The sequence below is a fragment of the Syngnathus floridae genome, chromosome 8 (assembly GCF_059516105.1).
Source record: "Syngnathus floridae isolate MCC-2025c chromosome 8, RoL_Sflo_1.0, whole genome shotgun sequence".
NCBI lineage: Eukaryota > Metazoa > Chordata > Actinopteri > Syngnathiformes > Syngnathidae > Syngnathus > Syngnathus floridae.
In genome coordinates this window covers 12,695,550-12,760,000 of record NC_142420.1, presented here as the reverse complement: position 1 = coordinate 12,760,000, position 64,451 = coordinate 12,695,550, and the positions used below count along the sequence as shown (strand labels likewise).

General features: G+C 42.7%; 1 protein-coding gene and 2 long non-coding RNA genes across 3 annotated transcripts; 1 reads left to right on the top strand and 2 right to left on the bottom strand.

Moving 5' to 3' along the window:
• Window positions 1-17,084: 17,084 nt before the first annotated feature.
• LOC148394647 (uncharacterized) lies at window positions 17,085-24,258 on the bottom strand. The gene is made up of 2 exons (XR_015860062.1): window positions 23,799-24,258; window positions 17,085-18,002 (listed from the first exon to the last, which is right to left on the bottom strand). It is a non-coding gene; the product is annotated as an uncharacterized LOC148394647 (long non-coding RNA).
• Window positions 23,416-24,282, top strand: LOC148394646 (uncharacterized). Its single transcript, XR_015860061.1, has 3 exons — window positions 23,416-23,570; window positions 23,893-24,080; window positions 24,145-24,282. It is a non-coding gene; the product is annotated as an uncharacterized LOC148394646 (long non-coding RNA).
• Window positions 24,283-40,596: 16,314 nt separating this feature from the next.
• On the bottom strand, window positions 40,597-42,803 carry LOC148394645 (uncharacterized). The gene is made up of 3 exons (XM_088383147.1): window positions 42,173-42,803; window positions 41,805-42,117; window positions 40,597-41,453 (listed from the first exon to the last, which is right to left on the bottom strand). Exons 1-2 carry the CDS (start codon window positions 42,506-42,508, stop codon window positions 42,103-42,105), a joined length of 351 nt encoding a protein of 116 aa, XP_088239273.1. The 5' UTR covers window positions 42,509-42,803; the 3' UTR covers window positions 40,597-41,453; window positions 41,805-42,102.
• Between the last annotated feature and the right edge of the window lie 21,648 nt (window positions 42,804-64,451).

Genomic DNA, 64,451 nt, shown 5'->3' with positions numbered 1-64,451 from the left:
CACAACCTTCCAGTCTACCACTGGGACACTGAGCCAGTGTTGGTTTTCAAACCAACAATGGACGGTAGCTTTAATAATTAAAAGGCCAGTACCAGAGGAGCTCATATGATTAAAGCATATGTATGTGTTAGAAAGTTTGTCAAATGATTCGAAGAGGTGGTTACAAGGAAACAAAAGTTGCTGATTTAAATTTTGCGTATTCTTCATTCTTTAAAATGCAAAGACCAAGACCAAAATAGCTCTTTTTTTTCTAAATAAGTAGAAACAAATGCTTAAGATCAAACAGATCATCAAAATGCCTTCTGCAAAAAAAATGTGTCTGACTGACGATCAAATAGCTTATAGTGCTACGGTCTCAGACATAAGTTTGGGAAAGGCAACACTAAACCAATTTCAAGCCACATGGTTTCAGGCTATTTCCACACTTACGCCTTTAGGGTACGTCACAATATAGGCTCCTACAAACTGTCACCAAACCTGATTAATGTGTTTTGACCTTTTGAACCAACTGTCAGGCCCCTCCTTATGCATTCACGCAACCATTAACGTATTTATCCTCCAAGACATCCAACAAATGAATTATTTACAGTGACATTTTGGGTTAAAACAACTGCAATACACACATGGACAATATGCTGAAAAAGCCTCGTTGCACATACACACACTGTAACTAATTTCTGTAAATTTACGGTGATTTTACAACAGTATCTTACTTTTTTTAATGTACTGTATATAATTGTAAAGAAATGTTAACTATTCATCCATAGCATGTAAATTAACAGTTAAATCAGCTATTTAAGAAGAACAGTAGATAACTGTAATTTAACACGTACTGGCACACGAGGCTTATTGGGGAGAAAGATCATCCTTTTGGCTAACTGTTTCTTGTTAGAGTTATCCAGGTTCCAACATTTAAGCCTTTGATTTAGGTTGATATCAATTAGGTGTCGACAATATTGTTAAATTTCTAGTCAATACTTCAGGTATTCAGGAGTGCTTTTAAAGTAAAGCCCGTGGGTTTAAGATGTGTGTTTTGCCATGCGTTTTAGGCCTTAATGGGTTAATAAATATCAATACACAGATTTTGACCATTTGCGGGTTAGCCCAGTCTCAATGCCCCACAAATAACTGGGGTTCATTGTATACAAAACTATATGTTTTATTTTTCATCATTAGCATATTTAGTAGTAGTAATCTAAAAGTAATCAAGTTACATACATTTAATTTGTGTAAAATTATAGTACTTGTGTTACAAACAAATTTTTAAACATGTAACTATTAACCATATCGGGATACAGTTCAAAGCAACCCTTCCCAACCCTGTAAGCCAGGGGTGTCCAAACTTTTTGCAAGGAGGTCCAGATTTGATAAAGTGAAGGGGCCTGGGGGCCAGTCGTTTTTTCGGACATTTTTTAACTACAAATATTTCATGCAAATACACACTGTTATAAAACAAATTTCATTGTCCCAATTGTCTTTGTTTTTTAAATGACAAAATAACCATATATAAGCCACTCAGGCAGATGTGAACAACTCTAAAAAGACAAATTCTGCCTTTCATTGATATCTGAAGAGTCAGATAACATTAAACAAACTGTATGGCATTTACATTATTTTTGCCTCATGAACATTTTAAACAGGAGTTATAAGTAATGCAAAGTTGTCTGTTATTAAAACTTAAAACAAGTGGATTTTGCTCTTGTCATCTACAATATCTTTCAGAAAGTAATAGTTTGTGTCACGTCTACAGGTTCATAACATCAACAGTATTAACATGGCTACTTCGTAATATTTAATATTAAGTAATATTTACTTTTGATTTAATTTTGACTCACAGCCCCGCGTGAAGAATCGCTGTTGTAATGCTAGTTCAGCTTGGAGCTGCTTCCCTTTATCAGCGCGGTCACTCCCTGTTAGCTTGTCGTATGTGTTAGTATGTTTAGTCTGATAGTGTCTCTTTAGGTTGAAATCCTTAAGCAAGGCAACCATCTCTTTAGAAGTTAGACAAACACAATTGTCTTAATTTTCAGTGAAGAAGTATTGTAATTCCCATTTGTCTTGAAAGCAACGGCCCTCAATGTCAACTTTCCTCGTTTTCTTTGCAGTCGCCATGGCAAAAATGAGCAGATAGGGTTGGTGCTTCCACCTTTTGGTAATAGGAGTAATTAAAGTTTTAAGTTTCATGATTTTTTTATTCAGTTTGACAGTGCAGGCAGGCCATAAATAATACATAATAAGACCAAAGCTGCGGGCCGTATGAAATCTGACTGGGGGCCGGATTTGGCCCGTGGGCCGGACTTTGGACTGTATCGCTGTAAGCGATAGAGTTGTGCAATATCTAAGGTTTTGGTATTGATCGATACCAAGTACTAAATACAGGCGATAGTATAGCAGATACTAAAACTGAAACTAAGTACTTTTTGGTGAAAATAATATTATGCCCTTTTAAATATCTTCAATGGAAACATAACTGGATTGTTGTTTTAAATTGCAATGTAAAACGTATTAATTTGTATATTCTTAGACTCTCCCTCTCTTAAATCCCTTTTAGTCCAGACACCGTCAACTATCTTGTTTTGATTTAATCAATTAAATAAGATAATCAGTGCAACCTTATTAACCAATGTTTTGGTTTCCTTTCCGCTTCAACTGCCAATCAGAGAGAACACATGAGGAAAAATTGTGGACAATGCTCTGGGATAGCTTGCTTGCAGTTAACTTCAAGCTAATCTCAAATAAACAATAATAAACAGCTACCATGTCGATAGTAAAACTCGAACCATAATATGATTCTTTACATAAAATCACCATAAGCAATAATTATTTGAAAATAAGTGGAGTCATAGAAATACCATAAATTTCGGACTATAAGCCGCAACTTTTTTCTCAAATTTTGAACCCTGTGGCTTATAGTCCGGTGTGGTGTATATAGGATTTTTTCCATGATTTTTGAGATGACTTGATCACTTTTATACACTCGTAAAAAGGCTGTGGACCGCTGTTGTGCGGCACCGCTTTGCTGGGCGGAGGGATATGTGACACGGTCACTAGAGAGAAAAATGGTGTGTTAATCGCTTGTCTATCCGCCAGGCAAATAGTGCCGGATAATTCATACAAAGAAGAGACAGAACGAGATCAAGACGGACATTACTGAAATGAAGCTTTTATACACAAACCATCATTATGGGCGACAAAAGAAATGCATATTATACCGCTTTTAAGTTAAAGGCAGTCGATTTGACCCATTGTTGATGACATCGTGTTGCGTCACCCTTTTCTTTCTTTATTTCCCAGTCATTTCTACTCTGGAGCTATAGGTGTAGATAGCTAGTTTAATGTAACTTAGCGCTTCGTGCATGAATAAAATTAGCATGAACAGACCCTCATCATGGAAAATGCTTGAAGAAATGCATAAAAGCGACGATGAAAGAGAGACTGAGAAAGTGTGTGGCGAAGGATATCTAACGCTATTCCAATCGGACACTGAGGAGGAAGACTTCGATGGTTTCAGTGCACAGGAGGAAGATGAAGATGGCTATTTTTTTCCTTTTACTCGTATGTTTTTTTAAAAAGCCCCGTTAGTGCTGTCCTACCGTGTTGCTGCGGTGTTACAGCCGTGTCTCAGTGACTTTTACTGGTATTTTTTTATTAATCCAGCCCTATTACTGCTGTGTTACTTCCGTGTTGCTGCGGTATTACCGCCGCATCACAGGCAGTGTTTGGAAAGAAATTTTACGGTATGTTATTAAAACTTTAAAAAGGCTTTCTGTGTACCGTCTTTCTTTGTAAATAACTCGCGTGCACAATTCCGTGTTGCTGCGTTATTACTGCTGCGTCACAGGCAGCGTTTAGAAAGACATGTTAAAGTATGTTATTAAAACTTTAAAAAGACTTTCTGTGTACTGTCTTTCTTTGTAAATAACTCGTGCGCACGTGCGACTTATAGTACGGTGCGGCTTGCATAAGAAAAAAACAAAAATATTCCTGAATTTTAGCTAGTGCGGTTTATAGTCCGGTGCGGTTTATAGTCCGAAAATTACGGTAAATGTAAAGCTTCAATACTATCCATTTGGTATCAATGTGACATTGATGCTCAAATTAGGATTGCTTCCATTGATACTTGAATCGGGGATCACTTTGCATCACTGCCCTGGTTGCTCCATTCTGCGGTCCCGCTTCTGTTTTTATGAATCAAGTGGTGCTTACTTTTTACTTTCTACATAATCACAAAATGCTGTATAAGCTGCGGTTGTTAAGGTGATAAGTCCTTTGATTCCGAAGTGTAGGGCAGGAAATAAAAAGAAAGATCATATAAAAAATCCAAAATAAACCGAATGTGTGAATCAAAAAGCACATCATGTTTATGCAGTGTGAGACAGCATAACTGAGCCGTCTGCATTCATGGTGTGTGAACCGAAGGAATATGTTAAAAATTGTGTTCAAAAAACAAATTGTCCATGAACTGAGATTTCTCTGTACTGGGCTTATTTCCCCCCTGCTTCCAAGAACAAAATTACCTTTTTCTCGCACCCAGATGCGGGAGATCTTGCAGCTCGCACTTAACAAATCACCTCTCTGCCACACGACTCACTCGGCAGCAGAATTGACTTCGTTTACACCACTCTCATAGACTTGAATTTGCTATTTCGAACCACAAGAAATTCATTGATTATATTCAAATGAGTACATCTTCAAAATATTTACATTTTATTATAAGTGGGCCTACATAATAAAGTGTCTTTTTACCACATAAAGTGTACAGTGTGTAAAATTTAAAGCAATACAGAAACTACTGATAAAATATAGTGTTGCCTATTAATAATACTATTTGTCACAGTCATAACATAAGTTATGATAGTTATAAGGACATAAGACCACGACAATTATTGTTCTGCAATCAGGCATCAGCCATCAGAAACAAAATTAAAGCAAAATTACACACTGTACACTTTATGTGGTAAAAAAGATTATTATGTAGGCCCACTTATAATTAAATGTAAATATTTTGAAGATGTACTCATTTGAATATAATCAATGAATTTCTTGTGGTTCGAAATAGCAAATTCAAGTCTATGATAGTGGTGTAAACGAAGTCAATTCTGTCAATAGTAAGGGTAAGTAATGTGAAGAATTGATAAGGTCATAAGACCACGACAATTATTGTTCTGCAATCAGGCATCAGCCATCAGAAACAAAATTAAAGCAAAATTACACACTGTACACTTTATGTGGTAAAAAAGATTATTATGTAGGCCCACTTATAATTAAATGTAAATATTTTGAAGATGTACTCATTTGAATATAATCAATGAATTTCTTGTGGTCCGAAATAGCAAATTCAAGTCTATGATAGTGGTGTAAACGAAGTCAATTCTGTCAATAGTAAGGGTAAGTAATGTGAAGAATTGATAAGCCCTAAAATTAACTGACATGGAGAGGTATGCATATTAGTGAAGAAAAGAATGACTGCATAGCACTGCTGAAGTCACTACGTGTGTGTGTGTGTGTGTGTGTGCGCGCGTGTGTGTGTGTGTGTGCACGTGTGTGTGTGTGTGCGCGTGTGTGTGTGTGCACGTGTGTGTGTGTGTGCGTGTGTTCAGGAAGTAGAAAACTAAATCCCTCATTTCAAGTCAACTCATTTCAATTGTTTCTGCTTTGCTGTTCCCCCGTTTTTTAACAGCCACTTCCAGCTAATTATATGGTGGTCTTTTTCCATTGTCACCATGCAGGAGCTTGAGACTTGAGAAATTGAAAGTTTTAGTTCACTTGACTTCCATTGAGTCGATTGGATTCCAATTCAGTTGAGAAAGAAAGAGTACCTAGTGGAGCAACTCTCGTATGCCCTGAAAATGCTTTGGAGAATGTGTTAAATCTCAATCCATTGATTAGATCATTTGAACAAGAACACTACTGGACGTAGCAGTGACCAATTTGGTATTAGCAGTTATAATTTCCCAGAGCAGGTTTTTTGAATGCTTTTTGTTTTTTCTGTGTGATCGTACACCCCTAAAATATTTAAAAATGTCTTGTGCAACTTAGGAATTGGTTGTGCTTTTTGCACATGTCCTAACAAACAGAAGATGTTGAATCTGCGGCTAAAAGAACAATGTTGTGAACTAAGACAAAAAAGTCCATTGTGGGAACAAAAAATTTCCACTGCCTACCTGAGAATGAGAAAAACAGAAGAAATTGTGAGGAACATGGATGAAATTAAGCCAAAAGCTTAACTTGAAAAGAACCTGTAAATGTACCTGTTCTGCTTTCATTTCATGGACAAAAAGCTGGCTATGGAGGAACACCAACAACGCCATTGGTCCTGGAAGAAGCCTGGTTTCAGCAATCCAAACGAGTGCTTGCTTAGGCAAGAGAAAATGGAAAAAGAAGAACAGCACTGGTACTCTCAGCAAGTTATGGATTTATGCATTTTCAAAGTAAATAATTATTGGCGATTGATTGCAAACAACAGTGGGTCAGTTTGTCATCAAAACTCAAATAGCTCATGAAAAGAAACTGTAATTATATTATAGTGGGTCTGAATGGCCTCGTGAAGTGTTTTGTTTTTGATATTTAAACTTTAAATGCCGGCGAGTTACAATATGTCAGATCTATGTTCCACTGAGCAAAAATAATGAGTTTTCCCTAAGAACACTCTTGACCTGCTGAGGGAAAGTAAAGGCCTGGATGTCACGGAGTTTTCTATATTTCAATGAAAAAATACTATGGTATTCAATCCCATGCTTTGTCATCTTGGAGGGACTCTGAGTTAAGCTGCTGTTCCTCCATGTTGACAGGAGCCAGATAAATTGGCCTAGGCATCTGATGAGGATCAATTCTAGACACCTTCCTATTGAGATGTTCTTGGCATGTCCAACAGGCAGAAGACTCCGGGAAAGACCCAAGACATGCTGAAAGGACTATGTTTTCTGGCTGGCCTAGGAATACCTTCTGTAAGGACTGGAAGAAGAGGCTGGGGAGAGAGAAGTTTGCTATTCCCTGTGAAAGCTGCTGCTTCCCGACCCCAGATAAGCAGTAGATAATGTATTGATGGATGTATTGTTAGAAAATGCCGGTGTAAATAGGCCTTTGCAATCCATTATCAGTTGGCACACTTGATGCAGTGCACTGGAGATGAGACTTGTTTAAAATTGTCAGCAAAAACTAAGATTTAGACTTCATGTTTTCCCATTAAACTAAAAGGTAGTCGTGATAATTTGTAGAAAAAAATAGGGCACATAATTTTCTCCAATGATGATACCTGAATTAGCATATGACGTGCGAGGAAACAGAACCGATGAGAAAGCAGACAGCTTATTAAGAGGTGTGAGCATGCGAGACAGTATGTGTGTGTGTGTGTGTGCGTGTGTGTGTGTGTCTGTCTCTGTGTGTGTCTGTATGTGCATGCGTGTGTATACATTTGGTTCCTTGCCAGCACACACTACCATAATAACTTAGCCATTGTGTGCAACAGTCGGGATTTGCATACACAATGCATGTGATACAAATATAATGGGTATTATACATTTTGTTTTGTCTTTTGCAAAGGTATGCAGGATTATGATTGGTTGTCAAAGGATTTTAGCAGAGAACAATATTGATACATTTAGCATTGTCTTAGAAACAAAGAAAAGGAATGAAAGAGAAAAAAAGCAAATTGCACTCATCAGAAATTGCCACATTTTAGTATTCTAATTCATTCAATCCCCTCTTCTACCAATCAGCAGAGAATTTAAGGAGGGCTTTGATTAAGTGAATTAGGATGAACTTGGACCCACTATACAGCAGGAACAATTTTGTTCAATATTTGGAACACAACTTCCTACCTCAACTCACATTCTACCATATCCATGCCTTTCACCACTTCTGTCTGCTATTATGTCCAGATTTAGACCTAAACCACTGTCCCACGGGGTTTATGAAGCAGAAATCAAATGTAGAGAACCAGACAGGAGTATATGAAGGAAGCAGGAGGAAAAATAAATACAGCCACTAGGACTCGGCAAAGATTATACAGCAATAGCAAAGGCTGGATTATACTGGAACAACAATAATTAAACAATATCCTGAGCTACTTTCATATATTAATAATACAATTTTCTTTTAAGTTTTCAATCTGACAAACATCCATCGGTTTTCTGTACCAAATACTCAATAGCATGGGTTGGTTGACACCTATGCCGACTGACTGGGCGAGAAGCAGAATAAGAGTGCGTCCAAGAGCACACAGGTTTACACTGGTGCTATTCCTCTTGTGCACACCACTTAAATAGTTAATGTAGGTTGTGTGACTTTCTCAGACTTAAGACTGTTCTCATCAGACTGCATACTGTCAAGTGGCATGGTGGCACAAGATGGTGTCAAATTGGGTATCGAATTTGGCCCGGGCACGTTGGCTATCCAAAAACATGTAGTAATTCCAAAATTTCACCAGGAGATGGTGTTAAAGCTTGACATAGGGGTGACCTGATGGAAACTAACAAATCTAATGAATTAAATTGTTAGCAATTGGGAGGACACGACCTGTTCAAACACGTAGCAACGCACAATTTTGGAATATGAGTTTGCTATGCCATAATTTTAAGACGTAACAGCTTAAGTGATATCAATATATATGTTTAAATTAGAAGAACCCATGATTATGGTTAAGTATGATTATGTGTTAAGATTGATCTTAACTAGACAAGATATATGGTATTAATGTTGCGATGTTTTGTCCAACCTGTATTTAACATTGGTGTTCCATCCATACCTGAATGTATTAAGTTGAGCGGAGACATCAAGGGCTAATAGTGAAAGAACAAGTAAAACAGGAAACATCTGCATCCGGTGGCAAACTGTAGTCAGGCGCAGTCGTTGCTGCTTGAAGCAAGGTTGCCAAGACAACTAGTGGTGCAGGGATTCTGACCTTTCACCTACATATTCCAATGAGGTAATGCCAGAAGCCTATAAATATGTTGCTCGAACACAGAGCGGGGCGTTTCTTCCTAGTCAGGGCAATGGCCATGACGCTGCCCGGAGTAAAAGAACGAAGATGGACTTTTCATTCTTTTTGAGATTGAACCAAAATCTACTAAGATGATTTTCCAGAGTCTTCGAATTGGACTTTGTCGAATTTTAAGCTTCGTGGAAGGCAGAGGAGACAGCCGCTCCGGGCAGAAAGGGGAAGTCGCCAATTTTACTTTTTTGGCTACGCTCCTCACGGCCAGACCTTTCCTCTTTTTTAAACAGAATTCGGATTTTGGAACTAAGGAGAGCCGATTACTTGACTTGTTCAACCAAATAGGATTTTAGACCTTTAGTCTCCTCTTTTGTTCTGAGTGGGTCTGTCTGTTTTTTTTGTTTGTTTTTTCGACTTGTAATTATTTTGCTTGCTTATTCATTAAATCTCTTCTTAAACCTTAATTCGGTTATCGATTATTTTGTATTAACTATGTTGAGCATGGTTTTATATGCAGTAATTACAACTTTAAAATGTCTTTATTCCCCTATCATAGTCATTCTTTAAATCTGTTCAATTCATTTTAAAGTGAAGACAACTTTAATCCTTAACATCAGGAATTGTCAGATCTGGTTCGAAATAGTTATCTTGAGCTCAGCTAGGGCGAGGGCGCTCTAGTAAATTAACGAATCCTTGAGGTCTTAACAAAGACATCAAAAAATATCCGTAACATAACAAAAGCATCAAACTACCGAAGGGGGCCATCATTATGGCGCGGTCATTTCGAAGACTTGCCTCGAATTGAGTTACCCGGCACGCGCTTTGGGTGACTTGAGAGGGATTGGCGTCATAAAGAAATTAGATTGATTCTGGGAGAATTAATTTAACTCGGGTGGTTAGATTACGGACGAGTCCCTTCACCCCGGCTCATCGAACCCGTTACCGGTAAGCCGGTAGCACTTTGATAAAAAGTGTGCGTATGACAGGGGTTAACAAGAACAGGCGGAAACAATGATCTAAAGAGACATACATCAAAGAAGAGGAACACAAGGAAAACTTAACACTGACAAATGAGACAAAAAAACAAAACAAAGTCCAAATCAAATCCATACAAACTAAGGACATGACATATGAACTCTCTATTACTTAAAAGAGGGGTCGGGAACCTATGGCTCGCGAGCCAGTTATGGCTCTTTTGGTGACGTTATTAAAAAGAATACATTAGTACACTCAAAAAAATGTTGGTCTTAATTAAAATACATGCATTTAATTGTATCTAGCCTATCAGTTTTTTTGAATGGTATGGCTCTCACGGGAAAATATTTGTAAAAAATGGGCATGTATGGCTCTGTCCGCCAAAAAGGTTCCTTAAATGAAACAAATACGGCTGCTAATTTTAAGTGTTTATATTAGGCTACGTATATCAAGCTTTCCCCACAGTTACATACATATATATATATATATATATATATATATATATATATATATATATATATATATATATATATATATATATATATGTATATATATATATATATATATATATATATATATATATATATATATATATATATATATATATATATATATATATATATATATATATATATAAGCATATATATATGACTATATATATATATATATATGATTATACATTACCATTGGCACAATGGTGGTTTCATTTTATATGAAATATGTTATTCTAGTGGCTATTTTTCTAACCTGTTCGTAAGATTCTTTGTTCACTGAAACCCTAACTCGGCTGTACGCACACGTTTGTTAGTTGACCGTTCACAAAGTAGGACAGGAAAAGAACAGAAAAAAAGGAACCGGCGCAGATTGGACTGTGGGTGCACACAAACATAGGCGTACGCGAATACAGAGCCTTGGGGACTCAGGCGGGGTAAATGCAGATTGAGCGTCTGCGCCGGGGGGAAGGGACATCGGAGGTCGACCACATTCAGGGTGGATCTCTCACTGAGGGCACAGAGGACAAGGGGTAAATGTGAATCTCTCACTGAGGGCGCAGTCTTAAAGAAGAGAGTGCAGTACACCGGCAGATGTCAACCAGGTGGTCACCTGCATCCAACACAGGTAACAAAGCTGACTGGGAAACCAGATGAGGCACTGCAGCCACCAGGTGGTCACCTGCGTGCAATGCAGGTAGCAGAGCTAGTCGGAAAAGCCGATGAGGCACTGCAGACATCGGCCAGGTGGTCACCTGCATCCAACACAGGCTCAGGATGCACACATTGTGGCAGGCAGCACCAAGTGTACAGGCCGGAGGGCTGGCTTGGGCGGTCCTGGCCGTAGCGTGCAGCTCTAAAGTCTCTAAAAGCCTGACTCAGGTAGTGCATGCTGAGGTGCAGGCGGGAGGTTCCGGGTGGCGCTGAGTGGACAAGGAGGAACGCATGCTACGTTTTGAGTCTGACTGAATGTCATCCTGTGAGGGGACGATCGTGGCGGAGCAGGCGGCTGCGGCTTGAGAGCCTCCAATGGAGAAAATGCGCAGCTGGTACTTGCGAAGGTGCGCAGCAGCCATCCTTGGCGAATGGCAGGATTTCATTTGTCAGTCTCACATTATGGCAGGCCGACATGTGGCAGAAGGGAGGAACACGTCTACAATAATCTCAACAATGTCAACAATCTGCTCAAACTCCGCAACATCGCCTTCAGGTTTGGTAACAAAATCCAACACAGTCAGGCCGGGCCAACCTGAAGAGAGGCATCAAAGAGGCCAAAATATCCAACAAAAAGAAGATTGAGGAGCACTTCAGTGACAAAAACCCCAGGAAGATGTGGCAGGGCATACAACAACTCACAAACTACAAAGACGGCAATCCTGCTGCTGCAGACAGCATTGATGATTTACAGGTAGAGGAGCTGAACTGCTACTACGCATCAAAACTGTGGGTCCAACTACATGTATACCACTCCCACCAGCCCCCAGCAACTGCACCCCAACACTTCAGAATCAGCTTTATTGGCCAAGTTTGTGCATGCTTAACAAGGAATTTGACTCCGGTTGATCTCAGCCTCTGTACAATATTTTAAGTGACTAATAACATGCAGGTGACTAACAGCAATGAAGTGGCAGGAGCAGGATGTTATTGCCCAGTGATATCTCTGAGACTCTATGAGTGGTGTGAGTTCATCAGAGCGACAGCCTGGGTAAAGAAGCGGTGTTTGTGTCTGCTGGTTTTGGCGTACAGCGCTCTGTAACGCCGTCTAGAGAGGAGTAGTTCGAACAGACTCTGACCTGGGTGAGAAGGGTCTGTAGAAATGTTACTTGCACGTTTCCTGGTCCTGGACAGGTACAAGTCTTGGATAGAAGGGAGGTTGGTCCCGATTATCTTTTCTGCAGTCCTGATTGCCCGTTGCAGGTGATTAGACCACCTGTTAGGATGGGTTTGGAGTCTGTTAAGTTAAAGTTAACTAGCGCTAGGCTAGACTTCCAGCATGCACATAGCTCCTTGTGTAGACTAGAGCGTCACAGTATGAATAGTGCTACAGTACACGTGAACACACTTTCTACTGAGGTAGTAGACGAATCTAATCACTCCACCCCGACCGGTATCGCTGATGAAATGGTGACTGTTTCAGATAATATTACATGAGTAACAAATATTTACTATCAAATTCTCACGGTCGTATCGTCCCACCGCACTAATAAACACTTGAGAGGTGATGTCAGGCCTAGAGAACACAATCTTACTCGCATTCCGTTTAAAAATCCTTCAATAGATACAAACCCTGATCGACCGATTACACTTAAACTCGGTGTTATGAATATTAGATCGCTTCATATGAAAGCAGTTCTTGTTAATGACCTCATCACGGAACATAATCTAAACGTTTTTGGTCTTTGCGAGACCTGGTTAAAACCTAATGAACTGCTGCCGCTTAATGAGGCCTCGCCTCCAAAAAGGGTGGGGGTGTCGCCCTCATTTCAAATTCCGATCTTAGATTTAGGTCTCGTTCGATTAATGTATTTACAACATTTGCAGTTCTCACTGTCCGATCCACCGCTTTACCATCATTTTATCTTGCTGTTATTTACCGTCCACCCTGGGCTTACTCTGGGTTCCTGGAAGAATTTTTAGAATTCGTGGCTGATCTAGTGACAAATGCGGATAATATAATAATCATGGGCGATTTCAATATCCACACAAATTTACCATCAGAGCCACTTACTTCGGCATTTCAGACTTTAACTGATAGGTTTGGTTTTACGCAAGCCATACAGGCAGCAACGCATAAGAATGGAAATATCTTAGATCTGGTATTATCCCGAGGACTTGCAACCTCAAATAACAGTAATACCATACACGACTGTTTTGTCTGATCATTACTTAATAAAATTTGAAATTTTAGTTCTTTTTCAAAGACAAGAGAGCAATCAGAATTATAGCAGCCGTAATATTAACTCCATGACTGCAACTGCGCTATCTGAGTTACTGTCCCCGGCAACTGCCATATTTCTCGCATATATTGGCTCTATTGATAATCTTACAAATGAATTCAATGCGACATTATTAAATGCCATCGACTCTGTGGCGCCGCTAAATTGAAAACTCGCTGTAGATTGCCCACTCCGTGGTTCACGGATGAAACACGTACGCTTAAGCAATGATGTAGAAAGGCATGGCATGACAGCCTCCTGAAATATAAAGATGCGCTTATCTTAGCAAAAACTCATTATTTTTCGCAAGTCATTAATCTCAATAAAAACATTCCTAAATATCTATTTGATACAGTGGCAAAGCTAACACTACGCCAGCCGACCCCTGATAGCTCCTTCCACTCAGCTGACGCTCAAAAGATTGAATCCATTAGGGATGAGATCAAGATGACCATTCCAATCGCTCAGTCGAGACCGCCGATTTCCGGCGCTGACGATCATGCAATAACCCTCTCAAATTTTAAAAGCGTGTCCCTTGAAAGGCTTACACAATTGGTTAGTGCGTCTAAGCAAACAACATTTTTACTCGACCCGCTTCCAGCCAAACTATTTAAAGAATTGTTTCAAATTTTAGGACCGTCCGTCTTAAATATAATTAATCTGTCTGTCTCCTCTGGGATAGTGCCAACAGCCTTTAAAACCGCTATCATTAAACCGTTACTTAAGTGACCAAATCTTGACCGGGACTGTCTCAGTAATTATAGGCCAGTTTCAAACCTCCCATTCATAGCAAAACTTCTTGAAAAAGTAGTAGCGCAGCAGCTTATTGATTACATGGTCGCCAATAATCGATATGATTTTTTTCAGTCTGGTTTTAGAGCTAATCATTCCATTGAGAAAGCACTTCCTAAAGTGACTAATGATCTCCTCATAGCTATGGATTCAAACACTTCATCGGTATTTTTACTACTCGATCTTAGTGCTGCCTTCGACACTGTAGACTTCGATATTTTATTAGAGCGTCTTAAAAGTTGTGTTGGTATTTCAGGGTCAGCACTAGGCTGGTCTTATTCCTATCTATCAGACAGGACGCACCGTGGTCCATGGCAATACGTCCTTTGAGCTCTATAATGTTACGTGTGGTGTCCCACAGGGATCGGTACTCGGACCAATTCAATTTAATATTTATATGATTCCGCTTGGGGACATAATACGTAAATATAATATTAGTTTTCAATGTTACGCGGATGACACCCAATTATATATGCCGTTATTGATGACAGATCTGCGGTACTGTTGTAATCTTGAGGCGTGCCTTGCAGAGATCAAACAATGGATGTCTCTCAACTTCCTTCGTCTAGACCCAGATAAAACTGAGATGTTGACAATTGGTCCAACTTGTTATCAACACTTATTTAAGGAAACTACTATAACTATAGATAACCGTACTTTCACCCAGAGCGATACTGTAACTAATCTCAGGGTAATATTTGACCAAACACTCTCCTTTCACAAGCACATTAAGAATATAACCAGAATTGCATTTTTTCACCTTCGTAATATTGCTAAGATTCGTCCGATCCTCTCGACTGGTGATGTGGAAACTATTATACATGCGTTCATCACGTCGCGCCTGGACGACTGTAATGCATTATTCTCTGGTCTTCCTAAGTCCAGCATCAAAAGTCTACAGTTAGTACAAAATGCTGCTGCAAGGCTGCTCTCACGGACAAGAAAATTTGATCACATTACCCCAATATTAGCCAACTTACATTGGCTCCCAGTCCATTTAAGATGTGACTTCAAGGTTCTTCTATTAACCTATAAATCATTGCATGGCTTAGCGCCTTCATATCTCGTCGACCTAGTTGTTCCTTATGTTCCGTCTCCTAACCTTCGTTCGCAAAACGCTAGTCTTTTAGTGACACAGAGGGCCAAGAAAATGTCTGCAGGGTCTAGAGCATTTTCTATTCGGGCTCCAGAGGCTTGGAATGCCCTACCAATGGATATTAGAACTGCTACCTTACTAGAAACATTTAAGACACGTTTAAACACACATTTCTATGATATGGCCTTTAATTAACCTGTAGTGGCCGATTCGGCTGGAGTTTGTTTTCGCTCCCTCTCCCCATTCCCCCTCCCCCCACCCCTCCCCAGCTGGGGAGGTAGTTCAGTGGCACCCAAATTGACAGCGGCTATCTGGATTCTCGTGGACCAATTCAGGATGACGGAACTGCAGCTTACCCTCCTCGAAGACACTGCAAGGACAATCAAGGGTCCAAACCAGACAGCGATGCAGGTGCAGACGATAGATTGGATGATGGCAGTGTAGAAGGTCTTCAGCAGCTCCTGTGGCACAATGAGATGGGTGCTAAAAGGTGTGAACCCCGGGAAAGGTGCAGACTCCAATGGAATACCAGGAAAGGTACTCAGAGAACGTGCCAACCAGTTGACGGGGGTTCTGACTAACATATTCAACCACTCATTATCATCCCAGTCCCCAAAAAGCCATTCACGGACAACCCGAAAGACTACAGGCCCATCGCTCTCACACCCATTAACACAACACCTAGAGAAACTGGTTGCTCAGTACATGAAAGAACTCGACCCCCACCAATTTCATACAGAGCAAACAGATCCACTGATGACACCATCACCACAGCTTTCCACTCAGTGCTGAGCCACCCAGCTCTCCATGGAACTATGTGACTACAGTTCAGCATTCAACACCATGTCCCAGACATCCTCATCAACAAATTGCCCCTCCTCGACCAGCCCATCGCTATCTGCAGATGGATAGAATTTCTTACAGACAGCCGACAAACCGTCAAATTTGTGCATCACCATTCCCCCACCATAACGATCAGCAGTGGCTCTCCACAAGGATGTGTACTCGCTGTAAACCACAACTGCACACCATTTCATCCCTACAACTCCATCATCAAATTTGCCAACAATACAACTGCAGTTGGACTCATCTCAGGAGGAGACAAGTCTGCCTACAGAGATGAGGTTGAGAGTTGAGATTCAGAGTGGAGCAAAGAGCACAACCTCATTCTGAATACCACAAAGACAAAAGGACTCATCCTGGACTTCCGCAAACACAGTACGTGTTAGAGATTTGCTCACTCAAACAATATTTTGCAAGAACCACACGGGAGACAAGTAAGTCCTTTTTGGACACCTGCAGGTGGAGAGTTCACTCGCTCCAGAATGAAGTCTGAACCCTCGTTCCTGCGAGGGGATATTTATTAAGAGAAACAGAGTGGGGGTTTGGATAAACTGGCTAAAGCCCTTGTCCTCTAGTCTAAACATGTCAGGGGATGTTTAACGACCTTGTGATAAGGAGGACAAGGTAAGGTATTTATTACCTGTTGCATTCCAACATAATCCTATGATAAAGATAACCTGGAAAACCCTAACATCTCCTTCCTGTTTTATCATATGATTATGCTACCCCAAATAAATTGTGCCAGCTCAGTGGCCTAGTAGTAGAGTGTCCGCCCTGAGACTGGAAGGTTGTGGGTTCAAACCCCGGCCGGGTCATACCAAAGACTATAAAAATGGGACCCATTGCCTCCCTGCTTGGCACTCAGCATTAAGGGTTGGAATTGGGGGGTTAGATCACCAAATGATTCCCGAGCGCGGCACGGCTGCTGCTCACTGCTCCCCTCTCCCCCAGGGGATGGATTAAAATCACATGGGGATGGGTTAAATGCAGAGGACAAATTTCACCACACCCAGATGTGTGTGTGACGATGATCATTGGGACTTTGGGACTTTAATAACAAATAACAAGTAAAAAAAAACATACATATATGCATAATGAAGAAAGAAGAATAGCAGAAATAAAATAAAAAAAAAAACAACGATAGCAACACTTTCCAGTGAAGATTAGGTATTACCTTAATACCCCAGATCAAACTAATTGTGTAAGCGGAAAAACCCGCTGGCCAGATGTTATTAGCAGGAAAATTCTTACACGGTCCCTTTGGCCTAGGCGACCAGAATGCTATCTATAAAAAATGAAAAGAAAAACACAGAAACAATACATCATTGTATCCATCACTTGCGAAGCATTTTCGAAGGTCAAATCAACAAGTTTCCGTAATACATGCTCAACAGAACAGCATCTACGCAATGCACGTCTCATTATCATTATCACATCTGTCACGTCCAAGAAGTTGTATATGTGCTCGCGTTTTCGTCAGCTGATGATGTTCTAGTCTGTAGGTGTGTTCCGTCACACACACTGGCGCACACACTCGTGTCCAGTTGGCAGGCAGCATCGGACAACTCTTGTGACCACAAAACCATGATCCGTACTGAACAGGCACGTGCACTCATAGGATGCAGGTGAGGCAGTGCCTCTGAACTTCTGGATGAAGTAGATCCCGTCCGATGGTGCAGCCATGTTGGTAGTAGAGCCCTTACACCTTGAAAACGGCTCTCTCATCCTGGCACACAGCGGTGATGTCCAAAGCTCCCATCCAGTTTCCTCCTGGAGAGCAGTCGTCGTTAATGCATTTGTGGGTGCTGCAACCTTGGATGCAACATGTGTAGTCAGCAAGACTTGGAATGGTCCCTCCCGTCGTGGCTGGCCCAGTTCCTTCTTTTGATGACCTCGATGTAGACCCAGTCTCCTGGATTGATGGGGTTGTCGACCTGTGAGGAGGAAAGATCAGGCGGCAGTAAATTTGTCTTTGACACAGTTTGAGCGTCCTGATCATATAATCTGCCAAGGACTGCTCTTCATCTGTTGCTTGCAACTCTCGTAGTCAATTGTCGTGCCCATTTAACTGGCAAATAGGAGTGTTTGCGGGAAGAGTTTGAACACCTCCTAATGATTTCCTTTAACCAAAAACTATTTATGACAGGGGCGTTCCCATTTATTGCCTCCTGGTTTGCAAGAGATTGTCTTACCCATGCCTTCTTTCTCCTCACACGCTCGCACCCACACAGGGTGTGAACACACACACACACACACACACACACACACAAAGGGATTCTAATTCATCTCTCATGTAGCTTCTTTTGATAGAATCTCCTATTGGTAACTGTATAGCAGACGTTTTAGCATATAATCCCATACTCTGCTCTCTCGCTTCTACTTTTTCCTGTCGGTGCAGTCGTAGGTGGCCCCTATTGCAGTCATTGTCTTGTTAACTGTCGCCGTGTGACTCCTATGCATGATTGTGTGAATGTCAAAAATTGAACGTACCTAACTTTCTGACCATCAGACCTCCACTGTGGTACAAATCCTTACTGTTGTATTGAGTAGGTACATTGAGCAACCTAGCTCCCTCCTGACTGCCAAATGTCCTGTTCTAAAATTTATATAACTCGACCTCTACGTCTTAAGCTTGATGAGCCAAAACACCAGATCTTGCTCTTGTTTCCTACCGTTTTAGCCTATTTGTTTTATCCAAATCCGTTCAATCTCTGATTATAATGCTTTTCTCTGGAGCCCTACGTATTTTTCAAATTTTTATTTATTTGTTTATCAAATCTCTTCAGTTCTGTCAAACTCAGTGCACAATGAATCTCCCTTCCACTTTGAACCAAGCTTCACCAAATTTGGTAACGCCGTACCAAGGAGTGCGATTTGGTTGTCGGACACTCCAAGTCCATATCTTTTTGCCGCACGTCACCCTCTCAAGTTGGTGTTCTTTTGTTGTTGCTTCAGAGCGACCCCATCCATCATTCTTGAATGAGTCCAATGTTCAAATGAGTCAATTTTCATCATTGTGAGTTCCTCCGCTTTTCACTGTCTTTTCTCGTCCCCGAGGATGTTGTCTGTCCTCCGGAGTGTACTTGTCCCCCTCCAAGCACAGGAGTCTTTTCTTGTCCTTTGCCAAAGGTCAAAGGTGCTTCAGAGCCAGGCACCATTTTGTAGTTGTTCACGGCTGCAGGCGAAGACTCGGATTGGCTTTCAGGGACCCTGACACTGAGAATGACAGGCTGGGACGTCAAACTTGTAAGACTATCTCCAAATGTAGCTGCTTCCATCAGTTTGCTGGTAACGTTTGTTTACCAAACTTCAAATTCTTCTAATAACAGCGGTCTCGTTTTTATATCGTAAATCCTGCAACTCATCCTATTTTTTTTTTGAGCTACATTTTATCTATAGTTCCAATTTAATCGGACAGTATGTTGTCTTCACTATCATTATTGAAAATCAACTCATCGAGGTCTGCTTTCCACATCAAGCCCTGATCTGTATGTCTTGACCTCTCACATGTTATTGTCATGCTTGCTCAAAAATGTGACTTAGAGTATGGTGCTGTGAATTCTCAATCTCCCCAATGAAATTGGATCCCACCTCGTAGTTCTTATCGTTCTCATGTTCCTGTTAGCCTGCAATTGTCCAAATCAAAAATGTTTTCTTTTAACTGTCTTTCTTTTGAACCTCTAAATCTCTCGTGTTGCTAACCTATCTACACCAGAACAAAAAAAAATTACCACAGTATAACACCAAATGTATTCGAAAATTCATTGTCATAAAGTGTTGTATTCTTACTATCTTCCACTATCTGTCCTACTCACTCCCTCCTTTTGAGGCTTGGCAACGCCCATGCCTCACACCTTGACAAACATTTTGGGAGAATGCGTTCTTCACTACATACGATTCCATCATCATTTAATTTGACTTTCTTTCCAAAACGCTTCTCAATTTCTCAGTTCACACCTTCAACATGTGTTACTGGTTCTCCGGTTTTTTCTCTAGTTAATTATCAATCCAAAAGCTACGTGTTTCTTTCTAACATTCAACCTGCTCAAAATCACTCTTTCATCAAAGTCGCTCTACTAATTTTCTATAGTAGTCGCCAACGACTTCAACCATTCAACCTCTCATTCAGGCAATCATTCATCAATGCTCATCATATGCATCTCACACAGTCTCCAAAAAGGAGTCATACTATCACATTGGTCCCAATTCATCCAAGCTCACCACACAACATTCATATATCATTTTCAACTCAGGTTTCCTGGTAGAACAATCCACCAGTCCAAAAAAACGTAACTAAAACAAACAACTGGCAAATTAATCTGAATTTTTGTTTTGTTTTGTTTTTAAATTTGAAGAACTCAATCTCTCAGATTTAGCTTGCATTTAGAATTTTGTATAATCTTATAACACAACCAATCAATTATTCCTATCAAATGTAGCATTGCAAAATCTTAAATTCACAATTTAGCTTCTTCCAATTCCTGAAAGCATGTTCTGTCGTTTTTTTTTTCCTTCATCGAATTTCTCATGTGAGCTCGACACTTAACATGCACTAGTGTGGATTAGTTTCTGCTCGCAAACAGACTTCTCTCTTTTCTTCTCATTTTTATCTGCCAAAATTGTTTCTGTTCTGCGGTGTAAATTGAATAGACAACAGTCTAGCAAATTTCTTTATACTAAAAGTTTAGCCAATCTTCATCAATTTGGGACTTTAACTTTAACTTTAACACATACGCACACACATGCACAGCTCTCGCGTGCAGAAGGTAGGTCTCAGCAACAATGATTCGTCACAGGCTGGCCATTTCCTGTGGTCGATCATGAGCTGGTCCCTCCCATGCACACGAGGACAGCACATTCTAATTTTATTTATTTATCTTCTAGAAGCAAGTTGCATTTCTTTACCACTTGATTTGCATATTTTAACTTTAGTGTAACACAAATTGAGCTCTAGTCATTTGTAATTTGGGCATACAAACAGCATTGTCATACTTCTTGGATGGACAAGACTTCTAATAATCTAAAAAAATTCTAATAATCTGACAATGACATGTTTTGCTGTCATATGGGCATCTATCCTTTCTTTCTCTGTATGAGCATAAGCGGTCAAAGAGGAGGAAGCTTGTCATGCTAAAAATTTGGCTTTTCCTCTGCCCCTTCCTGCACCCTTTGGTTGATATTGCTTTGCAGAACGACACTCTCGTGCAAAGTGTCCTCGTCTCCCACAGTTCCAACAGTTGTCTGAATCTGATGGGGGTTTTGATTTGAATGGTTGACCTTTCAACAGATTACTAGCCTGTTTTATTGCCGTGGATCAACGCTAGAACTGCTTTTTAGTCAATTTATCCTACCAGTCACACACTCAATCACACTAACTCCAGCGCTTTTTTAGGCCTCATGGCTCGGACAAACCAAAGCCGTATCTCATAGCTCGGACAAACCAAAGCCGTATCTCATAGCTCGGATAAACCAAAGCCGTATCTCATAGCTCGGATAAACCAAAGCCGTATCTCATAGCTCGGACAAACCAAAGCCGTATCTCATAGCTCGGATAAACCAAAGCCGTATCTCATGGCTCGGACAAACCAAAGCCGTATCTCTCGTGCACACAACTTAAGGCCTTTAACTTACTTGTTCCCTTGGTTCGTTGCACTGCCGGGTCCCGTCAATCCACCTCTGTCAGACGAAGGCAGACCTAAGATGCTGGCCCAGCGAAGAATTCTCTTCCCAGGACTTTCTTCTCCAGGTCCTCTTAATGGACACTGGCTTGTCGACAATGCAGCACGTCCTCCTTCGTCAGCCAGATAGCGGGTATGAGGGATCCCGGGTTTCGGCACCAAAATGTTAGAGATTTGCTCACTCAAACAATATTTTGCAAGAACCACACGGGAGACAAGTAAGTCCTTTTTGGACACCTGCAGGTGGAGAGTTCACTCGCTCCAGAATGAAGTCTGAACCCTCGTCCCTGCGAGGGGATATTTATTAAGAGAAACAGAGTGGGGGTTTGGGTAAACTGGCTAAAGCCCTTGTCCTCTAGTCTAAACATGTCAGGGGATGTTTTACGACCTTGTGATAAGGAGGACAAGGTAAGGTATTTATTACCTGTTGCATTCCAACATAATCCTATGATAAAGATAACCTGGAAAACCCTAACAGTACGGGACACACGTCGAAAGGGTCAACTCATTCACCCTCCTAGGCGTGTACATCTCTGACGACGTCTCCTGAACCGTCAACACCACGGCAGTAGTCAAAAAAGCACAACAGCGACTCCACTTCCTGAGAGGAATTAACATCTTGAGATGCAGGTGCTGGCGACCTTCTACTGAACAACCATTGAGAGCATCCTAATGTACTGCATCACGGTGTAGGACGCTAGGTGCACCGTCGCAAACATGACAGCGATGCAGATTGATTAACACCGCTCAGAGAATCACGGGCTGCCCTCTCCCATCCCTGAAAGACATCACCAACATGCACTACCTCAGCAGAGCGACGAACATTGGCGCTGACCCAACACACCCCAGACATCATATCTTCGAACTATTGCCCTCAGGACGTCACTTTAGAACTCACAAAACCCGCACAAACAGACTCAAGAACAGCTTCTTCCCCAGACCCACAAGTCCTCTGAACAACAGCAAAAACAAATAAACCAAAAACGTGCCAACGCACTTCTGTTACCATCTATTCTGCTCTTTACGAAACCTACAGTGGTACCTCTACTTACGAACGCTTATACTTAAAAACCTTTTGAGAAACGAACCGGAGCCTCACCAATTTTTGAATTCCGAACTGACGCATCATCCCCCCCCCACACACACACCTTGTCTCTTTTGCGCTGCCATTTCCTGTTCATCTCGCTGCGTTAGCCAAAAACAAAAGTAGTTGAGTCCGCCTCCCAAGACTATTGATAGAAATTCGAAATCATAAAGGAGCATGGCGAATACATGCATATTGTCGAGCTCGCAATGGAGTATGGCCCGTGTTGTATCAAGTACGTATCCCCTGCTCCAGATCCTGGAACCAATTACTATATTTTCCGCACCATAAGGCACACTTAAAAGCCTTTAATTTTCTCAAAAACCGAAGGTGTGCCTATTAATAAGGTTTTTTAATAAGGTGCACTTAAAAGCCTTTAATTTTCTCAAAAATCAAAGGTGTGCCTTTTAATAAGGTGCACTTTTTATGTGGACCAAATTCTAAAATCTGTAAATGTTGTGTGGCTGCCGTGTTTAGTGTGCAGTGTGAGTCCAATATGTAGACATAACTGTCACGCTCCTGCGCTGCGGCCACACCCACCTATCAAGCTAATCGCTCGCACCTGCCTATACCCGTTTGACAGCTCTTATTTAAACACCGTGAACCCCGCTCCAGCAAGGTGACTTCTGTACAAACTTGACTCTAATAGTAATGTCATCCCAACCTTTATTTTCACATCACATCAATGATGCACCCCCACAATTTAACTCAACTGGGCATGTGTGGGAAGTATCATTTCTGTAAGCAACATGTAAACATTGTCCTGCACATTTTTTTCCCAACACTGTCTATGGAAAAAAATAAACATCACTTTTACATCATAGCGCAATATGGAAAAGGCAGTAATATAATCCTGCACATTTTTCCCAGCACTGTCTGTGGAAAAAATTAAACATCACTTTTACATCATAGGGCAATATGGAAAAGGCAGTAATATAATCCTTGCCAGGCTGTTTGTTTTTGCTCACCTCTGTGAATGTACAGTATGGTCTGTGACAGCAACACAACCTGTATCGTCAGTATTCTGTCAGGGTCTCTGGGAGTTTTCCTTTCTTTCCACAGGTGGCATCCGTGAGCAGGGTAGCTGAGGATCCACAGGTGCCACTGATCAGGCTCATCATGGGGAGGCTCTTAAGGAGCTTGCGGTCAACAACTCGTCGCCTGAGTGTTAGACGATGTTGGTCACCTCTGCAGCTATTGAAACCACGTTCCCTAACCTGCTCGACTACTCCACGACTCCTGGTTCTCCGGTCGGCCCGTTCGTCCTCCGCCGCGTACCATCGAACATTCTGACTGAGTGATTTTGTCTTTCAGCTCCTGGACCCCGCTCGCAGATCTCCGCCAAGATCCACTTCTCTCTGGCGACGCTTCACGCCCTCCCCCATTAAGGAACCAGCCCGGCCACTCCTGTTTTGGAACCCGGCTCAACTACCGACCGTATCTCAATAAATCCTTAACGATCACTTTGGTCTCTGAGTTCGTTCTGCATGTGGGTCAAAACAATCGCCCGCACCATGACATATTCCTGCTTAATTATTAATAAAAAATAATGAAAAAGAAATCAGACAGTCACATTGGAGCAACAGATTTTCACAGTAGACGATGCAAAAACCTTCACATATTATATATGACTTACTACTGTAGTGAATCCAAAGGTCACCAAAACAAAGCATTATTCTGCATTACTGATATTTTTTGTGATAATTTGTTATTGACTTGTTAAATCAACATTTCTTTGTCACGCAGATTTTAATGGAGTACCAGGCTGAGCAAAGGCAAAAAAAAAAAAAACCTCAAAGAAATGTTTCACTGGTTGACACAAAATTTGGTGGACTTTATAACCATACACCGAAAAGTCTGCTATGTTGGTTTGAAGTAACCATTTTAGTGTAATTACCAGGGCTCATACTTGTATCAATGTGACTAGGAATCGTACCTTGGTGAATTCCAAACAATTCAGAGGTTTCCAAGACTGATGGGCTACGCTAAATTACAAAGCTTTTTTGGACCATTTTTAATATGGGCAGAGCATAGCCACGGTTGATGCTTTCAAGATTTGGCCATAAAAAATCGGGAGTGTGAGAGCCCTTTCAATGATGCCTGCTGGTTTAATTTTGCCTCTTTCCCACTGTAGAATGTTTGGAGGAAAAAATATTGCTGTTGATGTAGCCTTGAACATTGTAAAAGGTAAACATAATTGAATCACATTCAAATTCAAACAAAGGTACAAACAAAACTCTTAGATAATCATTTTATCTTGAACAGATACCCACTGCTAGAATTCCTGAACACATTTCTTCCTGACCTGTCCAATTTCCTTTGCTCCAGATCCTTTATTCAAACTTGATCAAGTTGATCACTGATCAAAAACATCCAAGGAGTCTGTCAGCTTCTTGATCTGTTGACGATTAACTTTTTGTGCGGCAACAACCACAGCCTTCTCAGACTGCACTGTTTTTGTTCAGTGTAGATTCCCGTTGAGGAAGGTGCTAAGAGTTCTCTTCAGAGTTTAGGTCTGGTGAGGAAGAGGGCCACGTCATTATTCTATCATCTTTAAGGCCTGTATCGGCGAGCCGCACAGTGGAGTACAGTAATCCCTCGCTACATCGCGGTTCATTTATCGCCGCTTCAGTACATCGCAGATCCCCCCCCCAAAAAAATCCCAAATTCAAAATAAAAATTCTAAATTGAAAAATTATGGCACGAAAGTTGCCCGCACGCCAGCAGAAGGCAGGGAGTACCCATACAATTGCAGTACGTACACTTGTATCATGTTATGAAAAAAGTTATTATGATAAGACATATTTACCATATTGGACCTTGTTATAAAAAAATGTTATAATAATAAAATAGTTCTAAAAACATGTTTACACTATTCACACTTGTACCTTGTTGAAAAAAGTTGTGACAATAAGACTTCTAAAATCATATTTACAGTATGTATACTTTACCTATATGTATGTGTTAGAGATTCGCTCACTCCAATTTATTTTGCAAGAACCACACGGGAGACAAGCAAGTCCTTTTAGACACCTGCAGGTGGAGAGTTTACCCGTTGAAGGAATGAAGTCTAAACTCTCCCTCCTGCAAGGGCATATTTATTAAGAGAAACAGAGTGGGGGTAAGAGTAGGCTGAATAGGAAGCCCTTGTCCTCTAGTCAAAACATATCAGGGGGTGTTTTACGACCTTGTGTAGGATGGGACAAGCTAGTTTATTTATTACCGGTTGCATTCCAACAATCATACGATAAGGATAATCTGAAAAACCCTGACATCTCCCTCCTGTTTTATCATATGATTATGCCACCCCATCCAACAAAGGCAAGCAAGAAAATATAACGAAGAAAGAAGAATAGTAAAAATAAAAAACAACAAACAATGATCGCAACAATTTCCAGTGAAGATGAGGTTTTCCCTCAATACCCCAGATCAAACTCATTGTGTAAGCGAAAAACCTGCCAGCCAGATGTTATTAGCAGGAAAAGTCTATTCCTGCATTCTAGCGACCAGAATGCTATCAATAAAAAAAAGAAAAAGAAAAACACAAAAACAGTACATCATTGAATCCATGACTTGCGAAGCATTTTTGATGGTCAAATCAACAAGTTTCTGTAAAACACGCTCAACAGAACAGCATCAACGCAATCCACGTTTCATTATCATTATCACATCTGTCACGTCTAAGAAGTTGTACGTATATGTACTCGTGGTATCGTCAGCTGATGATGTTCTTGTCTGTAGGTGTGGTCTGTCACTCACACTGGCACACACACTCGTGTCCAGTTAGCAGGCAGCATCGGACAACTCTTGTGACCACAAAACCACGATCCGTTCTGAACAGGCACGTGCACTCATAGGATGCAGGTGAGGCAGTGCTTCTGAACTTCTGGACGAAGTAGGTCCCGTCCGATGGTGCAGCCAGGTTGGTAGTAGAGCCCTTACACCTTGAAAACGGCTCTCTCATCCTGGCACACAGCGGCGATGTCCAAACTTCCCATCCAGTTTCCTCCGTCTGCAAGTCCAGAGCGGGATGGGTCGGCAACACTGATTGTGACAGCTCGGTGTTGATATCCAACTCCTGGATGACGTGTCCCTGTAAAACAATGCTCTAGACTTTCTTGCTACGTTTCACACAATAATAATGATGAGTAAATCATCAGATACCTCTCGTGCATACACTCCAACAAACGTTAAGTAGATGTGAGATAACTTGCATGAAGTCTACTTAACCAAACATGGAGTAAATATGGGATAACTTAAAAACTATCCCGGTCAACAACAATTCATACATAGAAACTACAAGGTATAATAGAGAAATAACTTCTCTTTAGCTAGACAAAGAACAAAGGTGTTCTGTTCATAACTAGTGAGGGCCTCTCACAGATAAGACAAGGAAGGGAGTATAAGAACTCCCTAAAGCCTGGCAGATATGTGGGCCTTGAGCGAAGGTATGAGACCTCTGGTTCAGGCCGGCCAGCGCTTCCACAAAACTAATTATCCTAACATTTCCGACATGTTTATCACTTATTTGCTCAAATTCACACATCACCGTAAACAACCCCTTTTCTCGACTCTCAGTCGTCGGATCACATTCATGAGGACAAATACGTTTACACCAAAGGATAAGCGTTGCGATGTCATCATTCAGAATCCCACGGATCTGGGAAAAGTCTGGTAACACAGATGCAGGAATTTTTCCATCAACATCATCATGTTGCCGCTCAGACATTAGGTATAAATGAGCAATCTCGTCCTCCATGGGCGATGTTACTGTAGTGACGAGACGATTAAACAGAGCACGAAGACATGGCATGCAACATCCATACAAGGTGAGCATAGCAGCAAACACTGCAACTGATGGTAAAATTGAGGACACAAGGGCGTTATACTTCCCAAAAGCAGTCATCCACTTGTAGTGCCCTTTCATCCTTGTTTTGAGGGATTGCAGGCCTGCAATCGCCTCTGTCAGGTTCCCATCGGGGGCGGTGTTGTTGGGGATGAAGGTGCAGCATTGTTCTCCAAACATTGCGCAGACCCCTCCTTTCTGAGACAACAACATATCATGAGCATTGTGGTTCTGGATCGACATTAGGGAAGGTGTGGCTAGCTGTTCTTGCACTGCCTCGAGCCCCGCTTGTGTCCGTCTGCCCAATTTCTGCATGTTGTAATGGATGTAATTTATCCTGTCTACGTTCTTGTTCATCGTTCACCAGCAGCAAATGGAGGACTCCCATCCCGCTGCAATTTGGTCATTTAATTCTAATTAATCAGGAACTCCTCTAGGGACTCCAATTGCATCAATTTCGGTCAGATCATCGTCGCCTCTCAAATTTAAAGATATTTTGGTTTTTACCAGCTTTTAAAGGAGGAGGCCTACAGGAGCGGCGACCGGGACCTGTTCAAGCAGACCAGAAACACACTGAACCGAGAGGTCAGGAAAGCCAGGAGGTGTTACGGGGAGAGCCTGGAGAGACACCTCTCTGCCAATCCTGATCCCTCAACAGTGTGGAAAGGCCTGCAGAGCATCACGGGCTTCAAGAAACGAACCCCCCGTCCTGTGGAGAGCCCAAGGCTCGCTAACCAGCTAAACAGGTTCTACTGCAGGTTTGATCGGTCCTCCCACACAACGGGACTTCCTGCAGCACAATCCACATACTCACCTCCCCCCACAACTGCTCTGTCCACACCTCCATCACCGTGGTCACCGACTCTCTCTCTTGCAGAGGCCGCGCCCGCACTCCAGATTCGCGAGGAGGAAGTGCGCCAGATGTTCCGAAGACAAAAGATCAGGAAGGCACCGGGCCCAGACGGCGTGTCACCTTCCTGCTTGAAAGTTTGCGCTGAGCAGCTGGCGCCCACCTTTGCACGGATCTTCAATCGTTCCCTGGAGCTGTGTGAGGTGCCCGCGTGCTTCAAGAGCTCCACCATCGTTCCAGTGGCCAAGAAGCCCGCCATCACAGGTCTGAATGACTATAGACCTGTTGCACTGACATCTGTGGTCATGAAATCTTTCGAGAGGTTAGTGCTGAACCACCTGAAGGATGTCACGGGCCCCCTGCTGGACCCCCTCCAGTTTGCCTACCGGGCAAACAGGTCGGTGGATGATGCGGTCAACATGGGTCTGCACTACATCCTGCAACACCTGGACACCCCAGGAAAGTACGCCAGGATCCTGTTTGTGGACTTCAGCTCGGCGTTCAACACCATCGCTCCTGACATCCTCCAACAGAAGCTCATCCAGCTCGCGGTGCCTGCCTCCACCTGTCAGTGGATCACCAGCTTCCTGACCAACAGGAGACAGCGTGTGAGGCTGGGGAGCATCACATCTGACACTCTGACTACCAACACTGGAGCCCCTCAGGGGTGCGTCCTCTCCCCACTGCTCTTCTCCCTCTACACCAACGATTTCTCCGCAAGTGACTCTTCTGTGAAGCTCCTGAAGTATGCAGACGACACCACTCTCATCGGACTGATCCAGAACGGTGATGAGACTGCATACAGACAGGAGGTGGAGCGGCTGGTCCACTGGTGCAGCCAAAACCACCTGGACCTGAACCCGCTCAAGACCGTGGAGATGACAGTGGACTTCAGGCGAGGCCCTTCACCACTTTCACCCCTCACTATCCGCAGTAATACTATTCTCTCATCAGACACCTTCAAGTTCCTGGGAACCACAATCTCTCGGGACCTGAAATGGACCGGCCACATAGACTCTGTCCGGAAGAAGGCCCAGCAGAGGCTGTACTTCCTGAGACAGCTCAAGAAGTTCAACCTGCCGCGGGAGCTGCTGAAGACCTTCTACACTGCCATCATCCAGTCTGTCCTCTGCACCTCCATCACTGTCTGGTTTGGATCGGCCTCCAAACAAGACAAGCACAGACTGCAACGGACAATAAGGACTGCAGAAAAGATAATTGGAATCAACCTCCCATCTATTCAAGACTTGTACCTGACCAGGACCAGGAAACGTGCAAGTAACATCTCAACAGACCCTTCGCACCCAGGTTGCAGCCTGTTTGAACTACTCCCCTCCGGACGCCGTTATAGAGCTCTGTACACTAAAACCAGCAGACACAGAGACAGCTTCTTCCCCCAGGCTGTCGCTCTGATGAACTCACACCACTCTTAGAGTCTCAGAGTCATTACTGTGCAATAACATCCTGCTTTCCACACCTTTTTTGTTTACACTGTTTGTACTATGTGTCCTCTCTGCATCCATTGCAGCCTGGTCATCCTAGAAGAGGGACCCTCCCATCTGTGGACTTTTCTCAAGGTTTCTCATTTCCCATAGCTGGAGTTTTGAGTTTTCCCTTGCCCTCTTGGGAGTTTAAGATCTGGGGATGTTTGAGAATATCTTTCGTTCTTCACATGTGCTGAGTGTTGTTGTTAGTCACCTAAATGTTGAACAGAGGCTGTGATTTACCGAAGTCAAATTCCTTGTTTGGCACGCTCAAACATGGCGAATAAAAAACTCTTGAATCTCTTTTTTCCCAGATCTTGGCATGTTGATGTATATACAATTTCGCTTGACTACATTCTCTGAAAGCAATGGCTTCTTTTTTTTTTCTTTTTTCCCCTCAATGGATATTATATAGTCTGCTCTGTCACACATTTCACAATCCAGTAGATGTGACAGATTTCACACAATCTTTGGTCAATGGCAACAGTACAACATAAATAATCGGTCGCAAATCCATACATATGACATATTCAATTTTTCCTGTCTTTGCAGCTTGTTTTGCCATAAGCAATCAATTGTTTCCTTTTTTAGTTACTCTTATAGTTAGTTACCTGAAACAAATTATCCACATTCATTCTAGATATTCATCCCATTCTTTAACATCTACAGCGGTTGTTGACAAAGTACACATATAAACATCATACTTTCATGGCAGTCCAGATCCGACCCAGCAGATCATCCTGCAAAGGTCAAATTGATCTTTTAAATTGATACAATGCAGCATAATTTTTGGGGTGACCTACGTACGTATATAAGTTGCCCACTCATCTCTCGAAGGTTCTTGAAGGTAACAAAATGGCAACAAAGATAGCCACCCAACATGCAATAAAGTCATTGTTCCATTTTCTTGTTCCCGGTATTTCTCTAAGAGGTAAGGCTTCTTTTGGCTCACTTTCTGCGATTGAACGTTAACTCAAAAGAAATGACCCTTTTGTAATTTGCAAGGACCACCTCAACTGCTATTTTATTGGAAGTTGGTGTAGTTATCAAGATTCAACATGGCCCTTCCCCCTTGGAAGAACACCAGTGTTTCGTTTTCAATGCTCTTAATGAGAATGCGGTTTGTTCTTTTTGCCTTTTAAATATTTTTCTCATGTAATCTGCCAAATTTTAATCATCCTTAGTTTCCCACTTGGTTTCAAAACATGGTAATCGATAGTGTCACCCAAACAATTTTTATACGGCGTTAAACCCACAGTACTTGTAATATTTATGTACAGTTCATCCAACATTTTGTCCATGATCTTCCAGTTTTTTTTTTTTTTTAAGCACATCTTTTTGAAAATGTTTTGAACATGAATCAAATCCATATGTTGTATAAAGCTGACGGACCTGCACCACTATCCCTCCTCTTGAGCCATGTGACACGCACCATGGCTCAATATTGCTGCCCATTTGCATAGGTTCTTTGGTAGGATAGGTCTGTCTTCTGGTCATTTATAGATGCCATTCTCTAATCTTGCCCCTCTTTTCGTCCATAATTGAATTTGGACGAATTGTCCATATGGACTTTGTCGCTGCACATCTTTAAAAATGTTTCAGTGATTTAATCTGCTTCTTGTGTATACAAAATTTGAAGTGTCTTTTGCGCTGCAGCTTTGTGGTTCTGTCTGCAAGCTCGTTACCTCTTGACACCTTATCAGTCTCGTGTGTGTGTGTACTGCACACGTGCATATAGCTACTTTTTGTGGCAATTGGACTGTTTTCACAACTAGCTTAGCAAGTAAATGGATGGCCTCCCCGAATGGAGAGCGACTCAGCTAGCAAATGATTAGACATTTTCACTTTCTTGTAGTTTCTTTAGTTACTTTTCAATCGTTTTCTCATTGTTTATCACAAGAATCTTAGAAATTTGAATACAAGTCAAAATGTATGTTTTATTTTACTCAATTGTATGATTTAGAGCAGGGGTGTCCAAGTCCAGTCCTCGAGGGCCGCATTCCTACATGTTTTCCAAGTTTCCCTCGTTAAACACACCTGTGCAGGAGCCTGATCATTGAATCAAGTGTGTTCAACGAGGGAAACTTGGAAAACATGGAGGAATGCGGCCCTCAAGGACTGGACTTGGACACCCCTGATTTGGAGAATCCATACGTATGTAGTAAAGTGTTGTATTACTACATATGATTTCATCATCATTTAATTTGTCTTTCTTTCCAAAACGCTTCTTAATTTCTCAGTTCACACATCTTCTACATGTGTTACTGGTTCTCCAGTTTTTTTCTCTAGTTAATTATCAATCCAAAAGCTACGTTTTCTCTTTAGCATTCAACCTGCTCAAAATCACTCTTTCATCAAAGTCGCTCTACTACCTACTAATTTTCTATAGTAGTCGCCAACGACTTCAACCATTCAACCTTTCATTCAGGCAATCATTCATCAATGCTCATCATATGCATCTCACACAGTCTCCAAAAAGGAGTCTTCCTATCACATTGGTCCCAATTCATCCAAGCTCACCACACAACATTCATATATCATTTTCAACTCAAGTTTCCTGGTAGAACAATCCACCAATTCAAAAAAAAAAATTAACTAAAACAAACAACTGGCAAATTAATCTGAATTTTTTCTTTGTTTTTAAATTTGAAGAACTCAATCTCTCAGATTTAGCTTACATTTAGAATTTTGTACAATCTTATAACACAACCAATCAATTACTCCTATTAAATGTAGCGTTGCAAAATCTTAAATTCACAATTTAGCTTCTTCCAATTCCTGAAAGCATGTTCTGTTGTGTTTTTTTTTTCTTCTTCGAATTTCTCATGTGGGCTCGACACTTAACATGCACTAGTGTGGATTAGTTTCTGCTCGCAAACAGATTTCTCTCTTTTCCTCTCATTTTTATCTGTCAAAATTGTTTCTGTTCTGCAGTGTAAATTGAATAGATTACAGTCTAGCAAATTTCTTTATACTAAAAGTTTAGCCAATCTTCATCAATTTAACGCATACGCACACACATGCACAGACAGATAGCGGGTATGAGGGATCCCGGGTTTCGGCACCAAAATGTTAGAGATTCGCTCACTCCAACTTATTTTGCAAGAACCACACGGGAGACAAGCAAGTCCTTTTCGACACCTGCAGCTGGAGAGTTCACCCGTTGAAGGAATGAAGTCTAAACTCTCCCTCCTGCAAGGGCATATTTATTACGAGAAACAGAGTGGGGGTAAGAGTAGGCTGAATAGGAAGCCCTTGTCCTCTAGTCAAAACATATCAGGGGCTGTTTTACGACCTTGTTTATTTATTAGCGATTGCATTCCAACATAATCATACGATAAGGATAATCTGAAAAACCCCGACAGTATGTAAATGTATATCTACATGTTACACACACGTATTATATCTATATTACCTATACATTATTTTCTGTATCTCATTTATACTATTAATATAGTATTTACATGTTTCAAACTATTTTTAATGTTCTACTGATAACATATGCACTTATATGATTCAATATACATTTATTGATACACAAAAAATGTATGTATGTTAAAAATGAGAAGGTGACACTACTTTGCAGATTTTCACCTATCGCGGGTAGTCCTGGAACCAATTATCCATTATTACTGTACATCAGGGGTCTCAAACTCTAGTCCTCAGGGGCCACATTCCTACATGTTTTCCAAGTTTCCCTCTTTAAACACCTGATTCAAATGATCAGTTCATCCTCATGTTCTGCAGGAGCCTGATAATTGAATCAGGTGTGTTTAATGAGGGAAATTTGGAAAACATGTAGGAATGCGGCCCTCGAGGACTGGAGTTTGAGACCCCTGCTGTACATTGATGCATGCAATGGAGTATTTTCCTACATACAACTCATGGTCTTCTTGAAAGATGCAGATTTTTTCCTGTACCACTGCTTAAAGATAGTGTCTTTTAAAAGCTGGCAGTAGGTTAATTTTCATTTTCATTTTAGATTTAATTTTAAGCCCATCTTTAACTCAAAAAGGTCCAACCAGCCCATCTTTAATAATACCAGCTCATATTAGTACCCCATCTCCACATTATTGGCGTCTGATTTGAAGTGGAGCTCAATGGCCGTTACTGATCCAGGTGCGTACAGGCCCAGCTGTTCTGTCAAGAGTCACTCATCTCATCAGTCCGTAAGAATCTGTCTACTGATATTGCCTGGCCCAGTCTTGAGGTTTCACCATATACAGGACTGTCTCAGAAAATTAGAACATTGTGATGAAGTTCTTTATTTTCTGTAATGCAATTAAAAAAAACTAAAATGTCAAACATTCTGGATTCATTACAAATCAACTGAAATATTGCAATCCTTTTATTACTTTAATAGTGCTGATTATGGCATACAGCTTAAGAAAACTCAAATATCCCATCTCAAAATATTAGAATCTCAGACCAAGTAAAAAAAAAAAAGATTTAAAACAGCAAAACAAAATCAAACATTTGAAAATGTCCATTAATGCACTCAGTAGTTGGTTGGGAATCATTTTGCATGGATTACTGCAACCAATGCGGCATGGCATGGAGGCAATCAACCTGTGGCATTGCTGAGGTGTTATGGATGGCCAGGATGCTTCAATAGCGGCCTTTAGCTCATTTGCATTGTTGAGTCTGGTGTCTTTCATCTTCTTCTTCACAATACCCCACAAATTCTCTAATGGGGTTCAGGTCACGGGAATTGGCAGGCCAATCGAGGACAGTAATGCCATGGTCAGTACACCATTTACTGGTGGTTTTGGCACTGTGGGCAGGTGCCAGATAATGCTGGAAAATGAAATCATCATCTCCATAGAGCTTTTCAGCAGACGGAAGCATGTAGTGCTCTAAAATCTGCATTTACTCTGGACGATGAAACACAGTGGACCAACACCAGCAGCTGACATGGCTCCCCAAACCATCGCTGAGTGTGGGAACTTCACACTAGATTTCAAGCAACTTGGATTTCGCTCCTCTCCAGCCTTTCTCCAGACTCTGGCACCTTGACTTCCAAATGAAATACAAAACTTGCTTTCGTCTGAAAAGAGGACTTTGGACCACTCTGCAACTGTCCAGTGCTTCTTTTCCATAGCCCAAGTCAGACGCTTCTTCTGTTGTCTTGAGTTCAGAAGTGGCTTGACCTTGGGAATACGGCTATTGTAGCCCATTTCCCGTACACGTCTGTAAACAGTGGCTTTTGATACCTTGACTCCAGGTTCAGTCCACTGTCTTTGAAGCTCGCCCAAAATCTGGAAGCAACTCTTCTTCACAAGGCTGCGGTCATCTCTCTTGGTTGTGCAGCATTTCCTGCCACATTTCCCCCTTCCAACAGACTTTTTGTGGATGTGCTTTGAAACTGCAATCTGTGAACAGCTTGCTCTTTGAGAATTGTATTGTGTATCTTACCCTCCTGATGGAGGGTGTGAATGATGGTCCTTTGGACAGCAGTCAGATCAGCAGTCTTCCCCATACTTGTCATTTTGTTTACTGAACCAAGCTGAGTGTTTTTCAAGGCTCAGGAAACCCTTGCAGGTGTTTCGAGCTAATTAGACGATTCAAGTGATTAGTTGAATACCCTACTAGTATACTTTTTCATGATATTCTAATATTTTGAGATAGGATATTTGAGGTTTCTTAAGCTGCATGCCATAATCAGCAAAATTAAAATAATAAAAGTCTTGCAATTTTTCAGTTGATTTGTAATGGATCCAGAATGTATGACATTTTTGGTTTTTTAATTGCCTTACAGAAAATAAAGAACTTTATACTATTCTAATTTTCTGAGACAGTCCTGTATGTCTTGTTCAGTGGTCAGGTGTCAGCCTTCCGCACCCTGGCCGTGACTCTGAGCACTAAACACCTGGTACTTCTGGGCACTCCAGGTACATTGAAGTTCCGCGATATGGTAGCACTGGTTCCTGGTAATTTCATATTTGAGTCTTTTCAAATCTTTGGCTGTTAATTTGCGTCTTTTTTTCCCAAACATGTTTCCTGCAACATTGTTGACAATTTGCAATGAAATGTTTGATGGTTCTGTGATCACGCTCCGATATCCAAGCAATTTCAAGATTGCTGCAACCCCCAAAAAACTTTTTACAAGTTTTGACTTTTTAGAGTGCTGCAACCCCAAAAGAATTTGTACAAGTTTGAACTTTTCGGAGTCATTTAAATATCCTTTTCCCCCCATTTTGCTTGAGAAAAACAAGCTGCCTAATAATTATTCACACTGTGATATAGGGTGTTGCTCTCCTTAGGCCCTACCATTCCTCATTACATAAATAAACGTCACTTGATATGCTTGTATTGATTAAGTATTCAAGATTATACAGAATGGAGTTGGAAAATATGCGTAAAAATGATCATATGTTCAAAATACACACTTGCGTAATAATTGTGTTCACAGTGTACATACGTACAATATACAAGTAATGCAGACCTTTATCTGAGAAGGGAAAAACAGCTATGCTACGGATCTTGGAGTCACTCCAGAATGTGACAAGCTGACTAATTTATTTGCAATTGTCCAATCTAATTGTGTTGTTCAGTGTGTAATTAGCATTTAAAAGGTTAAGTACATCAGAGGAAAGTGGCCCACTAATGCTTGAGGGAGCTGACACTATCAAGGTGCTCATTGCACACTGAAATTGTGATACTTTTTTCTTTCAATTTATTTACCGTATTTTCCGCACTATTAGGTGAATTTAAAAACTTTAAATTTACAGTGCGCCTTATAATGCAGAGCGCCTTATATATGGATCAATTGATGAATTTGTTTCAGTATGTTTTAGTACAACTAGTAAATTACAAGGTCGCATCGCTTCCCAGCATTACGGCAACCGTAGTCAGGGGAGTCACTGAATAGCTGTTGTCCCTGTGAGGCTATTTCATTTCAAAATAGGCTGTTCCGTTAATGTAATTTTGTACGTTTATGAATCAATATCCAACGGAATCGTAAATAAGCAGCACCAATGTGTTAAATCAGTCTTTAGTCGGTTCTGATCACTTTTAAGGGAGAGAGTTTAAGAAACGTGATTGTTTATAGGGGGCCGCCATGATACTTTGCTGAGGCTCATGGGAGTCTGCGAGCTAAGGCTCATGGGAGTTTGTGGGTGGCTAATACTATAATGATAGCTGCTATACGCACGAGGTTATTTCATTTCAAAATAGGCTTCTCCGTTAATGTTTTGAGTAAATTTACGGCTCGATATGGAAGGGAAACATAAGTAAACAGTACCAATGTGTTGGATCAAACTTTAGTCGGTTCCGATCACTTTTATAGGAGATAGTTTGAGAAACGCGATTGTTTACTGAAGGCTCATTGGTTATTGGCAAGTGGATGCATCCTGCAACCCTAGTCCTCAGTTTGTTGCAGTATAGCTTCTATTTTATGCGCCTTTTAATCCGGTGTTTCTAAAATAAAAAATTCATTGAGGGTGCGCCTTATAATCCAGTGAGCTTTATGGTGTGAAAAATACGGTACTCCTTCGTAAAAACCAAACAAACAAAATACAAATCCTTGTGGTGACTGAAGTGTAAGAAGCTCTCACAATCTCAAGCATGCTGACAATCTGGTGTAATAATCCATCTAACTCCCAATTATCAAGATCACACAGGCAATCTAAATCACTTAATTGGTGGGATTGCAGTGTTCATGCTCATTATCGCATCCAAAATCTGTTGATGAAACAAAGAATTTGAGTTAAAAAAAACTTTGACTGCACATCACATTCAATGAGAGGTGTGACAAAATGTAATTGGTACAATGTTGAAAACTGTTCAAGATCAAGATTTTCATTTTATAAAATTATATTATTTGATAGAATCCTTGTGAAGGATAGCTAAATGTTTCTGGTTGTCACAAAACTGTCTAAAACGAACCTGAATTAGTTTAATAGATTTTTTCAGACAGTAAGCAAAATTACCAACAAAGCATTGAATAGAAGTATCATTTAAAGGGGAAGTCAACTCCAAACTTTTCTATGTAATAATGTAATTTGCAGCCCAATAGTTAAAACATGGTGTTATGGTTGTTTTGTTTGTGGAAGATGAATTAAACAGGCAAAAGCTGCCTTTTTATCCGTCTAAGGGGCAGACATTTTACTACTTGCCGTCGACTAAAATGGACATCACAGTTGCCAGGCTACAGGTCCCAACCAATCACTGCTCCCCAGTTTTCTGAAGCTAAAACGGAAATGGCTCGCCAGCCGTAATCTTCAATGGACTGCTTTAAACAGTAAAAAAGAACAGGAAAAAAGGCAATGTAGAGCAGGAGTACAGGGGGAATCTCAGAAAACTGTATTTGTTTTCCAAAAAAGAAGACTAGAGCGGTAATTAAAAAAAAGTCATAATTGACAAACAAAATCAAGTGAACACAGAACAGAAGGGGCAGACTCACCGCCACATTCGACAAGACAGAGCGTATGCAACACATGACAATAGCCAGAGAAAAAAAAAAGAGAAATACATACAAACTAACCAGACATTCAGCTACACCTTGAAGTTGTTAAAAACAATGATCGAATAATCGACGATAACATTTTCCCTCTCCACTCCCATCCTGCCCAACAATTAAATTTTTAGTAGAAACTCAAGAAACACAGTCAAAAAAAATTCAAAATTCAGTATTCCTTAATATATCATATTAACTGTAACGTGATGGAATTAAATGAAAATAAGTACACCGGACAATAAGTCTGTCAGCCACTTTCAAAATGACCTTTCAGCAACACATACTTTAATTTAACAAAGACTTTGCACATGACTAAAAACTCATCAAACCCATTCATATCTAAGGTCATCAACTGCACTGAGTCAATGTAGTGATTTAAAATAATTGGCTCATGTGAGCAACTGTGTAACAATTGCCGTGTACGTTGGATGGCATTTTGCCCATATTCCTCATTCAAACCTGTTTGCATTTGTCATGACAAAATTTAATTAGAGTCAATATTTTATTAGTGTGAAGGCGAAGCCCTTCACACTTATGTTATTCTACCCCATTCCTTTCTTCTTCTTCTTCTATTTTATTCTCCTCACGTTTTTGTCCTGCTAGTACTTACACATAATTCATCTGATTTACTTCTATCCACGTTGGACGTATTCCAAATATTCACGTGAGGAGAGTTTGGATTTTTCTATTTCCAAAATTTTTCCGTTTTCGCTAAATTCGCAAATTTCCAGCAGAATTTTCCCCATTCATTCTTACTGGCACATTCAACATTTCACATTTACATTGTTCCTGTTTGAAATTCACATCATTCAGGTCATTCAAAACACATTGGGAGGATTGTCAACATTCCCAAGATTGCCACTATTAAAAAACTTCACATTTTCGCAAAATACATTCATAATTTTGCAAAATTTCCTTTTTTCCTTCTAATTTCTACATCTTTCAATCGATTCAACCCGTTCCAACTTTAAACTCTTCATCTTGTGCCTACCTATTCCAAAACTTCCCACTTACCAAAATGTAAACATTCTCAATTTTGAAATTCACGCAAAGTTATACAAAATTTCATTTTACCTTCTAATTTCTACATTATTTGACCGATTCAATCCATTCCAACTTTAAACTGTTCACCTTATGCTTACCATATTCACCCCCTTTCACCCCCACCCCCACTTCCACTATGCTTATCTAATTCACCACTTAACCCCCACTTCCACAGTGTGGCGGTCATCTTGGAGTGACCCCAGAATGAATACAAACTGAACTGGAAATGCCCCAGAATAAACGGGAAGTGCTCCAAAAGGAACAGGAAGTACTCCATCATGAACAGGAAGTGAACCAGAAGTGCCCAAATCTTAACAGGAAGTGAGCCGGATGTGCCCCAAATCCAAATTCCGCAAACAAACCGAAAGTGACCTCAATTGAACCAGAAGTGCCCCAAATAAACCGGAAGTGACCTGTATTGAACTGAAAATTACATCACTTGGAACCGGAAGTGCCCCCAAACAAACAGGAAGTTCCACAAATGAACCGGAAGTGACCTTAATTGAACCGGAACTGCCCCCAAACAAACCGAAAGTGCCTCAGATTTTGTTCCTCCCTTCTAATTTCTCAATTTTTCAATTTATTCAAACCGATCCAACTTATAACATCTTATGCTTACCTATTCCATAACTTCCCACCTACCAAAAATTCAAAATGTTCAACTTTAAAATTCACGTCGAATTTGACATTTTGTTTTTCCCTTCTAATTCCTACATTAATTGACTGATTCAACCCGTTCCAACTTTAAACATCATTCTGTAGCATTCCCCAAGTATTTATTCAGCTTCTTTGACTTCACATGCAATTTCTCCAGAAATTGCAAATTCTAGTTAATGATGTCATTCATATTTATGACCAGTGTGTGATCAAAGTTGCAGTTAACTGTCAGAGTTCACAATTTGTACTTCAGCAGATCAGACATTATACAAAATTTGGTTGAAATTGGATTGATAAAGATCACACCTGTAAGTCCAAAGTCCTACAGAGAAGCAGTAAAGCACAGAATTTCCATTGCGCTTGAACCTGCAAATTAGCAAATGACAGCAATTAGTGTTCAGCACTTATTGTTGTATTCTTGGGACCGTGTTTTTTCTTTTACATATTTGCTTCTGCAAAGGAGGCCGTTTTCAAGTCACATAATGAAAGTTTATGTAACAGTAGGACTTACCACATCTGCAGTCCTGAAGTTAAATAATCTACCCATGAGGAAAGAAGTGAGACATTAAAGACATTTGTTTTGTTTCTAGTTCTGCCTTCTTCATTCTCTCCAAAAACCTCAGCGCAGACACCCAACAGACATCTGTAATGTAAAAGGCAAGATATGTGGCACAGAGGAAAGGCAGTTTATTTCTGATGGTCTGTTGGTGGTGAGCAGATGTGTGATATAACAAAATAGAAAACAAAAAAATAGATTTTCACAGATCTGGCAACAAGTCCCGAATGTGTTTGTCTCTGAAATGCATCGAGATAAGCTTATATTCAAATATTCACACTGAATGCTGCAGTTTTGCCTCATCTATTTAAAGTTATATTTTGCAAAACCCCCTGGAAGGTAGAAATCATTAAGGGGAAAAAAGTCACATTGCGAGTGATAAAGATCTTAGGCTTACAGTACAAGAATGCGATATGCACTAGTGGGAAACCAATATACACACTGAGTGGTGCTCACTCTAACTTGTTTGCAAAAACCACACGGGAGACAGTATGCCCTTTTAGCACTTGCAAGTGGAGAAAACGTTCATCACTGTAGATACCGAGATGTTCGAACGTAGCCTGCCTTTGGTCGAGAGAAAGAGGGTGGGGGTGACAGGTTTGGTGAACCCCCGGCGTCCAGTGAGATCAGAGCAGGGGGTGATTTACGATCTGATGTAAACAGAACAACTTTGATTGCTTCCTCTACAGCTGGTCAACCGGGGCAGAGGATGCAAGCACTTTATTTTACTGTTGAGAGAACAGGACAAGTTTGGTTAATCAAACTTGTTGTAGACTATGTTAGTCTACATTCTAATATAATCATACGATCATTATAATATATCAACCCTAACACTAACGAATGAGTTTAGTCTTGAATTCCAAACAACTTACTAGGTTTGAGCTGATAAAGGACAAACATTTAAAGTAGGTGTAGTTCTAATTATCCGAAACAGAACTAGTTGAAGCAGAACAACAATGACCTCCTTCTTGGTCATCAATGACTCTTGTGGTATCTCTTAAGATCTGCAAGCGCACGTCTTATGCCTTCTGGTACCCTTTCTCTTGTGTCGTCGGGTCTTTGATGTTTGTAGTACTCACACTCAGAAGATGCCCGTGGTGAGTTACTGCGTTGACCAACTTCGACTAAATTGCTTCATCGCATCTGTAGGAATACTGAAAAGCAGCGCGATGGGCAACTGTTGCAGCAAGGAGTCCCAAAGTGGTGAAGGGCCTCGCCTGAAGTCCACTGTCATCTCCACGGTCTTGAGCGGGTTCAGCTCCAGGTGGTTTTGGCTGCACATGTGGACCAGCCGCTCCACCTCCTGTCTGTACGCAGTCTCATCACCGTTCTGGATCAGTCCGATGAGAGTGGTGTCGTCTGCATACTTCAGGAGCTTCACAGGAGAGTCACCTGCGGAGAAATCGTTGGTGTAGAGAGAGAAGAGCAGTGGGGAGAGGACGCACACCTGAGGGGCTCCAGTATTGGTTGTCCGGGTGTCAGATGTGATGCACCCCAGCCTCACACGCTGTCTCCTGTTGGTCAGGAAGCTGGTGATCCACTGACAGGTGGAGGCAAGCACCGCGAGCTGGATGAGCTCCTGTTGGAGGATGTCAGGAGCGATGACGTTGAACGCCGAGCTGAAGTCCACAAACAGGATCCTGGCGTACGTTCTTGGGGTGTCCAGGTGTTGCAGAATGTGGTGCAGTCCCATGTTGACCTGTTTGCCCGACTGGAGGGGATCAAGCAGGGGGCCCGTGACATCCTTCAGGTGATTCAGCACTAACCTCTCGAAATATTTCATGACCACAGATGTCAGTGCGACAGGTCTATAGTCATTCAAACCTGTGATGGCGGGCTTCTTGGCCACTGGAACGATGGTGGAGCTCTTGAAGCACGAGGGCACCTCACGCAGCTCCAGGGAATGATTGAAGATCCGTGCTCAGCGCAGACTTTCAAGCAGGAAGGTGACACGCCATCTGGGCCCGGTGCCTTCCTGATCTTTTTTCTCCGGAACATCTGGCGCACTTCCGCCTCGCGGATCTGGAGTGCGGGCGCGGCCTCTGCAAGAGAGAGAGTCGGTGACCACGGTGATGGAGGTGTGGACAGAGGAGTTGTGGGGGGAGGTGAGTATGTAGATTGTGCTGCAGGAAGTCCCGTTGTGTGGGCGGACCGATCAAACCTGCAGTAGAACCTGTTTAGCTGGTTAGCAAGCCTTGGGCTCTCCACAGGACGAGGGGTTCGTTTCTTGAAGCCCGTGATGCTCTGCAGACCTTTCAGGATTGGCAGAGAGGTGTCTCTCCAGGCTCTCCCCGTAACACCTCCTGGCTTTCCTGACCTCTCGGTTCAGTGTGTTTCTGGTCTGCTTGAACAGGTCCCGGTCACCGCTCCTGTAGGCCTCCTCCTTGACTTTGCGCAGCCTCCTGAGGTTCGGTGTAAACCAAGGTTTGTCGCTGTTGTACGTGCAGAAGGTCTTAGTCTGCACACAAAGATCCTCACAAAAACTGATGTATGATGTGACAGTGTCAGTGAGTTCATGCAGGTCTGAAGTTGCAGCTTCAAAAACTCTCCAATCGGTGCAGTCAAAGCAGGCTTGGCGGTCCTGCCTTGACTGCACTGTCCACTTCCTCACAGTCCTCACCACAGGCTTAGAACTTTTTAGTTTTTGTCTGTAGGCCGGGATCAGATGAACTAGACAGTGGTCCGAGAGTCCTAAAGCTGCACGAGCCACAGAGTGGTATGCATCCTTAATTGCGGTGTAGCAGTGATCCAGTGTCTGTGCCCCTCTGGTGGTAAATGTTATGTGCTGTCTGTATCTGGGGAGTTCGTGTGCGAGGTTCGCCCTGTTAAGATCACCCAAAACAATGATTAGTGAATTTGGTAGAAGTTTCTCCATGTCTGTCACCTTTTTTGATGAAACTCTCAACTTTGGACTGAGTGACAGCAGCAAAGGTGCTGAAAGGTGGAGGTTGAGGGCAGGCAGATTGCAGAGATGGTGCTGGGGAGCCTGAGAGCTGAGACCGGATGGAAGTGATCTTGTCTTTGAAAACGACAAGGAACCTGTTGCATTGTTCTACTGTTGATTCTGTATATATTTCATTTTTGGGGTTAAGGAGGTGATTTACAGTGGTAAAAAGCTGCTTTGAATTTCCAGGACTGCTATTGATGATGTTTGAGTTGTAAATGGACCGGGCTTCTTTAAGGACTGCTGCATAGGCCTTCTGATGTTCCTTGTAGGCCAGCTTGTGTACCACCAGATCAGATGAATTAGCACACCTTTCAATGGCACGGCCAGCAGTTTTCATCCTGCGCAGTTCATCAGTGAACCAGGGGGCAGTGCGGGAGAAAGACACAGTCCTTGTCTTGAGAGGGACATGCATATCCAGGAGTCAGCGCAGGGAATGGTTGTAGTGTTCAACCAATTCAGTAGCTGAAGGAAGGTTGACCGAGGCCATGTGGAGGTCAGAAGGGGAGGGGGGGGGGGGCAGGAAATGTCCATGGAAATAACACTGTGGTCGGAGACACCCAGGTCATATACTGCCAGATTATTGATGGAGGGAGAGTCTGAGATGACCAGGTCTAAAGTGCGCCCCCTGGCGTGTGTGGGAGCATCATCATGCTGTGAGACAGTTCAACACATGAAGGAAATCAGCTGCCAGGGGGGAGGAGGGATTATCAATATGAATGTTCATTTCACCCAGTATTATATTATTGGAAGATAGAGAGCAGAGGGAGGTGAGAAGGTCATGAAACTCAGGGATGAACGATGGGTGTGGTTTGGGCGGCTGGTAAACAAGAACAGCATTGATCTTGGACGGAGGTTTTGATTTGAAGGCCAGATATTCAAAATAGGACACTTCAGGTAGAGACAGAGGAGACAGCTTGAGAGTGTCGCGGTGGATCACTGCCAGGCCACCACCTCAGCCAGTGCAGCGACCTCTCTGCAGGTAACTGTACCCAGGGGGAAAGGCTTCATTGAATGATGAAAAAACCTGAAATTGGTGCCAGGTCTCAGTGAGGCACATCAGGTCAATATCTTTATCGAGAATGTGATCATTGACCAAGCTTGATTTATTTGACAGGGACTGAGCATTAAAAAGTTCAGTATTAATGTGGAATTGATGAGCAGATCTCTGGATGGGACAGAGCAGGCTGGAATCCACACCTCTCCTCCCTCGACAGACAGTATGGCCAAGTCTCGCGATGTTTCCAGCGCTATGCCTTACCGCGGTGTCGGCGCTCTGATGACGTGTCAGTGATGCACCCGGAAAAGCAGAGGACCAGGCGGGCGAGATGGAGCCGGCGTCGGAAGGCTGGATATAATCAAGCTTTCTCTGTGATGTTCCAGTTTTAAGCTGCGCCAGGGTGGCAGGTCCGTTTACCGGAGTAATCAGCGGGGCTGGTACCGGAAAGACGAGCTGGATCCAACGGCTGCATACGAACTGGACAGTCGGCGCAGGTGTTCAGGAATGTCCGCCCGCACCGGTGTTTGCTGATCGAAAAATGGGCGATCAGGTAGCAGTGGGGATTCAAACCAAGCCCTAAGGTCGAGGAGGGTTTGGCGATCATATGTCAGCAGAGCAGAAACATGTCGGAAGTCAGAAAGCAGCAGGAGCAGGGAAAAAGACTTAACAACAAAGGAGCAAGGCAGACGGCTTGCCATCACGGGCGGCATCTTTTCAGTATATATATATATATATATATATATATATATATATATATATATATGGTAAAACAAAAATCTAATTTGAATATTTCATATCACATGATTAGAGCATTGAAAAAGTCAATATGTCATGGCAATAGAAGTTTTTGTAATGCCTTGTTTAATGCGAGGAGCCGTGTTGCCTCACATGTCAACTGTTTATTTCACTGTAAAATCAGGAGATTAGCATGAGAAATTACAGATCTAGAGCAGGTGGGAGACGTGGTTGAAAATGGGGAGTCTCCTGCCTAAATCAGGAAAGTTGGCAAGTGTGGTGATGGATAACATTCCAATGATCCTGTCAGCACTGAGATGTACTACCAGTTGGCCAGCCCATGCGCGTTGTCGCACTAAAGGAACCCAATAACGATGCAGAGCGTAGCTAAATCCCTCTCTTTAGCTTGTCTGTTTTAGCTCTATCAACTGTATTGCCACATTTCGTTGTCTGGTCTAATTTATTGTTGTGTTAAGGAACAGTCAAGTAGAGAGCATGCAGTGTGCACTATACCTGATTCAGTTTTCCATCCATCTATTTTCAAACACTTAACCGGAGTCGGTCACGGGTGTAGCAGTTTTGGCTGGGAAGCCCAAACTTTTCTATCCCCAGCCACTCTGTCCAGCCTATCCCAAGGGATCCCAAGGTGTTACCAGGCCAGTTGAGAGACATAGTCTCTCCAGCATGTCCTGGGTCATCCCCAGGGCCTCCTCTCGGTGGAACACGCCAGAGAGGCATCCAGGATGCATCCTGATCAGATGCCCAAGCCACCTCATCCAGCTTCTCTCAGTGTGGAGCAGCAGCGGCTCAACTTCCTTCGCGGATGTCCAAACTTCTCAACCTATCTCTAAGGGAGGAAATTCATTATGGCTTTTTGTATCCAGTATACTGTTGTTTCGGTCACAACGCCCAGCTCATGACCATAGGTGAGGGTAGGAACGTAAATTGAGAGCTTCGCCTTTCGGCTCAGCTTCTTCACCACGACAGACCAGTACAGAGTCTGTATCACAGTAGATGCTGCACCAATCTACCTGGCGATTATAAACTCCATCCTGCCCTCACTTGTGTACACAACCTCATGATACTTGAACACCTCCACTTTGACCAGGATCTCATCCCGGAGAGGGCATTTCACCCTTTTCTGAGAGAAGACCATGAGCTCAGATTTGGAGGTCTGATTTTGAACTTTTCTGAACCACGCCGGTGAGAGCTGGAGATCATGGCTTGAAGAAGCCACCAGCCTCACATAATCAGCAAAAATCAGAGATGCAATACTGAGGTCACCAACACCTCGGTTACACCTACAAATTCTGTTCGTAAAAGTTGTGAGTCAAAGTTCTTAGAAAGGGGTACCACTCACCTGGTCTGGCAATCCAGAGGCACTGTCCCCGATGTCCATGCGATGTTGCAGAGGCTTGTCAGACCAGTACATCCTCACAACATCCAAAGCCTTTAGAAACTTCATCCCTAACCCTAATCCTAACCTCCGGCCTAGCCACCGAGGAGGTATTTAATCACCTCTGTGGATTTAACCCCAGAGATGGGAGAATCTACCTCAAACTCTCCAGGCTCTGCTTTCTCACTGGAAGGCGTGTTGGTGGAACTGAGGAGGTCTTCCATGTATTCTCCCCACTGACTCACAACGTTCCGAGTCGAGGTCCCAGCACCCAATCTCGACTATACACTGTGTTAATGGTGAACTGCTTCCCTCTCCTGAGACATCGGATGGTGGACCAGAATTCCTTCCACACCTTGGTATTTGCTTCAGCAACAGTCGAAGCTGCGTTCTGCGGAGTCCCACGGTACAAATTGGGCCCGCCAGTCAAAAAGTTTGCCCACCCCTGGCCTAGCTGATACATTCTGGATGGCCCTTAATGTCCTCAGTTGTAACAACAGTAAGATTATATTTTTTGGCCCTGGTAGCGTCCGTAATCGTCTATTACTTTTCGACACCCTTACACATTATATGAGGCTTTTTGTCACCAGTCTAGATGCATGTGTCGACTAGGATTTTAAAATGGTGCAAGCATTTAAGTCTGGAATAAAATCATCTTTCCTTTAGTTGTGACTATTAATGACAGTCAAGCCTGTTCTTTCTTTTAACTCTGACACAATTTCACATCTTCACCAGTTTCAAAATGTGCACATTAATGTTAGCCAGGCGGCCCTTTGGCTGTGCAGAACACTGCTACGCATCTGCCGACTAGCACACTCAGGAGAGAGCATATTATGCCTGTGCTAGCTACTTTGCACTGGCTCCCAATTTATTTTAGAATACATTTACATATTATTCCAATACAGTTCTTAATGATCTTGCTGAATCCTACCTCACTGATATTTTTCAAGGTGTGTCAATAAATCTCCCTTGGTTGTTCCCACGTAGTGGTTGAAACACAGGTCCGACAGACGTGTTCGGTTCGTGGCTCCCAACGTGTGTAACCCACTGTCTCCCATATTAGATACTGGTTTCTAATCACTTCTGAAAACACACTTTTTTTCCTTGACATTGCCTGACCACTATGAACTTTCTGTATTTTTTGTGTGGGTATTTGTGTGTTTTAAATGGACTGCACAGCGCTTTAGTGAACTTGTTTGTCTTTTGGTTTTACCTGAGTCATACATTTGGATTGGATTGAATGGATTCATAAATTGCTCTATGCTTAACACTCTTAGGAATGGTCGCCCACTTCAAATATTAGGTATTTTTAGAGCAACGTTCATAAAGGAACTGTCCCTACGCTCTCTGATATCTTCCGATTCTCTTTGATGTCTTATGTCGTTTAGTCACATACTGACATTATTTCTTTCTAATGTCTTGTACCATTAGGATCGCTCAAATCCACTTCATCGATATATAATTAAGTCCGAAGTTTTAATAAAGTTTCAATAAACAACGCAGCTCTCGACTGGCAGTGATCATCACCTTTCAACTGGTGACCCTGAATGACTTGATGCCATGACGTGAGGCCAACGACTGCCTGCCGTTTCCCAAGGATGACTGCAGCACACCTTCACAGAGACCAGCGACACACCCATTCCGCTGGATGCTCTTCTGCCACCGCAGTCGTCTGTCAGTATTCAAACATGTAGCAATGCACAATTTTGGAATATGAGTTTGCTATGCCATAATTAATAAATAAGTCAAAGTCAAAGTCAAAGTCAGCTTTATTGTCAATTTCTCCACATGCCAAAGACACACAAAGAAACCGAAATTTCGTTCCCCCCTATCCCACGGTGACAAGACATGGCTCACAACAGACAAACAGTAAACAAGTATAACAAAAGCGTGCTGAATAAATAATGAATAAATAACACAACAATAAATAAATAAATAATTAATTAAGAGGAGCGTAAAAACGCGTACAGCAGACATTCCCGAAAATAGCGCAACAGTGCCGCACGCTACGCAGAAGGGGGTAGCGAGTTCAGGGCCCTAACAGCCTGGAGAAAGAAGCTGTTGGCGAGTCTGGTGGTGCGGGAGCGCAGGCTCCTGTACCTCTTCCCAGAGGGCAGAAGGTCAAACAAGGAGTGAGCCGGGTGACTCACATCTCTGGCAATCGAGGTTGCCTTGCGGGCGAGATGGGAGGTGTAAATGTCCTTCAGGGAGGGAAGCGAAGCACCAATAATCTTACCAGCCGTATTCACTATGCGCTGCAGGGCCTTCAAGTTCTGCTCAGTGCAGTTACCACCCCAGACAGCGATGCAACTGGTGAGGACGCTCTCAATGGTGCCACGGTAGAATGTAGACAGGACTGCCTGAGGAGCACATGCACGCCTGAGCTTCCGCAGGAAATACAGGCGGCGCTGAGCTTTCTTTGCCAGTGACGAGGTGTTCGCGGACCAGGAGAGGTCCTCACTGATGTGCACCCCCAGGAACTTGGTGCAGCTCACCCTCTCCACCACAGCACCGTCGATGATCAGATGAATAATAATAATTAATAATAAAGATGTAACAGCTTCAGCAATATCACTATATATATTTAAATTAGAAGAACCCATTATTATGGTTAAGTATGATTATGTGTTAAGATTGATCTTTAGTAGACAAGATATATGTTATTAATGTTGCAATGTTTTGTCCAACCTATATTTAACATTGGTGTTCCATCCATACCTGAATGTATTAAGTTGAGAGGAGACATCAAGGGCTAATAGTGAAAGAACGAGCAAAACAGGAAACAGCTGCATCCGGTGGCGGAGTACAGTCATGCGCAGTGGTTGCTGCTTTAAGCAAGGTTGCCAAGACAACCAGTGGTTTCCGGCTGGCCTGGACAGGGATCAGCTAAGGAACATTCTCAAAGCTTCCAGAAACTTCCAGAAAGGCCACCTCGCGTGTCGGTGAGGTAATTCCAATGAGGTAATGCCAGAAGCCTATAAATATGTTGTCCTGACACAGAGCGGGGCGGTTCTTCCTAGTCAGGGCGATGGCCGTGACGCTGCCCAGTGTAAAGAACACCGTTTAGACAAAGATGGATTTTTCATTCTTTTTGAGATTGAACCAAAATCTACTAAGATGAATTTCCAGAGTCTTAGAATGGGACTTTGTCAAATTTTAATCTTCGAATTGGACTTTTTCAAATTTTAAGCTTCAAGGAAGGCAGAGGAGAGAGTAGCTTCGGGCAGAAAGGCAAAGACGCCAATGTTACGGTGTTGGCTAAACTCCTCACAGCCAGACCTTTCCTCTTTTTTAAAAAGAATTCAGATTTTGGAACAAAGGAGAGCCGATCACTCGACTTGTTCAACCAAATAGGATTTTAGACCTTTTGTCTCCTCTTTTGTTCTGAGACGGGTGAATGTTGTTTTTTCGACTTGTAATTGTTTTTCTTGCTTATTCATTAAATTTCTTCTTAAGCCTTAATTCGGTTATCGATTATTTCGTATTAACTATGTTGAGCATGGTTTTATATGCAGTAATTAGAACTTTAAAATTTCTTTATTTCCCTATCATAGTCATTCTTTAAATCCGTTCAATTCTTTTTTAAAGTGAAGACAGCTTTAATCCTTCACATCAGGATTTGTCAGATCTGATTCGTAGTAGTTCTCTTGAGCTCAGCGAGGGCGAGTGTGCTCTAGTAAATCAATGAATCCCTTTGGTCTTACCAAAGACAGAAATATACATCCGAGCGATAACAAATGCTTCAAATCAAAAATGGGGATAGAGCCGCTGGTAAAAAAGGCGCGGTCATCTTGATTCCGGGCCTCAAGTGATTACTCTGCACCGGTTTCAGAGAGACTTTAAAGGGATTGGCATCCTAAAAAGAATAAATCAATTCTGTCCAAATTGATATCTTAGAGGCGGTTAGACTCGGACGAATCTTTACCCGCCTCGACCTGGAAACTCTCGTCTCCCTATGAGGGCTGCGTTACAGCAGTGGGGTCAAAAGGGAGTTTAACCCTTTAAACGGTGGGTTGGGTCACTTACGGTCGATAAGTGCGGATTTGTCACCTTCAAGAATATCAAAGTAACCACGCAGCGGCAGCTACGCTGTTGTTATACTTGTTTACTTGTTTGTCTGTTGTGAGCCATGTCTTGTCACCGTGGGATAGGGGGGAACGAAATTTCGGTTTCTTTGTGTGTCTTTGGCATGTGGAGAAATTGACAATAAAGCTGACTTTGACTTTGGAAAAAAAAAAAAAAAAAAATGCCCCTCAGTCATCAATGATGAAGCCACCAACTGATGCTGAAGTCACCAAAGCCATCAAAGGACTTCCTAACGGCAAAGCACCTGGCGCTGACGCAATTCCAGCAGAACTCTATGCAGCTGGTGGACCTCCCCTGACCAAACATCTGACAAACCTCTTTTGCACCATGTGGAGCCAAGGGAAGCTACCTCAGGAGTTCAAAGATGCTTCCATCGTCCACCTATACAAGCAAAAGGGCAACCGGCACGACTGCAACAACCACCGTGGCATTGCTCTGCTGTCTGTAGCAGGCAAGATCCTGGCCAGAATTCTGCATAACAAAAGACAATTCTTCTCTCCCACCCAACCAGCCCTCAACCCTAACCTGCCCCCACTGCAACCGGTCATTCCGTGCAGGGATTGGCCTCATCAGCCATCTCTGCACACATAAGACACTGTGAAGTCACATGGTCGTCTTCGAAAGCGAAGGACGAACATGATCATGTTCATTTCTCTTTGATGTCTTTAATCCAGAAGATTATTTTTCTTTGATGTCATATACCAATAGATTGCTCAGGTTCGCTTCACAAATCTATAAAAGTCGAAGTTTCAATACAGTTACAACTCAACCCTCGACTAGCTGTGATCGTCTCCTTACACCATCAGGGCCGCTCTACATACCCACATTACCAACTTAAATGAAGTACCGTATTTTCTGCACCATAGGGTGCATTTAAAGGCTTATAATTTACTCAAAAAAACACAGTGCGCCTTATAATGCAGAGCATCTTATAAATGGATCAGTTGATGAATTTGTTGATCCATACTGGCTGTACACAGCGCTCTGCCAAAATGTTTCAGTACGTTTCAGTACGACTAGTAAATTACAGGCTTGCATCACTTTCAGCATTACGGCCACCGTGGTCAGGGGTGTCACCGAAGTAAGCTACTACTGGACGATCGCATGACATTAAAAAAAAAAAAAAAAACATCTATAGGCTAAAATCCATCCCATTGCTTGATTGACATACAGGTAAGCCTGCTGGGAGGCAATCACAGTGAACCGCACATGCGCAATAGACAGTGACCACACACCCTAACCACAGCAAGATTGACTGCACATACACAAACCCGGCACCAAAGCTAACAAGCTCATCAACGCATTAAGCATCAACTCACGCACTCGCTTCTTCCTTTTAAACTAAAGAAAGTTTATGACCATCAAAAATGAGTGGGGTTGCTGGACCAAGTAAGAAATCAAACCGTATCACTTTCATCCCATCGCTTGATTGACATACAGGTAAGCCTTTCGGGAGGCAATAGACAATGACCACACACCCCCTACCGCAGCAAGTTTGGCTGCACATATACAAATCCGGCACCAAAGCCAACAAGCTCATCAACACACGCACTCGCTTTTTTCTTTTAAACTAAAGAAAGCTTATGACCATCAAAAATGAGTGGGGTTGTTGGACCAAGTAAGAAGCCAAACCGTATCACTTTCATACGGAATGGGAGTTGGACTTTTTTTTACCTCATTGGCTAGGTTAACATTCCCTTTAGCACAGCACCAGTTTGATGCAGTGGCTTCTATTCTATGCGCCTTCTAATCCAATGCGCCCTATGTATGGAAACATTTCTAAAATGGAACAATCAATGAAGGTGTGCCTTATAATCCAGTGTGCACTGTATCACTGGTTCTTCTTCTAGCCAATCAGTAGAATATACCACCTGACACGCCTTGTGTCGAGTGAGTTTCTCCGTCCTCCCATTGGTTCACCTACGTTTCACTTCCGGTTGGTTGAGCTCTATTCACATTGATATTTGATTCACTGTGAAAGACGATATCAGATCATGATCCATCCATTCATCCATTATCTGTACCACTTGTCCCCACAGGGGTCACGGGTGTGCTGGAGCCTATCCCAGCTGACTTCGGGCAATAGGCAAGGGACACCTTTAACTGGTTGCCAGGGAACACAGAGACAAACAACCATCCGCACTTGCATTCACACCGACGGGCAGTTTGGAGTGCTTAATCGGCCCACCAAGCATGTTTGTAGGATGTGGGATTAAATCGCAGGGAGAGCCGGACGTGAAATCGAACCTGCACCCTCTGAAGTGTGAGGTGGACGTACTCACCAGTGCATCATCGTTCCGCCAGATCATGATCTTAAAAACCAATTTCAAGGAGCACTTTAAAAAAAAAAAAAACTAGGTCAACCAACACACATTTGGTGAGTGGCTTGTTTTAATCCAGAAATGTTTTGGGTATAAACTTCCAGAATGGTCATGCGTGCCTCTTAACCATCGACCCATTTTGTGAACTGGTTAATGTTTGGATCCAATTTTAAATCCTTCTGCTCATGTCATTCTATTTGCTATTAGCGCAAAGCTAACCGCATACTCACTAGTTCTGGTGGTATCCAACAAGTGATCGAATTACTTTTGATGGCTATCGTGACTGCTTGACTGGCTATTAGTGAAGCCTGAGGTTGTGGGTTCAAACCCCGGCCGGGTCATACAGTGATATGTTTTTTTTGTTGTTGTTGTTTTTTTACAAACTTTTAGTCGACTGCGAAGAAAACAATAATAACGGTAAAGTTGAAGACATGCTGAGGGACGAGTCAATGTCTCCTCTTTGGTTATAAGGTTTCTGATGTGACTGAAACTTAACGCTATATGCATAGGTTGTTCTTGAACGATTCCACATCCAAAGTCAAAGTCAAAGTCAAAGTCAGCTTTATTGTCAATTTCTCCACATGCCAAAGACACACAAAGAAACCGAAATTTCGTTCCCCCATCCCACGGTGACAAGACATGGCCCACAACAGACAAACAAGTAAACAAGTATAACAACAGCGTGCTGAATAAATAATGAATAAGTAACACAATAAATAAATAAATAAATAAATAAATAAATAAATAAATAAATAAATAAGAGGAGCAAAAAAGGAGCAAGTGCGCGTACAGCAGACATTCCAGAAAATGGCGCAACAGTGCCGCACGCTACGCAGAAGAGGGTAGCGAGTTCAGGGTCCTAACAGCCTGGAGAAAGAAGCTGTTGGCGAGTCTGGTGGTGCGGGAGCGCAGGCTCCTGTACCTCTTCCCAGAGGGCAGAAGGTCAAACAAAGAGTGAGCCGGGTGACTCACATCTCTCGCAATCGAGGTTGCCTTGCGGGCGAGATGGGAAGTGTAAATGTCCTTCAGGGAGGGGAGCGACGCACCAATAATCTTACCAGCCGTATTCACTATGCGCTGCAGGGCCTTCAAGTTCTGTTCAGTGCAGTTACCACCCCAGACAGCGATGCAACTGGTGAGGACGCTCTCAACGGTGCCACGGTAGAATGTAGACAGGACTGCCTGAGGAGCACATGCACGCCTGAGCTTCCGCAGGAAGTACAGGCGGCGCTGAGCTTTCTTCGCCAGTGACGAGGTGTTTGCGGACCAGGAGAGGTCCTCACTGATGTGCACCCCCAGGAACTTGGTGCAGCTCACCCTCTCCACCACAGCACCATCGATGATCAGCGGCAGGTGTTTTGCGTGACCCTTCCGGAAGTCAACAACGATTTCCTTGGTCTTGTTGACGTTCAGCAGGAGGTTGTTGTCCCTGCACCACGTGGTCAGAAGGTCAACTTCCGACCTGTACCGAGTCTCGTCGCCCTTCTTGATGAGACCCACCAGAGTCGTGTCGTCAGCAAACTTCACTATGGGGTTGTCGCTGTAGGTCGCAGTGCAATCATGCGTCAGCAGGGTGAAGAGCAATGGACTGAGCACGCAGCCCTGGGGGGCCCCCGTGCTCAGCGTGATGCTGGCGGAGATTTTGTCGCCAACACGCACCACCTGAGGCCTCTGACAGAGGAAGTCCAGTAGCCAGTTGCAGAGGGAGGTACTGAGGCCCAGCTCGTCGAGTTTGCAGATGAGTCGCTGCGGCACAATGGTGTTGAAGGCACAGCTGAAGTCCACAAACAGCAACCTCACATATGAGTCCTTTCTCTCCAGGTGTGTGAGGACCGAGTGGAGGGCAGAGCAGATGGCATCCTCAGAGGACCGCTTAGCACGGTACGCGAACTGGAAAGGGTCAATGGTGGGGGGGGGAGAATGGATTTGATGTGCTCCATGACAAGCCGCTCAAAGCACTTCATGATGATTGGCGTCAGTGCCACGGGGCGGTAGTCATTGAAGCATCCGAAAAGCATTCAGTAATAGTGTATAAAATGTATTGCTTACGAAATCGTTGACGCTACTCTTCCATCAAAGGCTGCCTCGCAAAAATGACTGAAGATGCATTCAAGCTACCTTGTAAATTTAATGGTTAGTGAGGAGGTTGGCTTTACGTCAGTTTTCTCAGGAATGAAATTGGTGTCATTTCTTTGGAGGGGGGGTTAAGTAAAAATGTATAACTATTTAACTAAATCCACGCTTGCCTTTTTTTCTGAAGAAGAAACATGCCTAGCCACAGATGCTTTCCCGGCCGGGTCATACCAAAGACTATAAAAAATGGGACCCATTGCCTCCCTGCTTGACACTCAGCATTAAGGGTTGGAATTGGGGGGTTAAAACACCAAATGATTCCCGAGCGCAGCACCGCTGCTGCTCACTGCTCCCCTCTCCCCCAGGGGATGGGTCAAAATCACATGGTGATGGGTTAAATGCAGAGGACAAATTTCACCACGTTTGGCGATCATTGGGACTTTAACTTTAACTTTTAACTTTAACTAAAGAAAAAAGCACTGCCTAGCTGGTCAGCATGTAACTGTGTTGTCATGCCCCCTTTTATGTCATCCTCCCCGTTACATTAGTATGAAGCGGGATTCCTTAGTAAGAAGCAGGTTTTTGCCTCAACTGCCATTTGCCCCTCAAATTGGTCTGTAACTACTCTAACTGTTGTAAACAAAAGAGCAGTTCCGGTGATTACACACCATCTCATCTGAGTCTGCAAAATTATAAATCGATTATGAATATGCCATGCTCAATTGAATGGGTAAACAAATTACGACTCATTTGTGCACAGCACAGATAATACACACAAGTCCTGGTCCTTATTTACCAGTGGTCCGCGATCGGATGTAGATATGTATTGACAACAATACATTTTTGAACAAAGAACTAGTTTGCCAGAGCCAGATATGTATATGCCTACTTTATTGGGCACTGTTCAATAACTCTCTTTTTGGGGATGAGTAGTCCCTTGTAAAAAATAAAACATAAAATTACTTTCCAACTATTTTATAACATCAGGGGATGACCAATTATTCTCAAAGCATCAGGGAATGCTTTGAGAATAATTGTCAATTTTTGGCTATGTGAAGCCCTTTGAGACTGTTTGTGATTTAGGGCTATACAAATAAACTTGACTTGACTTGACTTGATCAATGTTTAGTATTGTGTTGGGCCTGCACTGACAGGTATGAAGAATGAAGATGTGTGATGAAGATATGAAAATAAAATTAAGAAATACAGGAGGAGAATGATTAAGGTTTCCATTTTCAAACCTTCTGTTTCTTTGGCATCCAGATATTATCAGCATCAACATCTTTGTCAGCTTTCTGGCTAATTAGGTTCGATGACTACAGTGCCTGGGTATGTGTATCCCAGTTGCCATAGCAATAGCCTCCCTCCCGTACCCCACTAACAGAATGCTAACTACTTGTCACCTTTCATACACCCACATCATGCTGGCAAATGTTTGACTTACTCTAGTCATCTCTCTGTAAAATGTAAATTAACAAATACAGAGGGATCCTTGGAAAATTCTGTATACATACTTATACAACCTTTAAAACTTGCTCAAGGTTCATATACCAACGTAAATTCATAGCTTCAGGCTAGGGTCAAATTCTGGAAGCATGCGTTGTATTGTCTGACTTTACTGCTATTTTAGTGGTAGAAACTGACAGTGCTATGTATCTTGGTAAGTAACACAGACTTGGGAGGAGGGGTGTCACCAGGAAGGTTGAAGATGGTGTCACTCAATGTCAATCTGAGCTATTTGGATTCCAATTATACCTGTCAGCTCAGTCTGAGTCTTCATCTGTCTCTGTCTGTCTGTCTGTCTGCATCTACAAAAGCTCTTTCCCGCACGAACATGTGCACATGCACATGCACACACGCACGCAGACACACACACACACATACACGCACGCACACACACACACGCACACACACACACAGAAAATCCATGCGGCATATGAGCTTAGTTTTGCAACCTCATTTAGGCTGAGACAAGGTGATAATTAAAGTTACAGCCTTGGTTCTGCTTGCATCTGTTGTGTGTGAGTGTGTGTACATACTCGTGTGCTTCGGTGTGCATGCAAGTGTGGTGCTTTGTGAGATAAATGTGTCATCCATCTGGTGTGTGTGGACAGGAAGCCACAGTTACACACTGTAGAAATATCCCCATGTTAACAAATTATTGAAACCATGCAACATTTATACATTCTGTATTCATTTAATTATTTTATTTTATTAAAGCTTGCTCCTATTTTAAGATCACTTTATGATTTATGTATCTTTATTTTGTATTATCAGTTTCACTCATCTATGATCTAAAGAGATGTTTTGTGTTTAACAAGTCTTGACGTGAGTTCAAAGTTTTTAAACACACACACACACACAAGTCTGAGGTGAGTAGTAAAGTTTTTAACTAAGGTTTAATAGAAACCTTTAGTCTTAAGTTTTTAACTAAGGTTTAGTAGAAACCTAGACTTTTAATTGTGTATGCATACATTAATGTTTTTGTTTTAATGTGTTCATGTTCTTTTTATGCCTGTTCCTATGTGAACCATTCAATGCTTATAATTTCATTCTTTGTTGTAAAGCGCTTTGAGCTGCATTTCTTGTATGAAAGGTGCTATACAAATAAAGTTTATTATTATTATTATTATTAACTTTGCATAAGTGTGTACATAATTTCAGATTTTGATTGAATTTGCAGTTGGCTTTTTAATGTCATTGAGTTTGTTGGTTGGTTAGTATGTCCTCATATTTTTCCAGTAATGCAATGGGTGTGTGGACCTTAAAACCTACAAGAGACACACACTGTTATGGCTCAGGAATTTGCAAAACAGACAGCTGTAATTGTTGTGACTAATCTGCTAAACAGGTTTTACTGCAGGTTTGAACGGTCCAACCACACAACAGGACCTCCTGCAGTACAATCAACATACACACCTCCACCCACAACCCCTCTGTCCACACCTCCATCGTCATTATCACCTACTCTCTCTCTTTCAGAAGCCGCGCCTGCACTCCAGATCTGCGAGGAGGAGGTGTGTCAGATGTTCCGGAGACAAAAGGTCAGGAAGGCACCAGGCCCAGACGGTGTGTCTCCCTCTTGCCTGAAAGTCTGTGCTGAACAACTGGCACGCACCTTTGCACGGATATTCAACCCTTCCCTGGAGCTGTGTGAAGTTCCCTCATGCTTCAAGAGCTCCACCATTGTACCGGTGGCGAAGAAGCCCGCCATCACAGGTTTGAATGATTACAGACCTGTCGCCCTGACGTCTGTGGTCATGAAATTCTTTGAGACGTTGGTGTCGAACCACCTGAAGGACATTACGGGCCCCCTGCTCGACCCCCTGCAGTTTGCCTACCGGGCAAACAGGTCAGTGGATGATGCGGTCAACACGGGACTGCACTACATCCTGCAACACCTGGACACCCCAGGGACGTGTGCCAGGATCCTGTTTGTGGACTTCAGCTCGGCGTTCAACACCATCGCTCCTGACATCCTCCACCAGAAGCTCATCCAGCTTGCGGTTCCTGCCTCCATCTGTCGGTGGATCACCAGCTTTCTGACCAACAGGAGACAGCATGTGAGGCTGGGGACCATCACATCAGACAACCGGACCACCAACACTGGCGCTCCCCAGGGGTGCATCCTCTCCCCACTGCTCTTCTCCCTCTACACCAATGATTGCTCCTCAGGCAACTCTTCTGTAAAGCTCCTGAAGTATGCGGAAGACACCACTCTCATCGGACTGATCCGGGATGATGACGAGACTGTGTACAGACAGGAGGTGGAGCGGCTGGTCCACTGGTGCAGCCAAAACCACCTGGAGCTGAACCAGCTCAAGACCGTGGAGATGACAGTAGACTTCAGGAGAGACCCTTCACCACTTCCACCTCTCACTATCTTCACTAATGCTGTTCCCTCCACAGACACCTTCAAGTTCCTGGGATCCACAATCTCTCGAGACCTTAAATGGACCGGCCACATAGACTCTGTCCGGAAGAAGGTCCAGCAGAGGTTGTACTTTCTGAGACAGCTCAGGAAGTTCAACTTGCCACAGGAGGTGCTGAAGACCTTCCACACTGCCATCATCCAGTCTATCATCTGCACCTCCATTACTGTCTGGTTTGGGTCGGCCACCAAACAAGACAAGCATAGATTGCAACTGACAATCAGGACTGCACAAAAGATAATCGGGACCAACCTCCCATCTATCCAAGACTTGTACCTGTCCAGGACCAGGAAACGTGCAAGTAACATCTCTACAGACCCTTCTGACCCAGATCACAGTCTGTTCGAACTACTGCCCTCCGGACGGCGTTACAGATCGCTGTACGCCAAAACCAGCAGACACAGGTTTTCCCCCCAGGCTGTCGCTCTGATGAACTCACACCACCCATAGAGTCTCAGAGTCATTGCTGTGCAATAACATCCTGCTCTTGACGCTTTATCTTTGAATTGTCTATATTACGTGTACTATGTGTCCTGTCTGAATCCATTGCAGCCTGGTCATCCTGAAAAGGGATCCTCCCATCCGTGGTCTCTTCTCAAGGTTTCTCATTTCCCCTAGTTTTGAGTTTTTCCTTTCCCTCCTGGGAGTTTAAGATCAGGGGATGTTTGAGAATAATTGTCAATTTTCACACATGTCCTGAATGTTGTTAGTCACCTAAATGTTGAACAGAGTCTGAGAGCTACCGGAGTCAAATTCCTTGTTTGGCATGCCCTAACATGAACAGTAAACTTCTTCAATCTTGAATCTTGAATTAAATGTAATGTTGCACGGGGTACCAGTACCATACCGTGATATTAAGGCATTAAAAACTGCTCAATACCATTTAGTTTTATCACTGGTAAAAAAAAAAAAAAAAAAATGTTAGGTAACTTTGTCTTAAAGGCAAGTATAAATACAGGCAAAGTATAAATACAAGCAAAGTAGCTTGTCTCCCAACATGTGCGCCTGGTACGACGCCTCCTTCATTTGTGGAAAAGAGGAAGATGATTTCAAGTGCCACCCCTCCTCCTCTCATTTAAAAGAATAACACGCAAATTATCACATGGTATTTCTTTTTTTTTTTTTTTGCATACATGGCCAAGAGCCATGGTGAGCCAGCTGACATGGCAAATGTTGTCCTGTGTCCAATCTGGCCAAGCACCTCGCTGACCGGCATCCAGAGTTATACCACCAGTTTAACAAATACCTATAGCTATACAGTAATCCCTTGCTACTTCGCAGTTCACCTATCGCGGCTTTGCTTTATCGCGGATTTTTTTAAAAACAATTATTGTGGATAGATTCGGTGCATAGTGGATTTTTATCTTTTTATTTTTATGTCTCACTCACACACACACATCCACATCGTCATATGCATGAATGAAGCACACGATACAGGCAACAAAACAGGGAAGTGTACCTCGACACCATCAGCAAAATCGGGCGTCTCAGAGCTTGGAGCACAGGGCTCTGTCTGCCCATTTGACACTAATGGTCAATGGGAACATGTTGATCTGTGTCCTTGCAGCTGATTGGCTCAGCAGTTCTAACTACACTTTATCTCCGCCTCCCGCACTGTATCCACTCCGTCTGTGTCAACATACCGGCCGCACCTCAGACTTGCACTTCTTGATGCACACACACGCACACACATGCTATCACGTCTGCGCTATTCAATCGCCACGCGGACTAGAACTGCGTGTCTGCGTGTCACTCCCGATCGGATCGTCCTGTTTGCCTGTCATATGCAGGAATCGAAGCACACAAGTGCACCCCATACACCATCAGCAACTCTCCGATGCGTCACGGGATTTGCGGCGTCACTTGGAGCGCGCGGCTTTGTCTGCCCATATGACACTAATGGTCAATGGGAACATGTTGAGCTGTTTTTGCAGCTGATTGGCTTAGCAGTTCAAACTACATTTTATCTCAGCCTACCGCACTGTCTGCGTCAACATATTGTCAGCACCTCAGACTTGCGCTTCATCACGGAAGTTTTTTTTTTACTTTTAGATTTTAGTGAAACCCTACTACAATGCCACAAAAACGCCTTGCACCTTCTATGCTTTCTGGAGACAGCAAGCGTAAGACGAAGATGCTTACAATAAAGTTAAAGTCCCAATGCCTGTCACACAGACATCTGGGTGTGGTGAAATTTGTCCTCTGCATTTAACCCATCCCCGTGTGATTTTGAACCATCCCCTGGCGGAGAGGGGAGCAGTGAGCAACAGCGGTGCCGCGCTCGGGAATCATTTGGTGATCTAACCCCCAATTCCATCCCTTCATGCTGAGTGCCAAGCAGGGAGGAAATGGGTCCCATTTTTATAGTCTTTGGTATGACCCGGCCAGGGTTTGAATCCACAACCTTCCAGTCTCAGGGTGGACACTCAACCACTTGGTCACTGAGCTGGTCACAGAGATAACAGAGGAGGTGAGACTTCTCGACATGCTTAAGAAGTTACGCGGAGGTGGGCCGTCATTATGGCATTAATCAGTCGACCGTGCATTATATTAAGACGGATGAAAAGAATATACGTTCGACTGCAAATATGACTTTTAATAAGGAGGCAAAAAGGGTAGTACCGTATTGGCCTGAATAAAAGACGGGGTTTTTTTGGCATTGAAATAAGACTGAAAAAGTGGGGTTCGTCTTACATTCGGGGTCTAGACATTCGGGTCTAGACATTCACTTACAACGCTAGATGGAGCCAGATTAAAGCGAATGCTGAACTTAACTCCCCAGGCCAAAGCGAACCCCTGTCACAAAGAAGAAAAATTAAAATAGCGGTAGCACTAAGAAGAAATATAAAAAATAGTGGTAAGAAAGAAAAGAGAAGAAAATAAGGGAAGAGATAACAGAAAATGGAGAAACATAGTGACAATATGGAGAAAAGTGGGTCGAAGATCGGCCAGGTTAACCGGCGTCTGAGGAGAAGTTACGATGCAAACTTCAAGATGATGGTGATAAATGAGGCAGAGTCTTCAAACAATTAGAAAGCGGCTGTGAAATATGGTGTCACAGAGTGTAATGTACGGAGATGGAGAGCTCAAAAAGATCGCCTTAAAAATGCTCACAATCAGAGAAAAGCTTCCTGTGGTCCTCAGAGCAGCCGCTTTCAAGAGCTCAACAGGAGGGTTTGCGCGTACGTGGACGAGAAACGAAAGGACAGGATGCCCATCAGCAGAGCTGTCATTCAGCTCAATGCCGTGGAAATAGCCAAAGAGCTAAACATACCCATACCCACTGCTGACTTCAAAGCAAGCCCCGGCTGGTGTAAAAGAATGATCCGGCGTAACGGACTAATTATGCGGCGTAACGGACTAACGCTGTGACGCAGAACAGGTCTAGCCCAGCGCCTGCCCTCTGACTTTGCAGAGAATCTGTTGTCTTTTCAGCGCTATGTGATCAACTTAAAGAAAAAGCACTCTTACCCACTGGATCAGATTGGCAATGCTGATCACTGTGTTATTTGACATCCCAACACCTGTCACTGTACACAAGAAAGGTGAGAAATCTGTTATTATAAAATCCACTGGAAATGAGAACAGCCGCATTACCGTCATGTTAGCCTGCCTCGCAGACGGAACGTACGTACGTGCCCAAGAAAAGGGCTGGATGGAGACCGAGCTTGTAGTGGACTGGCTCAAGGTTGTGTGGGGCAGAGGGCGTGGGGGATTCAGAAAAAAAGAGGAACATGCTGATTTTGGATTTCTTTTGGAAATCTTTTGGATTTTGGAAATCTGTCTGGTGATCACGCACTCACAACGACAGGAAAGATTCAGAAGCCTCCGGTACGTTTGCTCTGTGAGTGGATCCACGGGTTTAAAAAATGTTGCATATCAAATGCCCTAGACAACAGTGAGGATGACGTGCTATGGGAGGAGCCAGCGGACCCAGAGGATGGGAGTGAGGACAGTTACACTGAGAGAAGTCACCGGAGAAGGCTTTTCTGATATAAATGAGGATGACGTTTGCAGGCTCCTCGATTGTCACGGAGAACCGCTAACGGATGAAGATCTGGCTGAGCTGACAAGGTCAGCAAGTGAGGACGAAGCAGTGGGCGAGGAAGATGATACAGAAGAAGTCTGTCTAACACTCGAACGCCTGGCAACCATAATGCGAGCTGCAAAAGATCTTCAGAAGATGGTGGAGGAATGGGACCCAGAGATGATTCGAGAATTGCAATTCAGAAATGGAGTCGATGGAGCCCTGCACGTGTATGAAAGCATCTTAACTCAGAAAAAAAAGCAATGCCAGCAGCTGCCTATCACTATGGTTCTGACATGACCACCAGGTGTAAGGGATCGGACAGTACAGCCAAGTGCGTAGCGACAGACTTTATTGTGGAAGGGGATGATGGGAATAGCTGGCGCTGGAGCGGCGATCTGGCTGGAGTGAACAAGCAGTTCTGTGGATTCGAATTGTAAAGGCAGTTTCTCAGGGACAGATGAGCGAAGCATCACGGGACAGACTGACACTCGGGTCTGCGCTGGCGGCGCTGATATAGCGCTGTCCATGAGCCCGTGGCAGGTGACGGCGATTCCACTGACAGGGGGGCGTGGTCCTGTTGCAGGTGGCGCCAGCACGTGACACCAGGAAAAGAAACAAAAACCTGTTGCAATTGATATCCCGGAGAGTGAGGACAAAGTTATGGAACCACCTGACGAATATGTCATTTGACCTTATGTCAAGTGGCATGGAAGTTTAGATGGTGTGTAATTGGGTATTAGATTTGGCCTAGGCAAATTGGCAATCCTAAAACATGTAGTAATTCCAAATTTCACCCGGAGATGGTGTTATAGCTTGACATAGGAGTGACCTGATGGAAACTAACAAATCAAATAAATTGTTAGCAATTGGGAGGACACGACCTGTTCGAACACGTAGCAACACACAATTTTGGAATATGATTTTGCTATGCCATCATTTTAATGTGTAACAGGGAGCAATATCATTATTTGTGTTAAAGTTAGAAGAACACATTATTATGGCTAAGTATGATTATGTGTTAAGTTGATCAGACTAGACAAGATGTATGTGTTATTCATGTTGCAATGTTTAATCGATATCCAACATGTATTTAACATTGTTGTTCCATCTATACATGAATGTATTAAGTTGAGAGGACACATCAAGGGTTAATAGTGATATTAAGTGGTGGAAGACTGCGATCCTACGCATGAGCCTGACCCAGAGGTC

What these genes read in the sequence shown, in the direction of transcription:
- LOC148394645 (XM_088383147.1), bottom strand. Translation starts at nt 42,508, where the DNA reads ATGAAATATTTCGAGAGGTTAGTGCTGAATCACCTGAAGGATGTCACG.